The 71,933-nt window shown below is 44.0% G+C and overlaps 1 protein-coding gene across 1 annotated transcript; it reads right to left on the reverse strand.

Annotated features, from left to right (window-relative positions):
* Positions 1–56,065: 56,065 nt before the first annotated feature.
* Positions 56,066–57,959, reverse strand: LOC125518917 (NAC domain-containing protein 48-like). Its single transcript, XM_048683810.1, has 3 exons — positions 57,584–57,959; positions 57,201–57,475; positions 56,066–56,776 (listed from the first exon to the last, which is right to left on the reverse strand). The coding sequence occupies exons 1-3, from the start codon at positions 57,780–57,782 to the stop codon at positions 56,366–56,368; spliced, it is 885 nt and encodes a 294-aa protein (XP_048539767.1). The 5' UTR covers positions 57,783–57,959; the 3' UTR covers positions 56,066–56,365.
* Positions 57,960–71,933: the final 13,974 nt, after the last annotated feature.

Raw genomic sequence — 71,933 nt, forward strand, 5'->3', positions numbered from 1 at the left:
CGCCATCTCTTGGTTGTTATGTTGACAGTGAAAGTATACCGCTCAAAATATTATTCACCTCTATTTCAAAACCGATCTCTGGCACCTCTACAAATCCCTGCTTCCCTCTGTGAAGGGCCTATATATTTTACTTGTATGCCGAGTCATCACCCTCTTATTAAAAGCACTAGCTGGAGAGCACCTCTGTCATTTGCATTCATTACTGTTAATTTATATTGGGTGTGACTATGATTGGATCTCTTTTACCATGAATTACAATGTCTAGTTAGTCCTTGATCTTTAAAAGTGCTCTACATTTATGTTTTGCGGTCTCAGAAAGGGCTAGCGAGATACCATCTTGTTATATCATATTATGATTGTTTTGAGAAAGTGTTGTCATCCGAGATTTATTATTATGGCTTGCTAGTTGATTATGCTATTGATATGGGTAATCATGAGACCTGAGAATTATTGCAAATGTGGTTAGTTATAATCTTTGCTGAAAACTTGAATGCTAGCTTGACATATTTACAACAACAAGAGCAAACAGAGTTTGTAAAAGTTTTTTTTTATTTCTTTCAGTTTGTCAACTGAATTGCTTGAGGACAAGCAAGGGTTTAAGCTTGGGGGAGTTGATACGTCTCCAATGTATCTACTTTTCCAAACACTTTTGCCCTTGTTTTGGACTCTAACTTGTATGATTTGAATGGAACTAACCCGGACGGACGTTGTTTTCAGCAGAATTGCCATGATGTTGTTTTATGTGCAGAAAACAAAAGTTCTCGGAATGACCTGAAACTCCACGGAATGTCTTACAATAAATAATAAAAAATCCTCGCCAAAGATGAAGACCAGGGGGGCCATACCCTTGCCACGACGGTGGGGGGCGCCCCCCCCCCCGGGCGCGCCCCCCTACCTCGTGGGCCCCCTGGAGATCTCCCGACTCCAACTCCAACTCTATATAACTGCTTTTGGGAAGAAAAAAATAAGAGAGAAGAAATCATCGCGTTTTACGATATGGAGCCACCGCCAAGCCCTAAAACCTCTCAGGAGGGCTGATCTGGAGTCCGTTCGGGGCTCCGGAGAGGAGGATTCGTCACCGTCGTCATCATCAACCATCCTCCATCACCAATTTCATGATGCTCACCGCCGTGCGTGAGTAATTCCATCGTAGGCTTGCTGGACGGTGATGGGTTGGATGAGATTTATCATGTAATCGAGTTAGTTTTGTTAGGGTTTGATCTCTAGTATCCAATTGAAAGTGCGTATATATCGACTAGAGGGGGGGTGAATAGGCGATTTTTATGAGAGTCTTCAAAACGTGGAAGTTATGAAGACAAACAGCAGAAATATGCCTATTACTATGCAGCGGAAGGTAGACTACACTAGGCAAGCCAAGGTCAAGTATCAAACAGAGTGAAAGCACAGTGACAAAAGCTGCAGTGTAATAAGGATCGAGGTAGGAAGATATTATGAAGCCAACAGATCATACACTCACGTTGTGAAGACAAAAGATAGAACAGACATGCAATGACTTCACAATGAGTGATCAGTAAGTAAAAGGAAGTGAAGATGAAACCAGTGACTCGTTGAAGACAATGATGGGGGGGGTGAATAGGCGATTTTTATGAGAGTCTTCAAAACGTGGAAGTTATGAAGACAAACAGCAGAAATATGCCTATTACTATGCAGCGGAAGGTAGACTACACTAGGCAAGCCATGGTCAAGTATCAACAGAGTGAAAGCACAGTGACAAATGGCTGCAGTGTAATAAGGATCAGGTAGGAAGATATTATGAAGCCAAACAGATCATATACTCACGTTGTGAAGACAAAAGATAGAACAGACATGCAATGACTTCACAATGAGTAATCAGTAAGTAAAAGGAAGTGAAGATGAAACCAGTGACTCGTTGAAGACAATGATGTGTTGGACCAGTTCCAGTTGCTGTGACAACTGTACGTCTGGTTGGAGCGGCTAGGTATGTAAACCTTAGGACACACAGTCCCGGACACCCAGTCCTGAACACGCAGCTCAGGACACCAAGTCCTCACCGTATTCTCCTTGAGCTAAGGTCACATAGTCCTCGCCCAATCACTCTGGTAAGTCTTCAAGGTAGACTCCCAAACCTTCACAGACTTCGTTCACTGGCAATCCAAAATGTCTCTTGGATGCTCAGAACGTGACGCCTAACCGTCTGGAGGATGCACAGTCCTCAAGTGTAATAAGTCTTCAGATCACACAGACAAGAAGACTTAAGTGATGCCCAATTCTCTCTGGCTCTGGGTGATTAGGGCTTTATCCTCACAAGGAATTCTCTCTCAAAGGCTTCGAGGTGGGTTGCTCTCAAACGACAAAAGCCGTACTCTCAATCTGAGCAGCCAACCGTTGATGGTTGTAGGGGGTGGGCTATTTATAGCCACTTGGCAACCCGACCTGATTTGTCCGAAATGACCCTGGGTCACTAAGGAACTGACGTGTCCGAACGGTCAGATTTCAAACTCACATGGCAACTTTACTTGGGCTACAAGCAAAGCTGACTTGTCCGGCTCTGGACAAGATTCGCTCTCATTGTCTTCACTCGAAGACATAGGTTTTTGTTTTAGGCATCACTTCAGTCATTCTGACTGGTTCTCCTGGACCCCACTTAACAGTACGGTGGTTCCTATGACTCAACACAACAGAAAAAGAACTACGTAAGATCTAAGTCTTCGAGCTCCATAGGCTTCATATCGTGTCTTCTCTTGTCATAGTCTTCAATGTGAATATCTTCATATACCACCTTTGACTTCAATGTCTTCATACATTTTTAGGGGTCATCTCTGGTAGTAAAACCGAATCAATGAGGGACTTCTACCTGTGTTATCCTGCAATTCTCACAAACACATTAGTCCCTCAACTAGGTTTGTCGTTAATACTCCAAAACCAACTAGGGGTGGCACTAGATGCACTTACAATCTCCCCCTTTTTGGTGATTGATGACAAACTAGTTGAAGTTTTCAACGGGGAATATAATCTATGAAATTGTAAAGGATAAGGAATTGTCTTCATAAGTTGCAAGGGCTCCCCCTGAAGATGTGCATATAAGTTAGTTTGCTTTTGGAATGCAAATGCACATGGTAGGTTGTACTTGTGGAGATCCACTTCAGCTTATGATGACAATCCACTATGCATGTGAAAGTATATGAAGATAATGACATGCATAATGGAAAATGGACGTCTGCAGAATGAGCTAAGTGCGGAATTTATCGTCGCACATGCGGAATTTATCTTCGCAAAACAAGGTGGCAAACAAGTAGCAGACGACCATCTAGTTTAAGTGCTACAACTCATAAGATCCAAATGTAGCAAAAAATGAGAGTTGTAAGCACGAATCAAAATATAAGGCACCCGCCCATATGAACCCGCTTGAAGACTATCAATATCTCATATGCTTCTCCCCCTTTTGTCAGTAATGACCAAAAAGGTTTGAAGACATAGAGTCTCTACGCGTTCCCATGAGGAGTAGGTGAAGTAGCAGGGTTGTTGGTGTTGGTTGGCGGTGCAGAAGAGCTTGGAGGTGCTGAAGCATATGGCGGTGAAGTAGCATCGTCTTCTTCCTCAATGATTCTGGCAGTGACTGTGGCAGCAGAGGAAGAGAACTCAGAATCTTCAAGGGATGGAGTTCCCAGCAGCACAGCTCTTCGAGGAGGTGTGGAGTCAAACTTGAATCTTTCAGTGAAGCCATCCTCTTGAAGATCAACTTCAGAAAGCATCATCGTTAGCCCTTTCCATGTGCGGCGACAGGTTTCATGTGCAACTAATGCATTCTTGGTGGCAAGATTTCGGATGCGATTTACATCCACCAAGAGGCTTTTCATCTGTCTCTTCAACCAGTCATGATGCCTATCCTGCTTTTGATGAAGGGCCACAAGAAGCTCTCGGTCGTTGAGAACACAAGTGCGCTTCTTGGGTCTTGAAGCAGTGGCACTGTTAGTTGAAGCAGGATGTGGTGCACGTGTAGTGCCAGCCAAATGATATACCCTGGAGATGGCTTCAACACCTTCAACGTTTTGAGTGAAGCTCTGGTGTTCTGCATTCTGAAGACTCAGAGGTTGCTTGGCAGGTTCAGGATAAATGGCTTCAGCAGAGGTATCCACATCAGGCAAGAAGATCTGATGGTTGCGGGCTGAGGGCTGATACGAGATGGCAGAGTGAAGTTTGATCAGCCTCATTACCCAAGGAGCATAGAACTTTAAACCAAACAGATCTGAGCCTGATGCAGCTAGTTGGCGTATGAAGAAATCATGTGCGTTGAAGCATTTGCCATGAAGGATACAGAATATCAGAGTCTTCATTGCACCCTCGATCTTGGCATTTGGAGAGTGTCCTTTAATGGGCCAGAGAGTCTGCCAGATGATGTGATAGATGGTCCTGGGCAGGTACTCAAGGTCTTCAACGAAGAACTCTGTGGGATAAGGAGCATCGTGGGGCAATGGCTTCATCATGGAGAGCATCTGACTCATATTCGGTTCAGGCCTCTGAAATATGCTCTCAATAGCTTCAGTGTGTAGCCAACAGCCTTGCTCGAAGAATTCGCCTGGAGTGGGCAGGCCAGTGAGCTCAATGATATCAAATGCATTGGCTTCGTGATGAACATTGCCGGTCATCCACTCCAGGACCCAAGTCTTCGGATCTCTGTTGTATCCTTTGATGTGCAGTGTGGCATAGAATTGTAGCAGGAGCTCTTCGTTCCAATGCTCTTCATCAGTGACAAATTGCAGCAGACCCACTTGTTTGAAGCAATCCAACGCTTCCTCTAGACAGGGCAGACCAGCAATAGCTTCAACATCAAGGCGCTTGTGCGGGAAAATGCGACCTTGGTTGTACAGTATGCAAGAGTAGTAGCTGCACTGAGGATAGCTCCAGAACCTATCTGATGAAATCCTTTCCCTTGAATAGGGGTTCTTGGAGCTATTGAAGAAAGTATTATCTGCCTTGAAGCTATTGATGTTGAAGGAACCAGGTGCTGATGCAGAACCTGGGAACCTTGGCAGTCTTGGGATTGGCTTCTGAACTTGAGGCCGGTGCTGAACATGGTAGTTGAATTGTGGACCGGCAGCAGACTCAGGAACAGAAGTGTCAGGATCAGTAGCTTTGTTGTCTTCTGAAGCTTTTGGTGGGGAGGGCTCCACATTAGCTTCAATGTTAGGTGTGGCAGCCTCACGATTTGCTTCCTCCACTTGACGAGCTGGAGGGTCGGACACAAGCACGTTCTCCTGGAGAACTGCTTCTTGGTGGAGAAGGGGAGTGGGATCTTGTGGTACTTCATCTGCGGCTGATGCAGTCGGAATGTCTTCAGCAGAGACTTGAGGCCTTGGACCTTTGCAAAGCCTGCGGAACGCAGACGACGCCTGTGGAGTTGGAGTTGGCTGGGCCTCATAGTCTTCTTCCTCTTGAGGGCGATCCGCCCATGAAGCATCCTGTGCAATTGGCGTCAGTGGACGACCAACGCTGATGAGTTCGCTGTGTTCTAACTGAGGAAGGGTTGCATCATCTTCTACATTGTCATGATGACCAATGTCTTCAGCAGCGATGGGGTCGGCTGCTGGAATGTCTTCAGCTTCAGGAGCCTCTATGGAAGCAGGCTCATGAACCGTCAGTTGACGTTCTGCGTCAGGGTGAACCATAGAAATGGGTTCAACTATCAAGGGCTCTGTGGGAGCAGCCCGAGCTTTCTTGATCTTTCGCTTTTTTGAGTGGGGGCAGAAGGAGAGGCTTCAGAGTGTTTCCTCTTCCTGGCTTCAGCCTCTACAGTTCTTGTCTTCTTGAGCTCTGAAGCTGTTGACCGGCTCTTTGGCTTCGAGCCAGTCGTTGCAGTTGGGAAGACGAGCGGAACTGCTTCCTGCCTTGGTGCCTCTGGTTCAGCTGGAACAGTCTTCTTCTTTTTCTTTGCGGCCATCTTGGGGTCGATGCCAGGACGCCCAAGTGCCTTGCGCTTCTCAGCCTCATTATAGGCTTGTACACATCTGTCAGCCAGAGTCTTCATCCACTCACGTGAGCCCTAAGCTTCTGCATGCTTCTTCACAAAGGCTTCGTTGAGCTCGTGCATCATTGTCTTGAAGTTCTTCACTTCCTGCACGCTGAGCTTGGCCATGTGCTTCTTGAACTGAGCCTTTTCATAGTCAATCTTCTGCTTCAGTTCAACAATGCGCTGAGCAATTGCAAGTTCTGAAGCAATGGCGCCTTGGAAGGTGACACTGAGGCCAATAGGTAGCTGCAGATCTTCAAAGCTGATGTTTGGCGTGTCAAACCACTCGTCAATGAAGCTGTGGATGATGGCGACATCAAAGAGAGGCAGATTATTGAAGATTTATGCTTCTTCTTTGCTCTTGATGAGCTGCTCAAGAGCGTCATCTGCAAGATCTTCATCACTTGATAGATCAATGGCTTCGCCTTTGAGATTTTTGGTGAAGGGGCCGGCTTTGAAGCTTTTGGCTTCTTCAACTGTTTTGGCTTCGGCACTGCAGGCACTGCAGGCGCTTCATCAGACTCAGTGTCAGCTGCAGGCTCATTCACTGCAGTCCCTTAAACCAAGATGTAGGTGATGAGGCCTTCAAGGTTGGCATACGGACCGATGACATTGGGCTCTGCTTCTCGTGTGCCATCTGCCCTTGGTGCTGAAGGACCTGGGTTGAAGTCTAATCCAAATTTCTTCTTGTTCTGCTTCGCTGAGTTTTGGGCAAACTGGAAGTTGCGCTTGAACAGGTTGTCGTCACGACACCAGAGTAGTGACGACGGATGTGCATCATCAGGCTGTGGCCCACGAACCATGCATGGATAGAAGCTTTGGGCAATAGCTTCATCTCTGGACCTGGGTACAAGATTCTTGTATAAGATGTCTCCCCATGGTCTTTTGATTGCACTTTTCTCAGCATACTCTTGGGTTGTGAAGCGGTATTTGAACCATTGTTCTGCCCAATAGCGTCGAATCCATTGGATTCAGGTCTTGCGCTGACCATAATTCTCTTCAGGATCTGTTTTATACATTTCTGCCAGTTCATCAGGCAGATCTTTGGATGTTCCTCCACGTCGCTGTCTGCCCCCCTTCCTTGCTGCTGTTTCTGAAGCCATAAACTTTAACTTGGAAGGCTTCAAGACGTTCAAAAGCTTCAAAGGCTTTCTTTTACTGGACCAACAGGAACTGGCTTCAGGAGAATTTATGTGATGCTGTAAGAACTCTGCAAATGAATGCAGACTATGAGAACCAAAGGATTCTCCCACGGACATGTACCTGTGACAGCATTAAGGTGCGAGGGAAGGGGAAGAGGTCATATGCATTCTCAGAAGATTTTGAAGATAAATCAGTTTAGAAGACATTGACCTCATCGTGCGAAGACATTCACTCATAGATAAGAAGTTGGTTCCAGATTTGTACGAATCCACAGATCAGTACAAGTGAGGAATCTAACTACTTTGTGAAGCACAAGTGAATATACTAGGCATGTTATGAGATGCAGTTTGAGAGAGATCTAGTTTGTGTGAACAGAAACTACTTGTGGTAGAAAGTGACAGATCAATAGGATCAACGGTGCTGTAAAAAAGGGAGTTTTATTTACCACACTGAGAACTGCTAGACGGAGTGGGAGATGAGGCCGAGCAGTTCACTCGTCCGTGCCCTAACTTGGCGACGAAGGAGACCTACGGCGACGGCGGAGAGGATGATGTCCGCGGTTGGCGTGAAGACGGCGTGGGAGAGGTTGCGGCAGCGAAGCGCTTCGTCGTCGGTGTCATCGAGAGCTAGCGGTGGCGCTAGGGTTCGTGCGAGGGTGGAAGAAGGAGATAATGACCGCGGTAAGTGTGAATTTATAGACTCAGAGGCGGCACTGTGCTATTACGCAGATGCCCCTGGCGGTTCGCATTTGGGGTTTGTTCCATGTCCCACGGACACCTAAATTGTCGGGCGGTCGTTCCTGCTTCTCCGGATCTTATGTGGAGGAATGAGCATTAAAAACGGACTTTTATGGTTGTCTCTATGTCTTCGGCTGACAAGGACACAGTGAAGAAATTCGATAGTTTCAACAGAATGCATATGACTTGGAGAGATAGAGTTTGAGATAGAAAGCATAGAGAGGTTAGGGTCCGATCACATTCACTTAGTTCAAAAGATTCAACCAAGAAGACATAGCTATAAGTGAATGCTGTAGAGGACAGAACATCAGTACATATATATATATATATCTATTTAATCAACGCAGTGAAGATAATCATGAAGACATATTGAGATTGAAGCCAACCAAATGTGAAGACATTGCAAGGTAACGCCATGAGTGAAACACTTCAAAATAGAACGTTTGGTGGTGGCGTTACCCACCGTATAAGAAGTATTAGACCCAGACACGGCGCACAATTATCGTGGCGCTCCAAAGTCAAATTCCACATTAATGTATTCACACTTAGAATGTATGTCTTCATTGATTGAAGATATACTTTACTTCGTGTGATGCACATCTAAGTCATCAATATGAATAAGGGTTAGGATGTGTGTCTGATCACAGGACATTTGAGGATTCTAGGATATTTAGCTCACACCGTAACTTGCAAAACCTCTTCTCATCCAAGGGCTTGGTGAAGATATCTGCCAATTGCTCTTCAGTGTTGACGTGTATGATATCATTGTCTTCCTTCACAACATGATCTCTGAGAAAGTGATGACGAATTTCAATGTGCTTTGTCTTCGAGTGCTGAACTGGGTTGTTGGCAATCTTGATGGCGCTTTCGTTGTCACAGTAAAGTGGCACTTGCTTCAGATGAATGCCATAGTCCTTGAGTTTTTGCTTCATCCACAGAAGCTGAGCACAGCAAGATCCAGCAGCAATGTATTTAGATTTAGCAGTGGAAAGAGATACACAGTTCTGCTTCTTTGAAGACCAACATACAAGTGATCGTCCCAGAAAGTGACATGTGCCTGATGTAGACTTGCGATCAACTTTGTCACCAGCATAATCAGCATCCGAGAATCCAACCAAATCAAACTCTGAGCCCTTTGAATACCATAATCCTAGAGTTGGGGTGTGAGCCAAATATCGAAGAATTCGCTTCACAGCTAAGTGATGCGATTCCTTTGGTGCCGCTTGAAATCGAGCACACATGCAAACACTAAGCATAATATCTGGCCTAGATGCACATAGATAAAGTAAAGAACCAATCATGGAGCGGTATACCTTTTGATCAAACTCTTTACCATTGTCGTCAGGACCCAGATGATGTTTGGCTGGCATTGGTGTTGTGAAGCCTTTGCAGTCTTGCATACCGAACTTCTTCAGGCAATCTTTGAGATAAAACTTCTCTTGAGATATGAAGATGCCATTGCGTTGTTGTCGTATTTGAAGACCAAGGAAGAACTTCAGCTCCCCCATCATAGACATCTGATATTGCTCTTGCATCATATAGCCAAACTCTTCACTGTACTTCTGATTGGTGCAGCCGAAGATAATGTCATCCACATATATTTGGCACACAAACAGTTCACCATCATATGTCTTCGTGAAAAGAGTGGGATCTAGGGAACCAGGTATGAAGCCTTTGCTCTTCAGAAAGTATTTGAGTGTGTCATACCAGGCCCTAGGGGCTTGTTTGAGGCCATACAGTGCCTTGTTGAGCTTGTATACCATGTCAGGATGTTTTGGATTTTCAAAGCCAGGCGGTTGTGCAACATACACTTCCTCTTCAATCTTGCCATTGAGAAAGGCACTCTTCACATCCATTTGATATAGAAGTATGTTATGATGATTTGCATAGGCCAGCAGTATGCGGATGGCTTCAAGCCTAGCCACAAGAGCAAATGTTTCATCAAAGTCAATGCCTTCCACTTGAGTATATCCTTGAGCAACGAGACGAGCTTTGTTTCTGACAACTTGACCATGCTCATCTTGCTTGTTGCGATATATCCATTTAGTGCCTATTATGTTGTGCTTCCGTGGATCAGGACTCTTAACTAGTTCCCATACATTATTCATCTCAAACTGTTGAAGCTCTTCTTGCATAGCTTGAATCCATTCAGGTTCCATGAAGGCTTCTTCAACTTTCTTGGGTTCTGATATTGAGACGAATGCGAAGTGCCCACAAAAATTTGCTAGCTGAGTTGCCCTTGAACGAGTGAGTGGACCAGGTGCATTGATGCTATCAATTATTCTTTTAATATGCACTTCATTGGCAACGCGAGGATGTACAGGGCGAAGACTTTGCTCTTGCCGTTCATTGTCGTTGTTGGAAGGAATGTCTTCAGGCTGAGCATTGTCTTCATGTTGATCAGGTGCTGAAATGATAAGTTCTTCTTCAGGATGAGCTTCAGAAGGTATAATTTCTCCAGTTCCCATTAGCTTGATTGATTCACTGGATGGAACTTCATCTAGCACACTTGGCAGTTGCTCTCTTTGTGATCCGTTGGTCTCATCAAACCGCACATCCACTGTTTCAACCACTTTGTAATGAAAGAGATTGAAGACTCTGTAGGAGTGCGAATCCTTTCCATATCCAAGCATAAAACCCTCATGTGCTTTTGGTGCAAATTTTGAGGTGTGATGTGGGTCCTTGATCCAGCACCTTGCGCCAAATACTCTGAAGTAACTGACATTTGGCTTTTTGCCAGTAAGGAGCTCATAAGATGTCTTGTTCAGTAGCTTGTGAAGATAAACACGATTGATTGTATGGCATGCAGTGTCAATAGCTTCGGGCCAGAATTTTCTTGGGGTCTTGTATTCATCTAGCATCGTTCTGGCCATCTCAATTAGTGTTCTGTTCTTGCGTTCGACGACGCCATTCTGCTGAGGCGTGTACGGGGCTGAGAATTCATGTGTGATGCCCAAGGTATCAAGATATGTATCAAGGCCAGTGTTCTTGAATTCAGTGCCATTGTCACTTCTGATGTGCTTTATCTTAGCGCCAAAATTGTTCATAACATGATTGGCGAAGCGTCTGAAGACATCCTGCACTTCAGTCTTGTAAAGGATTATGTGCACCCAAGTGTATCTAGAATAATCATCAACAATAACGAAGCCATAGAGGCAAGCAGTAGTAGTTAGAGTTAAGTAATGAGTGGGACCGAAAAGATCCATGTGAAGCAGTTCGAAGGGTTGAGTAGTAGTCATGATTGTCTTCGAGGGATGTTTGGCCCTCGTCATCTTCCCTGCTTCACAGGCACCGCATAGATGGTCTTTCTTGAATTTGACGCCCTCGATGCCTATGACATGCTTCTTCTTCACAAGGGTGTGGAGGTTCCTCATGCCAGCATGTCCAAGCCTCCGATGCCATAGCCAGCATTCTGAAGCCTTTGCTAGAAGACATATGCAAGCTGTGGCCCTGTGAGAAATCTAACCACGTACAAATCATCTTTTCGATACCCTTCAAACACTAGAGACTTGTCAGATTCCATTAGTACAAGGCAACGATATTTTCCAAACATTACGATCATGTTCAAATCGCAAAGCATTGAGACAGACATTAAGTTGAAGCCAAGGTATTCAACAAGCATGACTTTATCCATGTGTTGATCCCTTGAGATTGCAACTCTACCTAGACCCAATACCTTACTTTTACCAGTGTCAGCAAATGTGATGTGGCTCTTGTCGGATGGACGTAAGGTTGAGTCCATAAGAAGACTTCTTTTGCCAGTCATGTGATTTGTACACCCACTGTCAATAATCCATTCTGAAGACGCTGGTGTCGTACCCTACAGTGCAGTTAGGGGGATAGGCTTCACCAAGAGCATTGTGAAGCAAAAACATTTGACGAACCAGTGGGTTATGAAGCTTAGATCCAGGTTAGGACTAATAGGGAAGAGTAGCAAGCGATTCAGGTACAAAGTACATAGTAAGACCATTTGGGCATTTGATCTTGCCCTACAAGATGTTTAAGGTCCCCAGCAATAGCGTCAGAAGATTTTGGTTTTCTGCTGGAGACCTTTCCCTGCAAAAGAGAGTTAAGCTTTCTTACCACCCACATCTTCAAGGGTGGCTTAGAAGCAATAAGTCTAAGTGCAGCATCTGAGAATTTTGGCTTTGGAGCCCTAGCAAACAGTCTAGCAGGCGGACAATAGTACTCATAAGAATAGGCAGAATAGTTCTTGGTCATATGAACATGACCGGTTTGATGAACGGCTCTCATATTCATATGCCTGAGTATGGTTTCCCTGCAAAACATTTGCGTTAGTGCGACTCAGGTGAGTCCTCTGTCTGTATGAAGCCTTTGGACCGTATGATGCCTTTGGTCTGAGGTTTGTTTTTCATGTGAGGTGTCATGAAGACATTCACAGGAAGAGCTTCAGACACGTTTTCGGAACCCAGATCTTCTTCATAGGCGGTCCATTCCTGCAGTTAGTACCAATGTACCTGGCAACACTTCACCATTCTGATTCTTAAACAGTATAGTTTGCATCAAAGATTCATCAATGATAATGGGGTTAGCACAAGTGAAGCCAGATAAATTGGATGGATCTGCTGAGGTTCCTTTGCAGCAACCCATGTGGTTTTGGGGTACTGCTCAGGTTTCCAGTAAAGATCCATCTACATTTTTTTCCTTACGAACCCAACACCCTCTTTCCTAGGGTTTCGGTTCAGAATCTGCTTTTGAGGACATCACATAGTGTCTGATGCCTTGAGACTTTTGTACATCTGTTTCAAGCAATGTCTTCAACCTAGAATTCCTCATCAGCAATAGCGGTGGTATCCTCAGCAGAGGGGTTAGTTACCACATCAACAGTTGAAGATATGCAACAGCAGTAGCAGTAGAACATTCAGCAACAGAAGTAGAGCATTATCACGCTCAATGCATTTAAGACATGGTGGTTCAAATCCTTCCTGAGCGGGACTGATTTGTTTGGTGCGAAGTGACTCGTTTTCCGTTTGAAGATCTTCATGAACCGCTCTCAATTTCTCAAGATCTTGCTTCCTTTGAAGATAATCATAGGAAAGCTTTTCATGAGTTGTTGAGAGAGTTTCATGACGACTTTCAAGTTCCTGATAGTTAACGTGAAGATTTTTTATGTCTTCAATTAAGGATTCAGATCGAGTCATTTCAGCACCTAACAGATCATCGCTTCTGTCTAACAGTTTTTGAATATGTTCATAGCTTTCTGTTGTTCAGTTATTTAGCAAGTGTTTTGTAGCTAGGTTTTGAACCACAATCAGAGTCATCGTCACTAGATGTTTGATAGTGAGTAGTGCGTGTTTACCTTGGCACCGCTGCCATGAAGCAGTAGGTAGAAGCGGAGCAGTCCTTGTCATTTGCATCGTGTGTCGGTGATGAAGTCATTGTCTTCAGTGTTGAAGATGACTTGGCAACATATGCTGTAGCCAGACTAGCGACGCCTGAGTCGGATTCCTCTTCAGACTCCACCTCCGCCTCTTCAGAAGTAGACTCCTCCTCTGAATCCATTTCCTTGCCAACAAACGCACGTGCCTTGCCAGATGAGCTCTTCTTGTGTGATGAAGACTTTGAGGAAGACTTGGAAGAAGACTTTGGGTATTTCTTCTTCTTCTTCTTGTCGTCAGAGTCATATTCCTTGCTCTTCTTCTTCTTTTTGTTCTCATTGTCCCACTGTGGACACTCAGAGATGAAGTGGCCAAGTTTCTTGCACTTGTGACATGTTTTCTTCTTGTAATCATGAGCAGGAGCTTCATCATTCCTTGAACTTGATCGGGAAGACTTTCTGAAGCCTTTTTCTTGGTGAATTTTTGAAACTTCTTGACAAGCATAGCAAGTTCCCTTCCAATGTCTTCAGGGTCATCAAAACTGCTGTCAGATTCTTCTTCAGATGAGGAGACAGCTTTTGCCTTCAAGGCACGAGTTCGCCCATAGTTTGGACCGTAGATCTCTCTTTTCTCCGAAAGCTGGAACTCATGTGTGTTGAGCCTCTCAAGTATGTCAGATGGTTCGAGTGTCTTGAAATCAGGACGTTCTTGAATCATCAGGGCCAGGATGTCAAACGAACTATCAAGTGATCTCAGCAGCGTCTTGACGATTTCGTGTTTGGTAATCTCAGTGGCGCCGAGGGCTTGAAGCTCATTTGTGATGTCAGTGAGTCGGTCAAATGTGAGCTGGACATTCTCATTGTCATTTCGCTTGAAGCGGTTGAAGAGATTGCGAAGAACACTGATTCTTTGATCTCTCTGGGTTGAGATGCCTTCATTGACCTTGGAGAGCCAGTCCCAGACCAGCTTGGATGTCTTCAAAGCACTCACACGGCCATACTGTCCTTTGGTCAGATGACCACAGATGATATTCTTGGCAGTAGAGTCCAGTTGAACGAATTTCTTGACATCAGCAGCAGTGACACCTTCTCCAGCCTTGGGAACGCCGTTCTCGACGACATACCATAGGTCGACGTCAATGGCTTCAAGATGCATACGCATCTTATTCTTCCAGTAGGGATATTCAGTTCCATCGAAGACGGGGCACGCAGCGGAGACTTTAATTATCCCTGCAGTCGACATAGCTAAAATTCCAGGTGGTTAAACCGAATCACACAGAACAAGGGAGCACCTTGCTCTGATACCAATTGAAAGTGCATTATATCGATTAGAGGGGGGGTGAATAGGCGATTTTTATGAGAGTCTTCAAAACGTGGAAGTTATGAAGACAAACAGCAGAAATATGCCTATTACTATGCAGCGGAAGGTAGACTACACTAGGCAAGCCATGGTCAAGTATCAACAGAGTGAAAGCACAGTGACAAATGGCTGCAGTGTAATAAGGATCAGGTAGGAAGATATTATGAAGCCAAACAGATCAATACTCACGTTGTGAAGACAAAAGATAGAACAGACATGCAATGACTTCACAATGAGTAATCAGTAAGTAAAAGGAAGTGAAGATGAAACCAGTGACTCGTTGAAGACAATGATGTGTTGGACCAGTTCCAGTTGCTGTGACAACTGTACGTCTGGTTGGAGCGGCTAGGTATGTAAACCTTAGGACACACAGTCCCGGACACCCAGTCCTGAACACGCAGCTCAGGACACCAAGTCCTCACCGTATTCTCCTTGAGCTAAGGTCACATAGTCCTCGCCCAATCACTCTGGTAAGTCTTCAAGGTAGACTCCCAAACCTTCACAGACTTCGTTCACTGGCAATCCAAAATGTCTCTTGGATGCTCAGAACGTGACGCCTAACCGTCTGGAGGATGCACAGTCCTCAAGTGTAATAAGTCTTCAGATCACACAGACAAGAAGACTTAAGTGATGCCCAATTCTCTCTGGCTCTGGGTGATTAGGGCTTTATCCTCACAAGGAATTCTCTCTCAAAGGCTTCGAGGTGGGTTGCTCTCAAACGACAAAAGCCGTACTCTCAATCTGAGCAGCCAACCGTTGATGGCTGATTTGTGAGACCCTGGGTCACTAAGGAACTGACACGTGTAGGTCAGATTTCGAACTCTCATGGCAATTTACTTGGGCTAGCGCACTTGTGGCTTGAAATTCGCTCTCATTGTCCCTCGAAGACATAGGTTTTTGATTTAGGCATCACTTCAGTCATTCTGACTGGTTCTCCTGGACCCCACTTAACAGTACGGTGGTTCCTATGACTCAACACAACAGAAAAAGAACTACGTAAAGATCTAAGTCTTCGAGCTCCATAGGCTTCATATCGTGTCTTCTCTTGTCATAGTCTTCAATGTGAATATCTTCATATACCACCTTTGACTTCAATGTCTTCATACATTTTTAGGGGTCATCTCTGGTAGTAAAACCGAATCAATGAGGGACTTCTACCTGTGTTATCCTGCAATTCTCACAAACACATTAGTCCCTCAACTAGGTTTGTCGTCAATACTCCAAAACCAACTAGGGGTGGCACTAGATGCACTTACAACTATGTTCCGAGATTGATGTTGCTATGACTTTGCTATGCTTAATGCTTGTCATAGGGCCCGAGTGCCATGATTTCAGATCTGAACCTATTATGTTTTCATCAATATATGAGTGTTCTTGATCCTATCTTGCAAGTCTATAGTCACCTATTATGTGTTATGATCCGTTAACCCCAAAGTGACAATAATCGGGATACTTACCGGTGATGACCGTAGTTTGAGGAGTTCATGTATTCACTGTGTGTTAATGCTTTGTTCCGGTTCTCTATTAAAAGGAGACCTTAATATCCCTTAGTTTCCATTAGGACCCCGCTGCCACGGGAGGGTAGGACAAAAGATGTCATGCAAGTTCTTTTCCATAAGCACGTATGACTATATTCGGAATACATGCCTACATTACATTGACGAATTGGAGCTAGTTATGTGTCACCCTATGATATGACTGTTACATGATGAACCACATCCGGCATAATTATCCATCATTGATCCAATGCCTACGAGCTTTCCATATACTAGTTTACGCTAATTTACTTTCCCGCTGCTATTGTTACAATCACTACAAAATACCAAAAACATTAATTTGCTTTCATTACTCTTTTGTTACCGTTACCATCACTATCATATTACTTTGCTAATAAACACTTTGCTGCAGATACTAAGTTTCCAGGTGTGGTTAAATTGACAACTCAGCTGCTAATACTTGAGAATATTCTTTGGCTCCCCTTGTGTCGAATCAATAAATTTGGGTTGAATACTCTACCCTCGAAAGCTGTTGCGATCCCCTATACTTGTGGGTCATCTGGCACTCTTTGAGGTTCTATATGTTGGTTGAATAGATGAATCTGAGATTGTGTGATGCATATCGTATAATCATACCCACGGATACTTGAGGTGACATTGGAGTATCTAGGTGACATTAGGGTTTTGGTTGATTTGTGTCTTAAGGTGTTATTCTAGTACGAACTCTAGGGTTGTTTGTGACACTTATAGGAATAGCCCAACAGATTGATTGGAAAGAATAACTTTGAGGTGGTTTCATACCCTACCATAATCTCTTCGTTTGTTCTCCGCTATTAGTGAGTTTGGAGTGACTCTTTGCTGCATGTTGAGGGATAGTTATGTGATCCAATTATGTTATTATTGTTGAGAGGACTTGCACTAGTGAAAGTATGAACCCTAGGCCTTGTTTCAACGCATTGCAATACCGTTTGTGCTCACTTTTATCATTAGTTACCTTGCTGTTTTTATATTTTCAGATTAAAAAACCTTTATCTACCATCCATATACCACTTGTATCACCATCTCTTCGCCGAACTAGTGCACCTATACAATTTACCATTGTATTGGGTGTGTTGGGGACACAAGAGACTCTTTGTTATTTGGTTGCAGGGTTGCTTGAGAGAGACCATGTTCATCCTACGCCTCCTACGGATTGATAAACCTTAGGTCATCCACTTGAGGGAAATTTGCTATTGTCCTACAAACCTCTGCACTTGGAGGCCCAACAACGTCTACAAGAAGAAGGTTGTGTAGTAGACATCAAGCTCTTTTCTGGCGCCGTTGCCGGGGAGGTTAGCGCTTGAAGGTATGTCTTTAGATCTTGCAATCGAATCTTTTAGTTCTTTGTTTTATCACTAGTTTAATTTATAAAAGAAAACTACAAAAAATATGGAATTGAGTTTGCCTCATACCCTTCATCTTTTAAATATCTTTCGTGAGTATGATGGAAAGGAAAATTGTGCCAAAGTGTTAGAAGAAGAATGCATTAGAATGTTCGGCACTAAATATTTGAATGATGAGCATGATTGCAATGTTGTTAGTATGAATTCCTTGAATATTCTTGATGCTAATGATATGCAAAGCCACAAGCTTGGGGAAGCTATGTTTGATGAAGATGATATTTTTTGTCCTCCAAGTTTTGATGAGAAAATTTATTATGATAAAAGTATGCCTCCTATTTATGATGATTATATTGATGAAAGTGGATTTGGAGAGGTCATGACTTTATTTTGTGATGAATCCACTATTTCGGAAGAGGTTCCAATTGATTATGAGAACAAAGTTGCTATCTATGATGATTATTGTGATGACTTGTATGCTATAAAGAATAATGATATCCATGAAACTTGTCATCATGATTTTAGTTTTCAATTGGATTATGCCTCACATGATAATTATTTTGTTGAGTTTGCTCCCACTATTATTCATGAGAAGAATTTTGCTTATGTGGAGAGTAGTAAATTTTCTATGCTTGTAGATCAAGAAAGCAATGCTTTATGTGATGGTTATATTGTTGAATTCATTCATGATGCTACTGAAAATTATTATAAGGGAGGAATATATGCTTGTAGGAGTTGCAATAATATCAAGTTTCCTCTCTATGTGTTGAAAATCTTGAAGTTATCCTTGTTTTACCTTCCTATGCAAGTTGATTCTTATTCCCACAAGTTGTTTGGTCACAAAATCCCTATACATAGGAATTGGGTTAGACTTAAATGTGCTAGTCATATTCTTCATGATGCTCTCTTTATATTTCAATTCTTATCCTTTATGCGAGCATCATTGAAATCATCATGCCTAGCTAGGGGCGTTAAACGATAGCGCTTGTTGGGAGGCAACCCAATTTTATTTTTGTTCCTTACTTTTTGCTCCTGTTTAGTAATAAATAATTTATCTAGCCTATGTTATGATTGATTTTTTATATTTTAATTAGTGTTTGTGCCAAGTAGAACCGTTGGGAAGACTTGGGGAAAGTCTTCTTGATCTTGCTGTAAAAAACAGAAACTTTAGCGCTCATGAGAATTGCTGCAATTTTTTATTGGAGAGGGATATTTAGTTAATTCTTTTTGAAGATTATTAATAGATAAATACCTCACGTACAGAAATTTATTTTAGAATTTTTTGGGTTCCATAAGTATACGTTTGATCCAGATTACTACAGTCTATTCTGTTTTTGACAGATTCTGTTTTCTATGTGTTGTTTGCTTATTTTGATGAATCTATGAGTAGTATCGGAGGGTATGAACCATACATAAGTTCGAATACAGTAGATATTACACCAATATGAATTTAGAATGAGTTCACAACAGTACCTAAGTGGTGATTTATTTTCTTATACTAAGGGAGCTTACGAGTTTTCTGTTAAGTTTTGTGTTGTGAAGTTTTCAAGTTTTGGGTAAAGATTCGATGGATTATGGAATAAGGAGTGGCAAGAGCCTAATCTTGGATATTACCAAGGCACCCCAAGGTAATATTCAAGGACAACCAAAAGCCTAAGCTTGGGGATGCCCCGGAAGGCATCCCCTCTTTCGTCTTCGTTCATCGGTAACTTTACTTGGAGCTATATTTTTATTTACCACATGATATGTGTTTTGCTTGGAGCGTCATTTTATTTTATTTTAGTTTTGCTTTCTGTTTGAATAAAATACCAAGATCTGAAATTATGAAATGTTAGAGAGTCTTCACATAGTTGCATAATTATTTGACTACTCATTGATCTTCACTTATATCTTTTGGAGTAGTTTGTCATTTGCTCTAGTGCTTCACTTATATCTTTTTAGAGCGCGGTGGTGGTTTTATTTTATAGAAATAGATGATCTCTCATGCGTCACTTATATTATTTTGAGAGTCCTAAACAGCATGGTAATTTGCTTTGGTTATGAATTTAGTCCTAATATGATGGGCATCCAAGAGGGATATAATAAAAACTTTCATATAAAGTGCATTGAATACTATGAGAAGTTTGATACTTGATAATTGCTTTGAGATATGGAGATGGTGATATTAGAGTCGTGCTAGTTAAGTAGTTGTGAATTTGAGAAATGCTTGTGTTGAAGTTTGTGATTCTCGTAGCATGCACGTATGGTGAACCGTTATGTGATTAAGTCGAAGCATGATTTATTTATTGATTGCCTTCCTTATGAGTGGCGGTCGGGGACGAGCGATGGTCTTTTCCTACCAATCTATCCCCCTAGGAGCATGCGCGTAGTACTTTGTTTCGGTAACTAATAGATTTTTGCAATAAGTATGTGAGTTCTTTATAACTAATGTTGAGTCCATGGATTATACGCACTCTCACCCTTCCACCATTGCTAGCCTCTCTAGTACCGCGCAACTTTCGCCGGTACCATAAACCCACCATTTACCTTCCTCAAAACAGCCACCATACCTACCTATTATGGCATTTCCATAGCCATTCCGAGATACATTGCCATGCAACTTTCCACCGTTCCATTTATTATGACACGCTCCATCATTGTCATATTGCTTTGCATGATCATGTAGTTGCCATCGTATTTGTGGCAAAGTCATCGTTCATAATTCTTCCATACATTTCACTCTTGAGTCATTGCACATCCCGGTACACCGTCGGAGGCATTCATATAGAGTCATATCTTGTTCTAAGAATCGAGTTGTAATTCTTGAGTTGTAAGTAAATAAAAGTGTGATGATCTTCATTATTAGAGCATTGTCCCAAGTGTGGAAAGGATGATGGAGACCATGATTCCCCCACAAGTCGGGATGAAACTCCAGACGAAAATAAATAAATAAAAGAGGCCAAAGATGAAGGAAATATGCCCTAGAGGCAATAATAAAGTTATTATTTATTTCCTTATTTCATGATAAATGTTTATTATTCATGCTAGAACTGTATTAACCGGAAACATAATACATGTGTGAATACATAGACAAACAAAGTGTCACTAGTATGCCTCTACTTGACTAGCTCGTTAATCGAAGATGGTTATGTTTCCTAACCATAGACATGTGTTGTCATTTGATTAACGAGATCACATCATTAGGAGAATGATGTGATTGACATGACCCATTCCATTAGCTTAGCACCCGATCGTTTAGTATGTTGCTATTGCTTTCTTCATGACTTATACATGTTCCTATGACTATGAGATTATGCAACTCCCGTTTACCGAAGGAACACTTTGTGTGCTACCAAACGTCACAACGTAACTAGGTGATTATAAAGGAGCTCTACAGGTGTCTCCAAAGGTGAATGTTGGGTTGGCATATTTCGAGATTAGGATTTGTCACTCCGATTGTCGTAGAGGTATCTCTGGGCCCTCTCGGTAATGCACATCACATAAATCTTGCAAGCATTACAACTAATGAGTTAGTTGCGAGATGATGTATTACGAAACGAGTAAAGAGACTTGCCGGTAACGAGATTGAACTAGGTATTGAGATACCGACGATCGAATCTCGGGCAAGTAACATACCGATGACAAAGGGAACAACGTATGTTGTTATGCGGTCTGACCGATAAAGATCTTCGTAGAATATGTAGGAGCCAATATGAGCATCCAGGTTCCGCTATTGGTTATTGACTGGGGACGTGTCTCGGTCATGTCTACATTGTTCTCGAACCCGTAGGGTCCGCACGCTTAAGGTTTCGATGACAGTTATATTATGAGTTTATGAGTTTTGATGTACCAAAGTTAGTTCGGAGTCCCGGATGTGATCACTAACATGACGAGGAGTCTCGAAATGGTCGAGACATAAAGATTGATATATTGGACGGCTATATTCGGACACCGGAAGTGTTCCGGGTGATTTCGGAGAAAACCGGAGAGCCGGAGGGTTACCGGAACCCCCCCGGGAGAAGTAATGGGCCATATGGGCCTTAGTGGAGAGAGAGAGGGGCAGCCAAGGTGGGCCACGCGCCTCCTCCCCCCTGGTCCGAATTGGACTAGGAGAGGGGGGGCGGTGCCCCCCTTTCCTTCTCCCTCCCCACTTCTTCCCCCCTCCTAGTAGGAGTCCTACTCCTACTAGGAGGAGGACTCCTCCTTGGCGCGCCATAGGGGCCGGCTGGCCTCCTCCCCTTGCTCCTTTATATACGGGGGCAGGGGGCACCCCTAGAGACACAAGTTGATCCACGTGATCATATTCTTAGTCGTGTGCGGTGCCCCCTTCCACCATAATCCTCGATAATATTGTAGTGGTGCTTAGGCGAAGCCCTGCGATGGTAGAACATCAAGATCGTCACCACGCCGTCGTGCTGACGGAACTCTTCCCCGACACTTTGCTGGATCGGAGTCCGGGGATCGTCATCGAGCTGAACGTGTGCTAGAACTCGGAGGTGGCGTAGTTTCGGTGCTTGATTGGTCGGGCCGTGAAGACGTACGACTACATCAACCGCATTGTGCTAACGCTTCCGCTGTCGGTCTACAAGGGTACGTAGATCACACTCTCCCCTCTCGTTGCTATGCATCACCATGATCTTGCGTGTGCGTAGGAAATTTTTTGAAATTACTACGTTCCCCAACAAAAGAAGCCCAAATAAAAAAGAGAAAAAAAAGAGGCCATAAAAAAGAGAAAGGCCCAAAAAAAGAGAGAAAAATAGAGAAGGGGAAATGCTACTATCCTTTTACCACACTTGTGCTTCAAAGTAGCACCATCATCTTCATGATAGAGAGTCTCCTATGTTGTCACTTTCATATACTAGTGGGAATCTTTTATTATAGAACTTGGCTTGTATGTTCCAATGATGGGCTTCCTCAAAATGCCCTAGGTCTTCGTGAGCAAGCGAGTTGGATGCACACCCACTAGTTTCTTTTGTTGAGCTTTCATACATTTATAGCTCTAGTGCATCCATTGCATGGCAATCCCTACTCACTCACATTGATATCTATTGATGGGCATCTCCATAGCCCGTCGATACGCCTAGTTGATGTGAGACTATCTTCTCCTTTTTGTCTTCTCCACAACCACCATTCTATTCCACCTATAGTGCTACGTCCATGGCTCACGCTCATGTATTGCGTGAAGATTGAAAAAGTTTGAGAACATCAAAAGTATGAAATAATTGCTTGGCTTGTCATCGGGGTTGTGCATGATTTAAATATTTTATGTGGTGAAGATAGAGCATAGCCAGACTATATGATTTTGTAGGGATAGCTTTCTTTGGCCATGTTATTTTGAGAAGACATGATTACTTGGTTAGTATGCTTGAAGTATTATTATTTTTATATAAATATTAAACATTTGTCTTGAATCTTATGGATCTGAATATTCTTGCCACAATAAAGAGAACTACATGGATAAGTATGTTAGGTAGCATTCCACATCAAAAATTCTATTTTTATCATTTACCTACTCGAGGACGGGCAAGAATTAAGCTTGGGGATGCTGATACGTCTCCAACGTATCTATAATTTTTGATTGTTCCATGCTATTATATTATCAACCTTGGATGTTTTATATACATTTATATGCTATTTTATATGATTTTTTGGACTAACCTATTAACCCAGAGCCCAGTGCCAGTTTCTGTTTTTCCCTTGTTTCAGTGTTTCGCAGAAAAGGAATATCAAACGGAGTCCAAAAGGAATGAAACCTTCGAAAAAGTTATTTTTGGAAATAAATCAATACAGGAGACTTGGAGTGCACGTCAGGGGATCAACGAGGAGAGCACGAGGCAGGGGGGTGCGCCCACCCCCTGGGCGCGCCCTCCACCCTCGTGGGCCCCTCGTGGCTCCCCTGATGTATTTCTTCCACCTATATATATCCATATACCCTAAAACTATCGGGGAGCACAATAGATCGGGAGTTCCGCCGCCATAAGCCTCCGTAGCCACCGAAAACCAATCTAGACCCGTTCTGGCACCCTGCCGGAGGGGACAATCCCTCTCTGGTGGCCATCTTCATCATCCCGGTGCTCTCTATGACGAGGAGGGAGTAGTTCTCCCTCGGGGCTGAGGGTATGTACCAGTAGCTATGTGTTTGATCTCTCTCTCTCTCTCGTGTTCTTGAGGTGGTACGATCTTGATGTATCACGAGCTTTGCTATTATAGTTGGATCTTATGATGTTTCTCCCCCTCTACTCTCTTGTAATGAATTGAGTTTTTCCTTTGAAGTTATCTTATCGGATTGAGTCTTTAAGGATTTGAGAACACTTGATGTATGTCTTGCGTGGGATAACCGTGGTGACAATGGGTTATTCTATTGATTCACTTGATGTATGTTTTGGTGATCAACTTGCGGGTTCCGCCCATGAACCTATGCATAGGGGTTGGCACACGTTTTCTTCTTGACTCTCCGGTAGAAACTTTGGGGCACTCTTTGAGGTTCTATGTGTTGGTTGAATAGATGAATCTGAGATTGTGTGATGCATATCGTATAATCATACCCACGGATACTTGAGGTGACATTGGAGTATCTAGCTGACATTAGGGTTTTGGTTGATTTGTGTCTTAAGGTGTTATTCGAGTACGAACTTTAGGGCTGTTTGTGACACTTATAGGAATAGCCCAACGGATTGATTGGAAAGAATAACTTTGAGGTGGTTTCATACCCTACCATAATCTCTTCGTTTGTTCTCCGCTATTAGTGACTTTGGAATGACTCTTTGTTGCATGTTGAGGGATAGTTATGTGATCCAATTATGCTATTATTGTTGAGAGGACTTGCACTAGTGAAAGTATGAACCCTAGGCCTTGTTTCAATGCATTGCAATACTGTTTGTGCTCACTTTTATCATTAGTTACCTTGCTGTTTTTATATTTTCAGATTAAAAAACCTTTATCTACCATCCATATACCACTTGTATCACCATCTCTTCGCCGAACTAGTGCACCTATACAATTTACCATTGTATTGGGTGTGTTGGGGACACAAGAGACTCTTTGTTATTTGGTTGTAGGGTTGCTTGAGAGAGACCATCTTCATCCTACACCTCCTATGGATTGATAAACCTTAGGTCATCCACTTGAGGGAAATTTGCTACTGTCCTACAAACCTGTGCACTTGGAGGCCCAACAACGTCTACAAGAAGAAGGTTGTATAGTAGACATCAATCATTGGCAGCATATTTCTTGGTTCTTGTTTGGCTTTTATCTTTGTGAGGTTTTAAAGCTTGTGGTTATCTTCACGACAAGCTCTAGTTCAATGAAAACGGATCTCCTATGCATCTTGTTTTGTGTTTTCGGTGTTGGAGTTCTTACCGGTCTTATTTGATAAAGGGTTCTCGCCATTTTATTTTGGGTATTTTCTAAATTTCCATTTCTTGATATTTCTATCAAGATTGTGTTAGCCCTTGTCTCTATCTTTCCAACAAACTTGGTTTCATCAAATTCAGAGTTTGTTTACAAAAGTTGTGGTTGTTTTACCAGTTCCCGCATATCTCTGCCTAGTGTGGGTGCCCGAGGTCCTTGACCCCTGGGTGCCCTGGGTCACCCAAGCCCTTCCATTGTGACCTCTCTGGCCTATCCGGGTGCCCGGGGTCTCGCCCCCCCCCCCAGGGTGCCCGAGGTCATCCGGGGCGCTCCCTCTCCTCCTCTGATCACCCCGGGTGCCCCGGCTATTTCGCCTCCTCCTCTCGGTCCCCTCCGGGTTCCCGGGTTGGGACCCCCGGGTGCCTGCCCCCTGCCGTTGTGCTTCCCTTGTTCGTCCGGTGCCCGGAGTTTAGTGGCTTTTTCTCTGGGTTGTCTGGGTGCCCGGGGTACAACGGTCATATTTTTCTTTGGGGTATTTATACCCCCTTCTTCCTCCTCCAGCCTAAGAAATCTGAGCAAGTTTTTCCCCCACCATTGTTGACCTCTTGGAGATTGCTATCTCTCAATCCCTCCATGGATTCTTCCTAGTTTGGGGGGTTGGGGAGAGAGGAGATCTAGATCCACATTTCCACCAATCATTTTTTCCTTTATGTGAGGGGAACCCCTTGGATCTAGATCTTGGAGTTCTTGGTGTTCTTCTTCTTGTTCTTTCTCTCATTTTCCTTCTAGCTTTTGTTGCTTTGGTGGGATTTGGGAGTGAGGGGACTCGGCACTCCGTGTGCCCTTTCCATTGCATTAGTTGCATCGGTTTGAGTTCTCCACGGTGATATGTGGAATTGAAAAGTTGAGAAGCTTATTACTCTTGGGTGCTTGGTACCCTAGAGCTTATTCCTCTTGGGTGCTTGGGCGCCCTAGATGGTTGGTGGTGCTTTGGAGCTCAATCATTGTGGTGTAAAGCTCTGGGCAAGCATCGGGGTCTCCAATTAGGTTTTGGAGATCGCCCCGAGTAATTTGTACGGGTTTCGGTGACCGCCCCCGAGGATTGCCAAAGTGTACGAGTTTGGTGACCACCCCCAAGGCTTGCCATTTGTACGAGTTCAGTGACCGCCCTCAAGGGTCCCTTAATGGAATCACGACATCTTGCATTGTGCGAGGACGTGAGGAGATTATGGTGACCCTAGTGGCTTCTTAGGGAGCATTGTGCCTCCACACTGCTCCAAACGGAGATTAGCATCCGCAAGGGTGTGAACTTCGGGATACATCATTGTCTCCACGTGCCTTGGTTATCTCATACCCGAGCCATTACTTACGCACTTTACTTTGTGATAGCCATAGTATGACATGTTATGTATCTTGCTATCACTTAGTTGTTTATCTTGCTTAGCATAAGTCATTGGTGCACATAGGTGAGCCTAGTTGATTTAGGTTTTGTGCTTGAAAAATTAAACGCTAGTTTTATTCCATATTTGTTCAAGCCTAAACCGTAATTATTTTAAAGCGCCTATTCACCCCCCCCCCAGGCAACATCCACGATCTTTCAACATCTGATTGGAATCACTGGTACAATGAGCTGCTATACAAATGGTTTTTAACCCCTTTCCGAAGCGGCATTGTAAACTGTCGCCTTGCTAGTGTGTGCGATAGGGGGTCCCTCTCACACGACCCAGAAACCGTCGGGGATAGGGAGTAGCAATGCATACGTTGTGCATAACTAAGCATATGCGATGCCAGCATGTATCCCGAACGTGAGTCTTGAGGCAAATGTTTGTGATATGTCAAATATCACAAACCCTCCATCATTCCTAGTCATTTGTGCTCGCATTACCATCGCAGTCGGTATTCTATGGTGCTACGTTTATGTTGCGCGCCCCATCACAAACAGTTCATGATTATAGAACGCGTATGATAAGCAGACAATCACACACATTCACTTCTCCCGAACCTTATGCGGTATATAATTAAGAAGATTAGCTAGTCACTGTACGAGTGTCGGATAGGATTAGAAAATGTCGAACCATCATACCAGTGTCATACAGGATAACTATCGCACACTATATTATGTGGTGCAACATTTACGATATGTGCCACATCAAAAACAGTTTAATGATTGTAATGCGTGTATAATAAGGAGACTATCACAAACATTTAGTTTTCTCGTATAGTTTGTGATATTGCCTGACATCACACAAGCTTTGCAAATGGCAACTGTGTGCATGGTTTCACATGTTTCCTCTCTGTGAACCGTCTCGGATTATGATATATATCAAACATGTTGTGCTTTACAAACCGTGTGTGTCGTAATGACCTACAGAGCGTATTTTCACCCTAATCTAATTGTTGTTATTTAAAATTGTACCGAATTTGAATATAAATTTGAAAGTAGGCTATAACTGAAGGAAATATGCCCTAGAGGCAATAATAAAGTTGTTATTTATATTTCCTTATATCATGATAAATGTTTATTATTCATGCTAGAATTGTATTAACCGGAAACTTAGTACATGTGTGAATACATAGACAAACAGAGCGTCCCTAGTATGCCTCTACTTGACTAGCTCGTTAATCAAAGATGGTTAAGTTTCCTAACAATAGACATGTGTTGTCATTTGATCAACGAATCACATCATTAGAGAATGATGTGATGGACAAGACCCATCTATTAGCTTAGCATAATGATCGTTTAGTTTTATTGCTATTGCCTTCTTCATGACTTATACATATTCCTCTCACTATGAGATTATGCAACTCCCGAATACCGGAGGAACACCTTGTGTGCTATCAAACGTCACAACATAACTGGGTGATTATAAAGATGCTCTACAGGTGTCTCCGAAGGTGTTTGTTGAGTTGGCATAGATCGAGATTAGGATTTGTCACTCCGAGTATCAGAGAGGTATCTCTGGGCCCTCTCGGTAATGCACATCACTATAAGCCTTGCAAGCAATGTGACTAATGAGTTAGTTGCGGGATGATGCATTACGGAACGAGTAAAGAGACTTGCCGGTAACGAGATTGAACTAGGTATGAAGATACCGACAATCGAATCTCGGACAAGTAACATACCGATGACAAAGGGAATGACGTATGTTGTTATGTGGTTCGACCGATAAAGATCTTCGTAGAATATGTAAGAGCCAATATGAGCATCTAGGTTCCGCTATTGGTTATTGATCGGAGATGTGTCTCGGTCATGTCTACATAGTTCTCGAACCCGTAGGGTCCGCACGCTTAATGTTCGAGGACGATTTGTATTATGAGTTATGTGTTATTGGTGACCGAAGTTTGTTCGGAGTCCCGGATGAGATCACGAACATGACGAGGAGTCTCGAAATAGTCGAGAGGTAAAGATTGATATATTGAAAGGTTATATACGGACACCGGAATGGTTCTGATAAGGTTCGGGGATTTTTCGGAGTACCGGGAGGCTACCGGAACCCCCCGGAAAAGTTAATGGGCCTATTGGGCCATAGTGGAGAGAGGGGGGCTGCCACAGGAGGTGGCGCCTCCCCCCCAAGCCCAAACTGAATTGAACTAGGGGTGGGGGCGCGGCCCCCTTTCCTTCTCCCTCTCCCCCCTTTCCCCTTTCCCCTCTCTGTTGGTTGGAAGGAGGGGGTCGAATCCTACTTGAACTAGGAGTCCAAGTAGGAATCCCCCCTTGGCACCCTCACTTGGGCTGGCCACCTCCTCCTCCCCCCCATATATACGGGGGCGGGGGCACATCAATTGTTCCTTAGCCGTGTGCGGTGCCCCGCTCCACAGTTTACCACCTCGGTCATATTGTCGTAGTGCTTAGGCGAAGCCCTGCGCGGATCACATCATCAACACCGTCACCACGCCGTTGTGCTGTCGAACTCTCCCTCGACCCTCTACTAGATCAAGAGCTCGAGGGACGTCATCGTGCTGAACGTGTGCTGAACACGGAGGTGTCGTACGCTCAGTACTTGGATCAGTTGGATCGTGAAGACGTTCGACTACATCAATCGCGTTAACCTAACGCTTCCACTTTCGGTCTACGAGGGTACGTGGACACACTCTCCCCGTCTTGTTGCTATGCATCTCCTAGATAGATCTTGCGTGACCGTAGGAATTTTTTTGAAATTGCATGCTACGTTTCGCAATAATAACTTTATTCATATCCATCAGGTTCAACAACCAATGCATTATTCGATTCACAGGTACATATGTTCAAGAATTACATCATAAAAAAGAATTACATAAGTACCAATAAAGAATGATGAACCAGGGTTGTATACTTGTACTATTAAAGACGACAAAGAAATAGGCGAAAGACATTCTAGTTGCTGAACAAGGTGAAGCGGAATGCCCATATTGTGTGCTCCTCCATGTAGAAGGCACGCACGAATCTAGTCCAACCCCTTCTGATGCCCGACCGTCCATCCTTCACTGTCTTCATCAGGACATCTAGATAGTCATGGTGTTCTGATAGAAATACTTTAACCTTTGCATGCCCACCAATCGTGTAGTTTGAGAGGTAATTTTGAGTAAACTGCTTTGGGAACCACGGCAAAAGAAAAAGATTCAGACATTGTCATCTAACACAACTCATTATGGGCGGTAAAAAGAAGGTTGCAGAGTTCTTACTTACCATCCTACAGTTCACTGTTGTCTTAGATAAAGTGTAAAAAATAGTTTAATTGCCATATTTTGACCTATTTTACTAACAATCTTTATCAGTTTACTCACTTGAGGTTGTTTCATAAATATCTCATTGCCCCATACGCAAAAAGAGTCAAAGCGCGGATCTTTACCAATGACATATGTAGCTAAAAGTACAGAGTTAATATTGGAAGATAAACAGGAATTGCACAATGATGTAGTACAACACTACATCCGTCCCATTATATAAGATCTTATTACATCCAATATACTCACATATTGGAAACATCTTGTATTATGTGGCGGAGTGAGTTTATTGCATTGTTACAAATATTGATCGACTAACTGTTAGTTAACTGCTATTGTGTTGTTGTTGATGCTGCTCTTCTATGTATATCTAGACATCATCAAAACATTAATATAACACCCTTCCTTGTTACTATGTAGCCTAGGATTGCATATTTATACATTCAGTATAATGCATGTTGCTATGTAGCCTCAGATATATTAGATATGACCCTAGTTAACCTACCGATAAATGGGTTACAGATATACTCAATTAAATGTTCGATTCGCCGAGTAATCCCTTAACAGCCCTCGGTCTATATGGTACCAGCTACCGATATCCTGAATAGTGAGTATATATAAGCCATATGATGAAACTAAGCTCCACGGAAAACAGCAGTCGTTCTCAATATTGTCCTGTGTAAATACATCGAAAGGCATGTTAAGTACAACATGCTAAACATCAACCAAATATATCCATGGTAAACAACATAATGTCTAAATGATAGCTTCAATGTGCTGGTTTAAGCATGCTAGTTAAGCAAAATAAGAAGTGAAAGGGGGTGTTAACTGCTACATGCCTAACGTTTAACAACAAGCAAATATAGTCATTCAAACTGGTATTGTGCAGGTCTAAGTACACTAGTTATCGTTAAATAAAAATGGAAATGTGTGTTAACTACATCATGCTTAACAACAATCAAATGTAGTCATTCATAGTTGTATTGTTGAAACTAGTATTGATGAAATTGAACTGCATAGTTCATACTTGCACATATAGAACATCACATTGTGAATAACTGGAATAAACAAGGCATACTACGAACAACCAAATATAGCAATTAAAACTGGACATATGCTAACTACAAACAACCAAAAATCGTTAAAAGAGGCATATGCTCGCTACAATAGGCTTAACAACAACAAAATATAGTCATTCATAGTGGTATTGTTGAAACTGGTATTGATGAAATTGAACTGCACAGTTCATACTTGCACATATAGAGCATCACTTTGCAAATAACTGAAATAAACAAGGCATCCTATGAAAAAACAAAGATAGCAATTGAAACTGGACATATGCTAACTACAAACAACCGAGCAAACTAGAAACGTTAAAAGATGCATATGCTTGGTACAACAGGCTTAACAACAACCAAATGTAGTCATTCATATTCGTATTGTTGAAACCTGTGTTGATGAAATTGTATTACACAGTAAATAGTTGCACATATAGAGCATCACTTTGCGAATAACTGAAAAACAAGGCATACTACAAACAATCGAACATAGCAATTGAAACTGGACATATACTAACTACAAACAATCGAACAACCAAAAAAATGTTAAAAGAGGCATATGCTAGCTAAAACAGGCTTAACGGCAAGCAAATATAGTCATTCATATTGGTATTGTTGAAAATGGTATTGATGAAATTGTACTGCATAGTAAATAGTTGCACATATAGAGCATCACATTGTGAATAACTGAAATAAACAAGGCATACATCAAGTCAAGCCTCATCGACGACGACCATAAGGAGGGCATCCTCGCAGGCTCTTCCAAGGGGAAAGAGCCCATTTACGACATCAAGGAGGGCACCCTACAGCTGTGCTCTTCCAAAGGGAATGAGCTCATCTGCGACAACATGGAGCGCACCCAGAGTCAGTGCTCTTCCCATGGGAACGAGCCCATCTGTGACAAGTGAGAAAACCATGATTTGTTTTGCCATGCCTCTTCACATCCCATGATTTGTTTTGTCGAGACCCTTTTTGTAGTGTAGTGAGAATGTCCAGTTTTAATTGCTATATTTGGTTGTTAATGTTGGAACTGACAGAATATCTGGTTTTGCGGTAGGGAGATGATGGAGTGTGTTTTCTTTTTATTTATATAATGGTGTTTTTGTGGGGCTTTCATGATGTGGTTCTGTGTTATCTGTTAATCAACTCATACTTATAAGAGAAAAATTTCTATGTCAGTGCTCTTTTTTCTAGGTGATGAGAGGGCCTACGGGATTGATAAGTTTATATAAGCTGGATGCTGCAAATTTGTAAAGAAATATATCGAAATCATATTATCAAATCGATACTATTAAATTCACCGTGATTTGAAAAATGGTTGACCCAATCAAAATCGTAAAACAAGTTCAAAATTGAATAGCTCAAAAATGAGAGAGCTCCAAAATTAGAGAGCATAATGAATCAAAAGAACTGAATGTGAGAGCTGTTGAGAATTGACCTGGTCAAAATTGGGTGATCCGATTCTAAATTGCATACCTCAACTGATGATGAGGCCTTAAAAAATAGGGATGGTAGTGTCAGAGCGAACATTAAATTAAAAGAACTGAATGAGAGAGCTGCTTGAAAAAAAATCATCCAGTCAAAATCGGGTGAACCAATGCCAAATTGAAAACCCTAATTATTTGTAAGACCTTAAAAATTATGGAGCATGGTGCATTGATAGATGTAATAATCAGAATTAATTATTATTTAAGTAGATTAGTGTAATCAAATATTAACGGGATGTAGTTCAACTGATAGAGCGCTTAGAATGCATTTACGAGGGAGGGGGTTGATACCCACCGCCTCCAATTTAATCTTTTCTTTTTCTGCTAAATATCTTTCATTTCCATGTTGTGATCTTTTCCGTGCAGAAAATGAGACCGGCAAGAAGTAAAGAAAAGTTGTGTTGAGACAATGCATGGGCTTCTACCTAGATCTTTAACTGGTTTGGAAACTGGAGGCTGATCCACTTTTGACAAAACTTATATTGGGCCGTAATGTCAAACTTAGTGTCAACAGGGCGTCGCTATGTCTTGCTACACGCGAGACAAAGAGGTCCCTAAAGGTAGGCGCGAAAATCGACCCAGGCGCACGGGAGCTAAAGCTGCATTTTCTGTTTTGTTTTTTTACCTTTTTATTTTAATTTCTATTTTTACTTATTTTTTACTTCCAAATAGTTTAAATAAATATATTACAAAAATCACTCTACATAGAACATTTGAAAAATGTTGACCAAGCATTTGAAAAATGTTAAATGTGTATATAGAAAATGTTAATAACATATACAAAAAATGTTAATCAAGCATTTGAAAAATGTTAATCAAGTATTTAAAACATGTTTAAAATGTATAGAAGAAATTTTGACCATGTATTAAAAACTTCGATCTTGTATACAAAAATATTAATCAAGCATTTGAAAAAAAATGTTGAACAAGTATTAGAAAATTGTTAATTTGAAAAAAATGTTGAACAAGTATCTGAAAAGTGTTAATCAAGCATTTGCAAAAAGGTTAAAAGTGTATAGAATTTGTTTTTTGATCAAGTGTTAAAAATACGTTAATCTTGTATTTCAAACGAATTAATCAAGAAATTTAAAATGTATGTATAGAAAAAATGTTGACCATATATTAAAAATGTTAATCTTGTATTTGCAATTTTTTAATCATGCATTTGAAAAATGTTGAAAATTTGTATAGGAAAAAATATTGACCATGTATTATAAAAATGTTAACTTTTTATTGGAAAATGGTATATGTGTATTAGAATAATGTTCTTGACACACTCATAAAATATAGAGTGAAAACCAAAAGAAACTTAAGAAAAAATAAAAAAAAAGAAGAAATAAGAAAACAAAAAAAATAGAGAAACGAAATAAAACAAAAAATTGATTAAAACGAGAGAGAAAGTCAAAAAAACTGAAGAAAAAGGATAGAAAAATAAAAACCGAGTGAAAACCGAGAAGGAAAAAAACAACAAAAAATAAAAAAAAACAATGAAAACAGAGAAAAACCGATGAAGAAAAAAATGAAAAACAAAACAAAAGAACATAGAAAAAATGGATAAGAAACAATGAAATCCGGCACGTTTTGACTTAAGTAGTACCACCCTACTACTTCATCACCAACCCTAGGCACGCCCGATGGCTAGCAGCACTTGCAATCAACCAGCAGACCATGGTTCAAAAACCCCACGGCTCCCTTTTCTCTTCACTATTTTTTTATGTTCCCGATGTGGGGTCGGCCCTTTACTATAGCCGCATCACACGAGAGATCCGTCTATCTCATGTGAAGCGAGATATAGCTCTCACGGTATCAACAAGGTATCATATCCGACACCTCAAGACCGCCTATCGGATACCTGCACACATCAGCTACCCAACTCTATTTGGCGCTTTAAGCGTCGGTTAGAGCATTAACCGGGGCACTCACCCTCCACGGCATTGATATCTAAATGGACCAACCCATATAGGACCAACCCATGGGCTCCCTTTTCTCTTCGCTATTTCTTTTATGTTCCCGATGTGGGGTCGACCCGTTACTATAGGTGCATCATGCGAGAGATCCGTCTATCTCACGTGAAGCGAGATATAGCTCTCACGGTGTCAACATGGTATCATATCTGACACCTCAAGACCTCCAATTGGATGCCTGCACACATCAGCTACCCAACTCTATTTGGCGCCTTAAGCGTCGGTTAGAGCATTAACCAGGCCACTCACCCTCCACGGCATTGGTATCTAAATGGACCAACCCATATAGGACTTTTCACTAGTTTTATCATTTTAGTTTACTTTTTATTTTTTGTTTATTTTTTATGTTTTTAATTTCATTTTCCCTATTTTATCAAATTCGTGACCTTTTCCCAATTTGAAAATTATTTCCTATTTTTATTAACTTTTACATTAATCATTTCAAATCCGGGAACTTTTTTCAAAATTTGTGAACTTATTCCACATTCCGTGAACTTTTGTAAAATTAAGTTTTCGAAATCTTTTATAAACTTTTTCTCCAAATTCGTGAACCTTTTTCATTTTATGTACTTTTCCTAAATCCCGTAAAATTTTCCATGTTTTGAGTTTTTTTTCAAATTTAACAAACATTTTTTAAATTTGTTGAACTTTTATAATTTTAAAAAAACTTTTGAACTTTTTCCTATTTGCTAAAGTCAATGGTCAACTTTTCGTCATCAACTCTAGTTGCTCGACCGACCAACATAAGCATCCCACCAGTTAACCAATTTTAAAATTAACTTAGCTAGCCTGGCCCATTCACACTTGGGCATGAGGGCATGTTACCCTAGGAGCTTTCCGTCAGCTATTCCAAGCAACACCTGAAAGAAAAGGAAAATGGGCCGGCCCATTCTCGCATCAGTGTTTTATTGTTTTCTTTTCTTTTACTTCTTTCATTTCCTTTTCCATTTTCTAATTATGAAAAAAATCAAATTCAAAAACTGTTCATGATTTCAAAAAAAGTAACTTTCAGGTTGGCTTACTGAGAAAGGACTTTCTGGTACACTTGAAATGTATCCCATAAAATCTTTTTGTAATTTGATGTATTTTCCCTCCATAAAATGAGTCTGATAAGAAATAAAGAACATCTGCGTTGAGACACTGCTTGGGCTTCTGCCTGGAACTTTGACTTGGTTGGAAGGTGGAGGCTAATACACTTTACCAAGGAAAACTTGTACCACTAAAAAACCAAGAAAAACTTGTATTTGACCATAAGGTCGAACTTAGTGTCAACAGAGTATCATAACCAAGACCTCGAGACCTCCGATCGAATGCTCGCAGGCGTCAGTTTTTTAGGGGAAGCAATTGTCTGCTATGCCAGGCAATCACTAAAACCAAAGGCAAATGGGCCAGCCCACTTTCGCGCAAGTTTTTTATTTCCTTTTTCTTTTATTTTGATATTTTAAAAATGATTCATATCCCAATAAATGTTTGTGATTTTAAGAGAAATTTCATGAATTTAATAAATGTACCATAATTTCATTATTTTTTTAAAACCCCGAGTATGGAGAATGTTCGTTAATTTTAGTAGATGTTCCGAATTTCATAAAATGTTCCTGAATTTCAAACTAACACCATATTTCAGAAAAAAATGCTCATGGACTTTATAAATGTTGTAATTTTCTAAAATATTTTGACCTTCAGAGGGTGTTCACGAATTTTAAAAATCCTATTAAAAACAAAATTTCCAAATTTCATCAAAATGTTTTGTATGAGATTAAAAAATGTGTAGTGTATACTGAAAACATGTTCATCCTGTATTCACCGTGTATTAGAAAAGAGGAATATATGAAAATAGAAAAAAAGATATTTGTTGCAAAGGGATGAAATGGAAGTAAACATATGAAAACTGGTAAAGAAAATAAGGAACACAGAAAGCCAAAAAGGAAAAATCCAAAGCAGAAAACCAAAACAAAAACCATAGAAGAAAAATGAAAAAAATGCAGGGCCAGCAAAGCAAAAGAGCGCCCACATATGGAACTGGGCCAGGCCATGTTGCTTCTATCGCGGTCGTCATGCGACTTAGTTGACACATGCGAGAATCAGCTAGGGTTTGCAAAGATCCATGTAGATGCGGGCACCCGGTCGGAGAGAGGAGGGTCAGCAGTCGCTATATGTAGAGATAGCCAGGGTCTTTACTTGGGCAGCTCCGCGCTCGTCATTACAGGTGTATGGGATGCACCAACGCTGGAAGCCATAGCATGTCGCGAAGCCGTGGCGTTGGCAGAAGACCTCAACCAACATAATTACATCGTGGCATCCGATTGCAAGCAAGTTGTTGACGATCTAGCCAAGGGAAGCCAAGGAGCATATGGTGCTGTAATCAGAGAGATTAGACATAGAGTTCCACCCACTAGCAAGTTTATTTTTGAAGGGCGTGCGGCGAATGTCGAAGCCCACAAGTTAGCTAAATATGCTTTGTCTTTACTCCCAGGGCGTCATGTGTGGCTTGGCCAGCCACATGACCAAACTTGTATCCCACTCTATGTGGATTTTGAGTAATAAAAGGCTTTTACCCCTCAAAAAAGAAAGCTAGGGTTTGCGCGAGACGTCCAAGGTGATGTCTGTAGGCAACTAGGCATCAACCAGGCGAGGCGACGATGAGCAAGCGCACTAGGCCATCCGAGTAAGTGTGCTAGCCATTGTCTAGGTAGCTATGCAACGGGTTTCTTCGGTTCATTTGCTTTGTTTTTAATGGTTTTGCGCTTTTTGTAAACAAGACAATACCCCACTCGTTGTAGCGGGATGGTAGTGTAGTAAACAATTTGAAAGGGAGGGGCACACGGTAAGGAGAAAAAGAGCAAAAAAAAGAAATGGTTTGTAGCAAACAATAAAAATAAGAAATGTTTTGCAGTAGCAGAAAATAAAAATAACTAAACCTAATGAGAATATAGTATAAGCTTGAAAATCAATAATAGAAAGTGTCTAAAAATAGAATAAAAACTTTTGAATTATAGTTAAAAAACGTGATTTCGAACAAAAATGTGAAGGATGACTAACGGGAATATATGAGGTGGGAGCGTTACATGCATAACTAATAAAAAAATGATTATAATTTATAAATTAAATACATGACTCGCTTATGTGGCAGATTTTGCTTGGCTTAGTGGGAGAGAAGACTTAAATACATTGCTTAGTGGGACATTGAGGTGCTTATGTGATAGATCTTGCATGGCTTAGTAGGAAAGATGACTTAAATACACTGCTTAGTGGAACGTTAAGATGGAAACTTTGCATGTTAAGAGAATTGGGACCAATTTTTTAAGAATATAAGATGCATGAAATGTTAAATTCACAAAAGAATGTGTATTTTTTTAAAAAAACAGCATATATATTGAAAATAGTTCACCCTACATAGAAAAAAATAGTTTGTTTTAAAAAAAATCAAATTATTAAAAAATTAGCACATATTTAAAATATCATTATATCTAAAAGACTCCCTGATTATTAAAAATGATTATAGTATTAAAAAATAAAAATGAATAAGTGCAAAAAAATCAGAATAAAAACCAGGAGAAAACCAAAAGACAAGAAAAAAATAAAGAAAAAAACTGAAATAGGAAGAACAAAGCAAAACAGAAAAATGCGTGGGAAAAAAACTGCACCGACAAACAGTAAACTGGCCATCATATCCGGTTTCATTCACTTAACCAAGCCCCAGTTGCCGATTTATTCTCCAACAATCACGCCATCAGAGATCACTTTTTCTAAAAAAAGACAGTGTGCCATATATTGAAATACTGTATCGTATCACTTTCGATCTTTCTCTCAAAAGGAAAATTATAGAGGTTGATACATACTCCCTCGTACCAATTCCGTCAACCGTTCGCTTTTCTTTCTTCGGCTCGAAGAAAGAAAAGGTGACCACTCTGCCAGGAGTCTCCCCGCCGCCGCCCTCCGGCAGCTCCCCTCCATGATGAGGAGGGTAGTCAGATCCATGCGTGTGTATCATTTTTTACTCTCATAGTTTAGGGTTTTTAGACTGTTCATCGTCTTTGACTTCAGCGGCGACGAATAAAGTTTTTTCATATCCTACTCCGGTTAGGCGATCGGTCCTATGATTGGGGATCAATTTGAAAATCATTATGTTCAAATAAGGGTGGCGTGGTGGCGGCAACATCCTCGTGGTGGACCTGTGTCCTCGAGCTCTACCGTTGCGACGGCATTTGCTACGGCGTTGATGCGGAGCTTGAAGATAGTCCAGGAGCAGATGCAGATGGTGGATTGTGTACTGGAAGATGGTGGATCGTGTGTTGGGGACGTGGTTCGTGGATGACAAGTGTGATTTTCTCCTCTGGTGTCTTGTCGTGTGGGGGTGACAGATCTGGAGTTCGATGTCGTGCCCGGGGTGTTACCCCAGTCAGATTCGTTCAATGGTAATGATTTCGCCTTTGATGAGCACCTTGAAGGTATGCAAAGTTGTATATCATCGATGGAGCCGCTTCGAGCTCGGGTGTGAAGATGATCTGTCATTTTTTCTTTGGTGGCTGCTGTGATGGTTTCAGAGGCAGGTGACGGGCATTGGTTTCAAGTTCAGAGGTTTCTTCGGTCTTGATTGTAATATTACTTCTTGATTGTTGTTACTTTGTGCAAAGGCTAACATTTTGCTATTTTTTCAATTTTATCAGGTCGATTTGTATGTGGCTTGTACTATGATCCTTATGATACAGATGAGACACATATTATTATTAAAAAAATATACTCCCTCTGTCCTGAATTATTTGTTGCTTAAATGAATATACGTGCTGGATAACATCCATTTGAGCAATAATTTAAGACGAAGGGAGTCCTTTCCAATTGAGGTAATATCATCTGCAGTCATACAATTTACGCTCAATGTTCAGTTTGATAGTAAAATTTTAAAATACAAATTTGTAGTCATGTAACTTACGTTCTTATGCAAATACGGTTACTTTGCTTGTATTCAGATGTATCCTACGCTGATGTGGCATGCCAGCGTGGCTATGCCCACCGTCAATGATTGGAACAGCTCGAACGGCGTGTGCATGTTTTTATTTTACATAGCTCGTCATAGTGGGGAGTAACTTATACTAGTGTCATGCATATTACACTAGTCTAAGTTATTACCTTCATAGTGTAAAATAACATATTAGTAGTGTCATAGATGACTTCATTTATTAGCTTATAGACTCATCTTGTATTGGGAAGCGCTATATTACAGTAACATATTATGTTACTACTTCTCATTAATTATTTGCTACATAAGCAAAAATTTCTTGAAGTGCACTAAGTTACTTGTTAAGTTACTCCCACTATAAGCATCACTCGTTTTGTATTTAATTAAACATGAGCCCATCAATAACACGTGTGGGTCCAACTTAATCCCAAAGAGAATAATAAAAAACGGGTAGTTGTCGTTACCCAAACATAAAATTTATTGTTTATCTTTTAGACAATTACAGGTAGTTGGTGTAGTGGTTAGCTCGTGCGGTTTCACACTCAAGGTCGACAAATCAGATCCATCGGGCCCTTCTTTTCCGCGGAATTATCCATGCGCCTAAGTTACAAATTTTTGCTTGACCCACAGACAGGTGGACCCTATATAGATTAGCCTAATTACCTGGTTAGCCTAACCTGTTGTTAGCATCCCACTGACTAGTGGCTCCACCTCTAAATTACCAGTTAGACATGTGGGTCTATTTATCTGATTAACCTAGACAAACTTGATGTGCTTTTTTTAAAATAATTTGAGGTGCTTTTGTGTGTAATCAAATACTTTCTTCGTTTCATAATGTACAATGTTTTTTGACACTACACTAAAATCAAAAAACGCTTACATTATGAGACAGAGGGAGTAGATTTTAGTTGTGCATGTACAACATCACCTGGCATTGGTGGGATGGATGTACGAGTGATTAATAAACAGGTTGTTGGTTCGAACCCAATCTACTCCATCCTTTTTTTCATTATATTTGAGGTCTTTTGTGCATTATTAAATAAATTATTACGTAGGGATTTTCTGAAGAAAAAAAGGTGTGCTAGGGTCACCCAAAGCCATGTGCACTCTTAATCATTGACAGGTGGGCCTTCGTCAGGCTGGCACGCCATACGGGAGCGTAAATGGCCATATTTGCACGATACCGTAAGATGGATGACCATAAATTCCTATTTTTAAAATTTTAACATTAAACTTGTTGGAAATATGAGCAAATTACTACGAGATTTAATCCAAATAAACAGAAGATAAATCATGACTACAGCAGTAGAGGTTAAACTAATTATGTGAACTAGCATAGCAGATGAACAGATCACATCTAGGGCACATACTAGAAACATGAATTCTACCACGATCTCGAACAGGAAGGATAGAATCACATATGGTGCAGCGGGAGCAACACCGCCGGCGTTGACGTTGTCACCCATGTCGTCGAGGACGAGGTTGCCGAAGTCGGGGAAGAAGTCGTCGTTCGCGAAGTTGTCGCTGCCAGCAGTCGCGCGAGTGCGCTCCCCAAAAACCTGATCGCCCCTCTCCCGTATAGGATCACGAGAGGCGGGGTTCCGGAGGCCTGCTGTCCCTTCTCCCGGTGCACGCCGAAAGGAGGGATGGAGAAGACTTGCTTGGCGGTGCAATGATCTGGAACGGTGGTGAGAAACCATACGAAGCGGCGGCGGCTAGGGTAGACGTCTGCCTGACTATATAATGAGGGCCGGGTAGGTCGTGGGAATAAACCCCACGTCCGAGTCGTCACGATCCAAAAGAATCGGAAACGGTTCAGTAATTAACGCGTCCGTTAATTATTAATTAATGACTCATTAATTTTTCCGAGCAGCAAAAATATAGACAACGTGCATAGCTCTGTCCTCGGCTCGGCTCAATCTCGCAACCCGCGGCGCGCCGCGGCGCGGCGCGTCGTGACAAGGCGAGGCGCGTCGTGACGAGGCGAGGCGAGCGAGGAGGAGGAGCGCGCGTGTAGGTCTTCTCTTCTCATGCTTATACAAGTGGTAGAAGAGCTCATCTTATAAAGAGGTGCAACTCTCTCTCAACTTCCGAAGTGGGACTAAACTTTAGTCTCACTCACTCCACTCACATGTGTGTATGAATGGGCCAAGAGAATTTCAGAATTTTAGTTGGGCTTTGGGCCAAAGGCCTACTAGCAAAATTCCAACAATCCCCCATAAAGTCTCATTGGCACATCTCATCATTTAGTTCCAAAATATTGTTTATATACCGGTGCTTAGTGGAGACTGTGAAGTTAAACTTCCACTTAGAGATTTATGTTACACTAGATCACAACTTGAATAGTGGACTATGCCTTAAACTATAAGTTTTCTGCGAGACTAGTTTCACACAAATTCTTGATCGATACTTGGCTGCCGCAAGGCTTCCCCGCGGGTGGAGCGTATACGTCATACTCCAGGGCCTTTTCATGAATTTATTAGAGAACACCCAATTCTCACAGACCGCGACGTTAACAGTCAAATTCATATAGGTGTGTTCCTCAGAAGATGTTCTGCAAGACAACATCTCTGCTTATCCGAATAAGCCACTTGGAACACATTAAGATAAGTATCAACCTGTCATGCAAATCAGGAGAGTATTGCATCTTCACGGAGTGGGATAGTTAATATAGGGATACTCTCCTCTCAGCTGACCAACAGCTTGTCTCCCACTTCTACTTCATGAGATCTCCGATCACATAAAGTGGGTTACCATTATGGACAACTCATGCGGTGGGTCTCAAACCCATCTCCATCGATGCATTATCTATCACATTACGTGATAGACCCTTTGTGAAGGGATCTGCCAAGTTTTTCGCCGTCTGGATATAATGCAACGTAATAACTCCGGAGTTTCTCAATTTTCTGACAGATTTTAGTCTCCTCTTCACATGTCTTGAGGACTTCATATTGTCCTTCGAACTGTTTATCTTGACGATCACAGTTTAATTATCACAGTTCATCAGGATAGGGGTATTGGTTTTTCAACCATAGGTAAGTCCATCAAGAGTTCACGAAGCCACTCTGCTTCAACAGTGGCAGTGTCCAATGCTGTGAGTTCTGCTTCCATAGTTGACCTCGTTAAGATGGTCCGCTTGTAAGACTTTCAGGAAACAGCGCCACCACCAAGTGTAAAAGCATAACCATTTGTGGTCTTTATCTCATCAGCATCAGAAATCCAGTTTGAGTCACTATAACCCTCCAGTACCCTTGGATACCCAGTGTAGTGAATCCCATAGCTCGCGGTGCCTTTCAAATAGCGCATAACTCTCTCAAGCACATGCCAATGATCATCTCCCGGTTTTGACACAAACCGACTCAGCTTGCTCACAGCAAAAGAGATGTCAGGCCTCGTGGCACTCGCCAAATACATAAGCGAACCAATAATCTGAGAATACCTCAGTTGATCTCTAGCAATCTGTCGATTCTTTCGAAGCAACACACTAGCATCATATGAAGTTGGAGAAGGTGTGCAGTCGCTATACCCAAAACGACTCAAGACCTTTTCCACATAGTGAGACTGAAGCAGTGTGATCCCACCATTCTCATCTCTCAACAGCTTGATGTTTAAGATAACATCAGCTACTCCTAGATCCTTCATCTCAAAACAGCGAGATAAGAAATCCTTAACCTCCTTGTAAATCAAGTTTGGTTCCAAATATCAATATGTCGTCGACATATAGACAAAGAATAACTCCTTCGCCCCCACCATAGCGATAGTACACGCACTTTTCACCATCGTTTACTACAAAGCCGACAATAGTTAATGTTCTTTCGAACTTCTCATGCCACTCCTTAGGAGCTTGTTTAAGGCCATATAAAGACTTTAATAACTTGCACATCTTTCCTTCCTGACCAGGTACTACAAAACCATCTGGCTGATCCATGTAAATTTCCTCCTTCACCTCTCCATTGAGGAAAGTTGTCTTAACGTCCATTTGATGAACGAGAAGACCATGTGAGGCAGCCAGTGATAGTAGCACCCGAATTGTGGTCAGTCTAGCCACGGGTGAGTAAGTATCAAAGAAGTCTTCACCTTCTTTCTGGGTATAACCCTTGGCCACAAGCCGTGCCTTGTACTTTTCAATCGTACCATCAGGTCTAAGCTTCTTCTTGAACACCCACTTACATCCTACAGGTTTGCACCCATAAGAACGGTCAGTGACCTCCCAGGTACCGTTAGCTAAGATGAAATCCATCTCGTTACGTACAACTTCCTTCTAGTAGTCAGCATCAGGAGATGCATAGGCTTCTGAAATAGTCCTGGGTGTGTCATCCACGAGGTACACAATGAAATCATCACCAAAGGACTTTGCAGTCCTCTGTCTCTTACTCCTCACAGGAGTTTCATTGTCACCCTCAACAGGATTCTCAACGTGTTCCATCGCAATGGTGGGTTCAGGAATTACAGTGAATTCCTCACTAGATGGAGTAGGTATCTCCTGATTTGATGAACTCGACATATCCTTCATAGGAAATATGTTCTCAAAGAAAGTTGCATCATTTGACTCCATAATCGTACCAACATGCATGTCGGACACCTCAGATTTTATTATCAAAAATCTATAGCCGATGCTATGAAAAGCATAGCCCAGAAGAACACAATCCACGGTTTTTGGTCCAAGCTTGCGCTTCTTGGGAATTGGTATATTGACTTTCGCCAAACAACCCCAAGTACGTAGGTAAGAGAGTTTCAACCTTTTCCTTTCCCATTCCTCAAATGGAGTCATGGTCTTATGCTTTGTGGGAACCCGGTTTAGGACATGACACGCAGTCATTAGCGCCTCCCCCACCATTCCTTGGATAGTCCCGAAGTGTCTAACATGGTGTTAACCATATCAGTTAGAGTTCGATTCTTTCTTTCGACTACCCCATTTGACTGGGGTGAGTAGGGAGGCGTCATCTCATGAATTATACCATGTTCCGCACAAAACAGATCAAATTCATTGGAAAAATACTCTCCACCACAATCGGACCTAAGCCATTTAATTTTTCGATCAAGTTGGTTCTCTGCCTCAGCTTTATAGTTTTTGAAGAAAGTCAAAGCCTCATCTTTTGATTTCAGAAGATACACATAACAATATCTAGTGGAGTCATCAATCAACGTCATGAAGTATCTCTTTCCACCTTTTGTCAACACGCCATTCATCTCACAAAGATCAGAATGTATAAGCTCTAGTGGCGCCAAGTCTCTTGCCTCTGCAGTCTTATGGGACTTGCGAGGTTGCTTAGCTTGCACACATACTTGGCACTTAGAGCCCTTGACAGGAGAGATTTTCGGAATTAAATTCATATTGGCTAGCCGCGTCATGCATCCAAAGTTAATATGACAAAGTCGTGAATGCCAAATATCAGACTCATTATTGTGGCAAATATTATTAATAACTTTAGTGCAAATATCTGACAAAGATAGGCGGAACAAGCCTTCGCACTCATGGCCTTTTCCAACAAATTGTCCACACTTAAAAATTACAACTTTATTGGATTTGAAAACCAACTTAAAACCATCTCGACATAAACGGGAACCGCTAACGAGATTTTTATTGATGGACGGCACATGATGAACGTTCTTCAGACGCACGGTCTTCCCCGAAGTAAACTTCAGATCGACCGTATCAACACCTCGAACGATGGCATGTGACCCGTTCCCCATCAGCACGGGAGAAGTCCCAGTGGCCTGGTAAGAAGAAAACATGAAGGCGTCAGCACAAACATGTACATTGGCACCGGTGTCAATTAACCAATCAGGGGATTGAAATACTGAAAGGATGGTAGGAAAAATACCGTACCCTGATTCCTTCATATCAGTATCACCGATGACGACATTAGCGGACTTGCCGCTCTTCTCATGTTCGCACTTCTCAAAGCGGTTAGGACACTTCGGAGCCCAGTGATTAGGATCACCGTAGACATGGCAAAGTCCCTTCCCCTTCTTATGAGAATTCTTCTTGAAGTTGGTAGAATGTGATGGCTTGTTCTTTGTATCAAACTTGCCTTTGCCCTGAGTTTTGTTCTTGTTGTTTTTGAACTTGTTGGGCTGGAAGTTCTTCTTCTGTACCATGTGGGCACTAGAACCTCCCTCGGCAACTCGAGCACGTGTGTCCTTTGCTCTCGCCTTCTCTTCAACATCAAGAGTACCAATGAGATCCGCAACGAAAAACTCCTATCTCTTGTGTTTCAGGGAAGTAGCAAAATTGTTCCACGAAGGTGGAAGCTTGGCAATGATGCCCCCGGCAACAAATTTGTCCGGCAACACACACTTGAAGTACTCAAGTTCTTTTGCGAGCGACTGTATCTCATGAGCCTGTTGTACAACAGCGCGCTCATTAGTCATCTTGTAGTCATAGAATTGCTCCATGACGTACAACTCGTTGCCGGCGTCCGAGGCACCAAACTTGGCCACGAGCGCAGCCCACATGTCCTTGCCGTTGTCAAACGACATATATGAATCCACAATTGAGTCATCAAGAACACTCAGAAGAGCGCCTTTAAAGAGGGTATCGATCTTCTCAAAAGCTTCCAGCTGTGCTGGATTAAGATCGCCCTCAGGCTTGCCCTTGGTGGCGTCATAGCAGCCCATGGTCTGAAACCAGTAGACTGCTCTCGTGCGCCGCCTCTTATATTGCGCCCCCTTAAAGGCAGGCGGCTTCAGATGCGCAGCAAAATCACTCGGAGTAAATTGCCTATAATCAGGTTTTTGATTGTTGGAAATATGAGCAAATTACTACGAGATTTAATCCGAATAAACAGAAGATAAATCATGACTACACCAGCAGAGATTAAACTAATCATGTGAACTAGCATAGCAGATGAACATATCACATCTAGGGCACATACTAGAAACATGAATTCTACCACGATCTCGAACAGGAAGGATAGAATCACATACGGTGCAGCGGGAGCAACACCGCCGGCGTTGACGTTGTCACCCATGTCATCGAGGACGAGGTTGCCGAGGTCGGGGAAGAAGTCGTCGTTCGTGAAGTCGTCGCTGCCAGCAGTCGCGCGAGTGCGCTCCCCAAAAACCTGATCGCCCCTCTCCCGTACAGGATCACGAGAGGCGAGGTTCCGGAGGCCTGCTGTCCCTTCTCCCGGTGCACGCCGAAAGGAGGGATGGAGAAGACTTGCTTACCGGCGCAATGATCTGGAACGGTGGTGAGAAACCATACGAAGCGGCGGCGGCTAGGGTAGACGTCTGCCTGACTATATAGTGCGGGCCGGGTAGGTTGTGGGAATAAACCCCACGTCTGAGTCGTCACGATCCAAAAGAATCGAAAACGGTTCAGTAATTAACGCGTCCGTTAATTATTAATTAATGACTCATTAATTTTTCCGAGCAGCAAAAATATAGACAACGTGCATAGCTCTGTCCTCGGCTGGCGTGACGAGGCGAGCGAGGAGGAGGAGCGCATGTGTAGGTTTTCTCTTCTCATGCTCATACAAGTGGTAGAAGAGCTCGCCTTATAAAGAGGTGCAACTCTCTCTCAACTTCCGGGGTGGGACTAAACTTTAGCCTCACTCACTCCACTTACATGTGTGCATGAATGGGCCAAGAGAATTTCAGAATTTTAGTTGGCCTTTGGGCCAAAGGCCTACTAGCAAAATTCCAACAAAACTGAACATTAAGCATAAGTTATATGACTCCCGATGATATTACTTTTTTCCAATTCGCCGAAGAATTTTTAAAAAGGCACTCTGCGTGCAACCACAGGTGTCACAAGTGCTGACGGGCTTATCCAGCAAGTTGGTTCCATTAGACGGAGCCGCATGTGCGACCAATATCCCTTTCCGACGGCACACGCGCTCGCTCGCCGACCAGAGACCGGCGGCGTACGGGCACGACGCACCGGGGTGTAATTAGGCCGGTTTCGTGTAGAAGACACGCACGGTCCACGACCTCATCCTCATCCCTCTATCTTCACGTAACGCACGCAAACGTGCCCCATTGACCACACCCCCTGACTCTCCACGAGCGGTGCGGTGGCACCCGCACGCACGCGCTCGATCGCCTCGGCCCCAATCGTGAAATTCTGCAGCAAAAGTCCAAAGGCCCGAACCTAAGCGTCACATACGCAATGTGCTCGCGGTTACGCAGCGCACACGTACGTACGTGCGTTCATTGGTTCATGCACGTGCTTTTTTTTTGCGAAAAGGTTCATGCACGTGCTGTATAGTTCTAGACTTTTTTCCCGGATAATCCTAGCTTTATGAAACCTTTTTTACAAGAAAACATTCAATCTATTCATCAAGTGTCAAAGAACACCAAAAATAAAAACAGTTTTGCTAAAGCTCTGGAGCGAGTTGAAGCCATGCCGCTGTCATCGCCCCTCCCTCATCGTAGCTGGGCAAATATTGTTGTAGTAGACAGTCGGGAAGTCATTGTCCTAAGAGCATCTCCAGCCCCCCCCCCCCCCCCCCCCCCCCCCGCGCCAAAAAAGGGCCGCAAACTACGCCTAGCCGCCACCGCCCCCGTTTTCACCGTCGTCTACATGCCGAGAAGCCTGTAGAAGCGGGTGTAGTCGTCGCCCTCACAATCGTCGTCGCGTGCCTCTCCTGTGCCGCCGCCGTCCCTGCTGCAGCCCTGGCCAGGGTCGTCGACACGAGGTGGGGCGCTGGACGACCCAGCCGCGTCCTCCTCATCGCTGTCGAGGACGATGACACCGTCCTCCTCGCGCCCGCGACGCCGGGCCTGGAGCTCCGCGTACGCCCGTCGCTGGCGGCGTACCTACTCCCGGACGTAGTCCTCCTTCGCCCGCTCGAGGGCGGACTCGTCGTCGGGGGCCACCATCTCGACGTGCTCCGGCTTCACCGGGAGCAATCCCGACTCCGGCTTCGGCCTGACCAGACGGAGGGAGCCGCGCGGGGAGGGCCGGGCACCCTTGTTGATGACGAGGGCGCCGCTGCGGGTGCGTCGCCCGAGCGGCGTCTCCTCCGGCTCGGACTTGACGGGGCGGAGCGCAGCCGGCGAGCCGGAGCCCGACGACGAGGACGACCCCGGCTCCATCCGCCGCGACATCCAGGAGCTGCCACAGTGGGTACTCGAGGCGCGACGTTGCCGGTCTCGAGGGTGCGGCCTGGCATGCCCCACCACTCGCGTCGCCCGCCGGAATTGAGGCGGCCGCGCGGGATGACGTCGTTGGTGGCGGTGATCTGTTCGTTGCGGCGGCCTTGGAAATACGAGGTCTAGAGGTGATGGTTGCCGGCGGCGTAGCGTGGCTCGTTCGGCTGCTCCTCCGTCATGGACGAGCGGATGCGGGTGATCTCGGCCCGCCACGCCGCCCCTTCGGGCACCGGGACGCCGCCGGCGCTCAGCCTCCATGCCCCCGGCACCCGCATGTCTGGGGGCGCCGGGTACTCGGCCTCGTAGAGCAGCCGGGCCTCCGGTTCTTGGAGGTCACGGCGGCCGAAGTTGTTCGTCGTCGCCTGGGGACCTCTCGGCCATCTTTTCATCGGAGAGGGGGGAATGAGAACTGTTGCGTCCAACGACGGGGAAGTCGCCTTTTATAGCCACAGTTGGGCGGCGACGGGCTGCATGTCGGGCGACGCGTGGCGGGAGAGGACGGGACCCGTGTCGCGGCGCGTTCACTGCGTCGCCCGCGAGGCATCAATGGAGGCTGACCGACGCGGCAGCGTGGCAGCCTTCACATTGATTCACGCGAGAAACGAGACGATGAGGGCGAGGAAGCGGCGTCTCGCTGACTCGGCGGGCCCATCCTCTTTCGCGCCAAAAACGCTCGCTCCGGTGCCCCCGGGCGCCCCCCAGCGCGCCGGGTTTGGCCTGAGTCCGCCGACGCCAGTTTCGGCCCAACCCGGCGAAAACGGGCTCCTGGGGGCGCGACTGGGCCGAATTTTGGGCGTCGAGACAGAAAAATCGTCTGGGGAGGGCCTGTTGGGGGCACGGCTGGAGATGCTCTAATGCCCTATAGAACCAGGGCATCAGAACAACAAATGCCACCGATGAAGAGAATTCTAGATTGAAAGGATCCAAACGGATCCACCGAAGACAGACGCCGATCGGATCCCACGATATCTGCCGAAAACACACCTCCACACGTCGTTCGTCGACACTTGAAACATTGCCCGGACGAGGGCTGGGCGGGGAGGACCTTATTTCATCTTCAAGAAGCTGTCTCCGTCTTTTTCTGTGCATGCCCAAACCCTAACAAAACTCTAAGAAACACCTAAATACGTAAGCCTCCCGGCGGCAACGACCGAGATCCACCACGCCTCCATGATACAAGGACCATAGGAGATGAGGCGGACCGATGGCGCACCGGCGAGGGGGGGTCAACCATCTCCTTAATAAACCTCAGAGAAACCAATGACCTGAGATAATATTTAATAATAATCATTAGTTTCACTAACCATGTTGTCATCACACCAAAATACCATTTAGAAATAAATGCATTTTCAATCTCCCTCTTTTGGGGGTATTTATGACAATAGGGTTAGAGCATGGAAAAGAATATAAATGATAAATGAAGCCATGCAACTCTACGGATATAAGGAGCCCCCCTTGATGTTTGCATATGCCATGCAACGCCTTTATCCTCTAACGATGAAATGAAGCCATGAAACTCTACCGCTGATGTGCGTGGATTTTCATCCTATTGTCCATTGCTAGTATCTATCTATCCTCATCAATGGCGTCCCTGACCCTCCAATTTGGTACTGCATAGGGCTTCGTGAGGGTGACCTATTGTCGCCGATGCTCTTCGTGTTCGTCATTAACGTCCTACACTCGATCCTTCAACGGCCATTTCCTAGGGAATCCTCCAGTGGCTCACCCCTCGCCACTTGGCCTCCAGTGTCTCTCTCTATGCTAATAACATGGTGATATTTTGCCACCCGAACCCTCAAGACTTGAGTGCCATTCGTGAGCTTCTCAGATCTTTGGGATTGCCTCGGGTCTAGTGACGAACCTCTCCAAGAGTTCGACCACCCCCATACGGTGCCGCCTCAATGACATCGAGGACATTCGTGATGTGTTGCCATGCCCGGGCACTAAGTTCCCCATCAAGACCTTGTCCTCCTGTCTCGATGCGTAAGCTACCCTCGACCGCTCTACAACCGATGCTGGACTAACTCGAGAAGGAGCTCCCCACTTGGAAGGCGGGTCTCTCGAAAAAGGTTGGGCGTCTACTACTTTTTCGACATGTGTTTAGTCTCATCTCGGTGCACACCTTGATGGCCATCTCCATGGATGCAACTACCCTCAAGCTTGCTTATCGTATCTACCGCGACTTCCTCTGGTTCGGGTGCAAGGATACCAACATAGGTTACTGCTCCATGAATTAGCAAAAGGTGTGGCAGCCGCTCCATATCAGAGGGCTCGACATCCATGATTTCTGTCATATGGGCATCACCCTCCATGCCCGGTGGATTTGGATCTATAAGACCGACCCATCCCGTCCATGGCGCCATCTTCCACGCGTCAACCTCCTGACACGTTCGCAAGGGAGAATCATGCATTTTTAGAGGATCACGGGTTGTCCGGCCAGTCGGTCACTAAGATTGCCCCGCTCTCCTCGAGTTGGTGCTGTGTCGATGCCGAAGATGCCACATCGTCGTTGAGGGGCTTCATCAGCGAGCTTGGATTCGCGACATCCACTACGCTCCGAGACTTGCTGCACCTGTCAAATACATGAAGCTTTGACATCGGTTGCATAAACTTAAGCTCACGACATAGCCGAATTGCCCCTCTTGGAAGATCTGCGCCAGCGGTGCCTACACGAGACGCTCGTGCTATGAGGCATTGTTCTTTGGGGCCGCTAGCTACTGATCTCTCACTAATAATAAAGCATGGATTGACTTTGTCGGGTTCACCGTCACAATACGCTTTTTTTCTTATGTCATAATACGCTTTTACAATTTGTATGGACAAAATCGTAATATAAACAAGGTGGTACTAATAGCATGTTCGTCTGTCCGTCCGACCTGGTTCGTATATCGCACATATCAGCCCAATTCATTAAAAAAACCCGATCTATCTCGACCAGCATACGGCTATCGTTCGATCCCGCTCGATCTATTTCCGACCAGCATACGGTATCGGCGGGCTCTTCTATGTGGTTGTGCAGGAGGCGCTGGTCACCGTCAAGTGCGTGCACCCGGTGCGCGTCCGTGCAGTCAAGTCTAGCCGCTACAACACCAGCATCGACGCGTACGGGCGCTCCGCCTCAGTGGACGTGGCGAGCTCTACGCGGACGAGGAAATGCGCTTCCTGCTCCTGGTGGACGTGTCGAGGGCCGGCAACGCGGACGACGTGACGCAGCTCGTGAAGGTGACCTGCACCTATCGCGACACGGCGATCGGACTAGTGCTGGATGTGGCGGTGCACAGGCCGGTGGAGCTGGCCAAGGACCAGCAGCCGTCCATGGACGTGGCGCGGGAGACATTCCGCGTGGAGGCGACGGAGGACATCGCGGCGGGGCGCACGGCCGCGGAGTGCGGCGAGTACGTGGAGGCCGCGAGGATACTGGAGCGCAGGCGGGAGGCGCTGGCCGACGACGCGAGGTTCAGGGCGCTGGTGGCCGAGCTGCGAGAGCTGAGCACCCGCGTGGTGAGCCGGCGGGAGTACGAGAAGTCGGGGCGCGCGTGCATCCTGACCGGCTACAGCTCCCACGCGCAGCGGCGCGCCGCGTCGGCCTTTGTGGTCGGTGCCGAGGGGTACGATTGTCCCCAGCCAGCCGGGGCGGCTCCTAGCGCGGCGCCGTCGATTCTTGGTTTTGGAGCTGCTGGGGCGTACGCGACGCCGGCGATGCAGAGGATGGTTGCTGAAAACACGTGAGTTCATATTGTTGGCTAACATCAACCCTAGACCAAAACCATTGGTGGATTTCTCCATGCTCCGCTGTTTTTTCCTGCTCGTACAATTTATAGGTCAGGTGTAGTGAGGTGAAAATCTTCGCCCCATTGGGATCCTGTCCTGATGTGGTAATGGTGGGTGAGGTGTTTCAAGCCCTTCGAACCGTGGCGTCGGCATCCATATGATTCCTGCCTTTACCGGCGATCTCTATCCCCCGTCCAGTACCTTGATCTCTTGTTTGGGGTGGTTTATGGCTGAAACGAGTGTGAATGTGATGAGTCTGCATCTTGGTCATGGTTTTTTTTTTCTGGTCATGGTTGTTTGAGTAAATTACTGGCTTACTGGCATCCTTTATGATCATTAGCATGTACCAGCGGAGTTTAATTCCATGCTTAGCTTGCAGACGCATATAATAAGTTATTAAATAAATTTGTACTTATAAGTTGCACAATAATGTCATAATTGTAGTTTCAGATGGTGGATTTAAGACAACTGACGTAGAGACACAATAAACCTCAAGATCAACTCATATGCTAACAGATGCTACATCACGAAGATTTACTATGCCGTGTACTCATAATGTGTCAAAGAAGTGTATCATGTCTGAGCATAAATCATTGATAAGAATCTTCCATTATTTTCCTTAATGATATGATCATAGATGGCACAACTTACACCTTGGGGATAGTTAAGAAGTAGTTGTCCCAAGATATAGACCTTTTCAGCATACTTTTACCATTCATTTAGATGTTAATATTTTTTTTAATACAAATAAGCATAGAGTACAAGAATATATTTTCATACAAATTTATTAACATATATCTGTCGCGATTATGGTGAGAAAAAATATAGGCGGCCACACGGGTGGGAGTTAAAATATAAGACATTGACCTTTGTATGGGTGGGGAGAGGGGGAGATGGTCTTAGCAATGCTTATTGAGACTAGATGGTGTGTTAACTTTTTATCCCGTTGCAACGCACGGACATTTTTGCTAATAATAGCTAAACTGGCGCACTTGAGCTGTCCTGCGATCGAAGTTTTTCACCTGGTTGGCACTACAAGATCGTTGTTTCATGGTTGATTGCTTACTTTGTCGTGGCGTCCCGCACGCTCCACGCCCGCGTTCCGTGCGACTAGACCCTGTGACGATGAACCACCTACTCATGGACTACCCCTTCACCTGTCAGGTGTGGCTCACGTACTTGCCTGGTGCAGATCGATCTCTCACCGCCCGGCGTCACGGTTTGTTTTCTGGATTGGTGGGCAACGTCTTACTCCCCGTCCGGCCATCTAAGGTCCTCCCCACCATGATCATACTCTCTGCATGGTGAATCTCGAAGCTCGCAATTATGTATCCTCACCTTTGAGTTATCGTCTACCCCTCGCGTAACCCAGACTATCCGATCCGCTTCTTCACCTATGAGTTGTCGTCCACCCCTCGCGTGACTCGGACTATTCGTGGTAAGACTGGTTAGTGGGCGCACACTGAGGCAGCGTCCTGGACTCCCTCCTGCTTGATCTTCTCCTATCAATAAGACTAACTACAGTGAGAGTAATATAGGTGGTAACATCACACTTATCTAAACAAAATAGATGATGTGACATGTAATTAATGAAGAAAGAGAGGCATGTAGTAACATAGCTAGTTACTGTAACACCACACATATAAAAAAAAATGAGTCTACAATGTAATAAATAAAGTGATGCATGACAGATAAGGATGGCAATGGATCGGGTTCGGCTCGGGTTAAACAATATTAAATCCATATCCAAATCCATGAAGACAGTATGTGCCCATCCATGAAAAAATCCATGGGCGTAAAATTATGCCCATGTCCAAACCCGATGAATATCCATCGGATTTTCTCATCATGTATACATAAAACATAGCACAACATTCAGATAAGCTCTCAAATTCTCACAAAATGACATAGCACAAGTGAATGACATCAAATAAGCTCTTAGATTCTCACAAAATGACATAGTACAAGTATAGATCGCCACATAACCTCTCAAATTCTCACAAAATAACACAACATCAAATAAGCATAACTACCATTCTAAACATTGGTTGTCATGCTGAACAAAAATTCTGAAACCCAAGTGATCAACCATAGATAGAGGGTACTCATGAACACAAATCATTAGTGGAAGCTCTTTCCTGGCAACATCTTGATCAAAAATAATATTCTCCAAATTGGCGTTTCCATCATCAACCTTTCGCAGCCTTAACTTTTGTTGCTTTGGGCCTATTGGTGCATGCCTAGCACCACAAGATCTCATGTGACTCTTCAAATCTAAAGTGCCACTGGTTCCATCATGAGAAGCTATTGACCTATACATGCAAAAAAAAAAAATTCTCCATTTCAGTTAAGAGAGCCATGGTGCATAATGTCTGAACTATACAGATTTGGAAAGATTGTGATCTCTAAATTGTAGTGAATGGTAACTACAAACCGAAACTATTTTTTGCCATCTCTTCTTTTAGGGAATAATGTAGATCTGCCTAGATTACAAGTCAGATTCTAATGAATCTTAATGATTCGTAGCTCTCTAGATTGAAATACACTGACGTGGTAAAACCTAATTGCTAATTAACATGCATAGCTACAGATCACGCCATGTTCCAAATCTGAAAAATGCTCATTCGGTAACCAACGAAAACTACCTAACTCTATAAATCTCTTCTAATTGGTACAGTAAACTACAAGAAATACTTAATTTGTAGACATGCATGAGAATGATTCATCGAAAATTACTACCGCTCCAGTTACTACTGTAAACTTCAAGAAATACTTAATTTGCAGACATACACGAGCGGGATTCATAGAACAAAAATATTACTACTGCTCCAATTATTACTGTATAACCTGAAAAAAATCAATTTGCAGACATACATGAGAGGTATTCAGGGGAATTTTTTGACTACTGCTCCATTTACTACTGTAAATTGAAACAAATAATTTGCAGACATACATGCGGATTCAGGGAACAAGCAGGAACACCACACAGAAAAACTTACCCTGAGACTCTCAGAGGATTCGGTGATTTTGGGAACGAGTAGGACCACCACACATAGAAAAATTACTACTGCTCCAGTTGCTACATGCTCATGTTGGACACCCACGTACAGGAACACCACACATACATGAGAGGATTCAGGAAACAGCAAAACTTACCCTGAATGTCGACTATTCGGTGTGTTCATCACCTTCTTAGCAAGGTCATGATTCACTTCTTGGTATGCGCCCGTCTCCCTACACTCACGTGCTGCCATGCTCCTAGTCCGGCGCGGAGCGGTACTCGTGCGTCGCGCTGCTGCGCATCGCTGTGATCTGCATCCCAGTTCAGAGACTTGCGCCGGCTCGCCGCCGTACCCGTGCAAGAATCCAAGACGGGGGGTCGAGGGGATATGGAGTTGGGCTCCACTGGACAGTGGCGTTGGATGCTGAAGTGCTGCACGCCTACACCATATGTAGAGGTAAAGGCTAGTGGCGCTGGCGACTGCATCTAGAGCAGCGGGAGGATAAGTCAAGGCGAGGAAGATGAAGCTTAATGACAGGTCGTTTAACGAGGAGATTGAAGAATGAGAAGAGGTGGTGGAGTAAAGTTACGGTGGGAATCGGGAGGGACTGTGCAATTTACTTCTCATTTTTTATAAATAAAAAAATCATTAGATGGGATAGTGGGGATCATCATGAATTTTGCCTCACATGTCATACCATCGGGTCGGGTTCGGGTATATCCACGGATACATAATTATGTCCATGCCCTATCCAAGAGTAATCGGGTCGGGTTCGGATGCTGCCCATGGGCATACAAATGTACCCAAACTCTATCCATTCGGGTCGGATATCCGCGGGTATCCATATCCATGGATAAAATTGTCATCCTTAATGACAGAACACATATATTACTAGCCACTGTGAAGGTAGTAACATAGACTAGTAACATATACTTTCTTCATTCATAAATATAAGTCTTTTTAGATATCTTAAATGGACACAACATACGGATGTATGTAGACATATTTTAAAGTATAGATTTCCTCGTTTTGCTTCGTGTATAGTCACTTGTTAAAATTTCTAAAAAGACTTATATTTAGAAACGGAGGAATAGTACTCTAAATTACTTTCCACTATGACTAGTCTAAAAAGATGCGCAAATCTTTTGCGTATTTGCGGAAAAAGATCGCACGGGAAAATAAATAAGTATACCTATTCCCGTTCCAATGGTACCGATACCATGCACATCTCCCAAACAAGACAAAGGTATAAAAAAGCAATGTAAACAAAAAAAACCATTTCCAAATCAATCGCATATACACAGCTTAGTTCAAATCCGTATACACCAATACCAAGTACAGTACTCTCCGCGTCCCTCCTCGAACACACCGGGGCTCCCGCGTCTCATCGCCGCCGTCCGTAACTCCTTGTGCACTATTGATACCTTCCATCCAACGGCCACGAGTGTCTCCTGCCGATAGATTCCGGCCGGCGGCTCGCCCGAGTCACCCCGATCGATTCCCTCCCAAGCCCCACCCAAACCACACGTACAGCCACGGAGCCGGAGCCTCAGAACGGCTTGCCCCAGTACATGAGGATGTCCTGGAGGAGCGGGTCGCCGGCGGGGAGCCCGGCCGCCGGGTTGACGCCCGGGGTGGCGGAGGCGAACGTGCGCTCCCACTCGGAGATCCTGGGCTGGCTCTGCACTTCCGGCCGCTCGCACGACGCCGTCAGCACGTGCTCCGAGCAGCTCGAGTCGGCGTGCGCCCGCGGCATCGAGTCCGACGGCCTCACCTCGTAGTACGCCGCCAGGTCCGAGAACGGCTGCGGCGCGTATGGCGGCAGCAGGGCCGGCTTCTGCTCCGGCGGCGAGCCGACGGCCGCGTGCCCGGGGCTCGCGCTCGCCGTCCGGTCACCGGCGCCCGGCCTCTCCGAGGCGCCTTTCTTGTTGTAGATCCGGCACAGCACCCAGTCATCCAACTGCAGCCACCACAAAAAGATCGATCGACATGTTCAGAACCAAAATCATCTCTCTAACATGAACATTCCAATATAAATCCATCATCATAATCATAAACTAATCGGAAGGTGACACTGGTTGGAAACGAGTCGCTATCGCGGCGCACAAAGCGCGGGAGATAATTGGCGGGCGGAAGAGATGACGCACGCCGGCATCTCCACCGTTCACACCGGCGAGAGAGCTGCCCGTGACAAGGATCGTAAACAATTAACTAAGCCCCACTTATCTTCCACGTACGATCGATACGTGACGATAACCGACTCCTTATCTAATCGTTCGAGATGATGCCAAAGAGGACAAAGTTAAGTGGGATTGATTGAAGATGATTCTCGCACAGTTCGGACCACCTACTGTGCGCAGGTCAGAGGGTGGGATGGGGCGTACCCTGAGGCTGTTCTTCTTGCGGGCGGAGCGGTCGACGTCGGCGAGGCGGTACTCGTGCATGATCCAGTTGGTCTTGTCGCCCTTGGGGGCCTTGCCGGCGTAGAAGACGAGCGCCTTCTTGATGGCCAGCGGCTTGGGCGTGCCCACCGGCTTGTCGGCGCCGGTGGCCTTCCAGTAGCCCGTGCCGGCCGACCGGTTCGGCCGCGACCCGTTCGGGTACTTGCGGTCGCGCGGGGAGAAGAAGTACCACTCCTTCTCGCCGTACAGCGCCATTCCTGCACGCACGCACGCACACGCAGACGCAAAAACGATTAGATCATCCCGCCGCGTGAGCTACCTAGGCATGCATGCATGCATGCTGCGCCGGGGCATGGAGGACGTACTTGGGAGCTGCCATGGGTCGAACTTGTAGAGGTCGACCTCGGCGATGATGGGCACGGAGATGGGCAGGCCGGCGCAGCGCCGGCAGAGGTAGTGCATCACCAGCTCCTCGTCCGTCGGGTGGAACCGGAACCCCGGCGGCAGCTGCAGGTCCTGCTGCCCCTGCGTCGCCGCCGATCCTCCGCCGCCGCCGCCGCTCATCTCCTCGATCCTTCTCGGTCGCCGACTAATCGCTCGATATATAGAGCTAAGCTAGCTACTCGAATCGAATCAGACAGCTCCAAACTGCTGCGATAAACCAGATATCGATAAATAAACCGGACGGTCGAGGGGCTGCTTCTGGTCCTGGAAGGGGCGGGGAGAGCATGAAACCATGCGCAGTGCGGCACGCGCGCCATATATAGAGCGCGCGCGCGGGGCGCGCCGAGGGGATGCCGTTCGCGGCGAGACGTGGAGGGCATCCGACGGTCGGGGCGCGGCTTTTGTCACTGCTTACGCCAGGGCGCTTGGACGCGCACGCGCGCGCGCGGCCGGGGCGCGGCCAGGAGCGGCGAGGCGGCAGTGTGGGGCCCGTTCCCGGTGCAACGGCGGCTCGAGCACGTGGACAGGTGTTCCGTTTCGGGGTAGTCTGCGAGCCCCACGACGGAACGTGCGGCCGTTGCCGGCGCGACACGTGGTGGAGGGGCTGCCAAAACGGAAAGGTACACCATGCAAAAAAAAAACAGAAAGGTACGGATCTCCATGGGTGTCAGTTGGAGCGTATGACTAGTTTAGGTTTTTGTTTTTTGTTTTTTGGGACCCTAACGTAACTGCAGTATTGTTGTATACGGTTGTATAGGTCGTGTGCGGTCGTCTCTTCGGGGCCCCAAAGGGCTGAGGCGCGTACATGCTCTACGCTCGTCCACGTTTTAGTGCCACCCCATGGAGCGAAGAGTGCGTGACTCACGTTAGAATGCCTGCCGCGAACATAAAAACGCTTGCCACCACAACACTTCTTATTGTACTTTTCTGTGAGAAAGACTCGGCCCTATTATAAAGAATTGTATAGGAAAGATTTCATGGAAGTACAAAGCACACTAAGCATAATAAAAATTGGACGCCGATAACGCTCACCCGTGTGATGGGAGCAACACCCGCCCACACATCGTGTGTGGTGTGAGTAGGAAACAGTCCACACGTGGCATGTGTGGGCGAACAGTAGAACCGCCCACAGCTGTGGCAGAAGAAGCACCCTACCACACACCCTATGTCAACGTACACGTTTCATGCGGGATCGATCCCATACCGAATGATTTTCTGTTGGCCCGACATGACACTGAACTAGCCAGCCCAGCAATGAAATAAGCACGTGCAGCGCAGTTACCTATTGCTTCACTAAAACAAGCCAAAAAACAGCATCAAGAACATGTGTTTATAAAAATTCAAAACAATACAGTTACCGTATAGTACATAGGTGCCAACAAAAATAATTTGACATATGTTGGATTTTTTTTGCCATGGCAACAAGTTTGCAAAGTGTATATGGAAAAGTATTGTACAAAATGATATATATACATATATCCTATGTCTAATGCCATGGCGCAACAAGTTTGATAGAGTTGCTGTATACGAATGATTTCTATTAAAATTGCTGTTATTGATCTGATTATGAAAATTATATGGTCTAAAAGTACTGGAATTACCATGGTCTAAGTAGTAAACAATGCCAAATCAAAACCTGCATATTGAATATACCCAAGGTAAAAATTGGTTGAAAATTTGCCATGACATATCTACTGCTATATGATGGCAAATTGTATGAATTTGCCATGGAAAATATTGTTGTTTCCCAAGCTAAAAAATGACAAGTTTTGCAGCGGGGGTGCATATCGACTTGCCATCACATAAAATTCAAACAAATGCCATGTTTTCAAAAAACAAAACAAAAAATTCATGGTCGTCATCACGGAGGACGATCTCCTGGTAGGCATCTTAGTCGACGTCTAGGCCGGGGGAGGAGCTACATTACCATGGTCAAATGAAAAGTAGCTTTTGCCGTGTTGCTAAAGGAAAAGAATATTGCCACGATCCTTAAACTACATTTGCCATGCTTGAACTTAATTTGCCATGGGGCAAATAAAATTGCGATGGTATCTATTTTTGAAACATGAGTAAATCTAATGTTGCCATGGTCCCGTTAAATTTCCATGGTCCCTTCAAAGAAGAAAATTTTCCATGTTGCAAAAAAAGGAAAGAAAATTTACCATGGTCCTTAAAATTGGAAATTGCCATGCTCCGAAAATTGCATTTGCCATGATACACACACTAAGTTTGCCATGGTCCTGTTCGAAAACAAAATTTGCAAGGTTGTAAAAGAAGGAAGAAAATTTGACAGGCTACATGAACTACCGTTGCCATGAAAGATGCACTGAGATTGCCATGGTCCCATAAAAAAGAAAATTTGCCATGTTGCAAAAAAGAAAGAAAATTTGCCATGCCCCGTAAACTACATTTGCCATGATACATACACTAAGTTTGCCATGGTCCCATTCAAAAAGAAAATTTTCCATGTTGCAAAGAAGGACGAAAAATTGCCATGCTCCACGAACTGGCATGAAAGAAAATTTGCCATGGTCGCTTTCAAAAATAGAAAATTTGTATGAGGCATAGACTAAAAAATGCCATGATCCATAAACTATAATTCCCATGATGCATGCACTAAAAAATTGCCATGGTCCCATTCAAAAAGAAATTGCCATGTTGTAAAAAAGAAGAATTGTTGTGGCCCCGTTTACAAAGTTCAAAATCAAGTATGAACAAGAAAAATTGCCATGGCAGATTCGTATCAAGAATTGCCGTGTTTTGTATGATGGATTTAGCTCGTGTAAAAAAACACAAAAAGTTGGAATCAAGTATGAACGAGAAACTTGCCATGGCAGAATTGTATCAAAAATTGCCGTGTTTTTTTAATCAAATTTTACATGAAATTTGCCAAGAATGTGAAGTAATAAAAAATTGATCAAATGTTGCCATGGAAAATGCATGTTTCATCTTGCAATGTTAGTTTCAACGAAAATGCCATCTTTTGCGTAATAAAATTGTCGTGTATGTGAAAATAACACAAACAAAATGATCAAAAACAAATTTCCATGGCAAGTGCAAAGTCAAAATGCCATGGCACATGGAGTAATAATGTTGTGGTACATGAAAAAAAGATAGATTTGCCATGTTATATGAGTTAAATTTGCCACGATAGTAACATTGAAATTGCCATGTAGTTAGTGAGTAGCATGCCAAATTGTTAAGTAGGAAAATGTACATACATATGGGTGATTTGCCATCTGCCATGAAACGAACAGGGCAAAATTAGGCTGATTGAACATGGGGGAGTTGCCATGTCTATATTTAGTACCATTACAGGATGATGGGTTGTGGTTGGCATGAAGATGGCAAACATGGCAAAAAAAAGTTCAGCCATGGCAATTGATGGATTATGGATCCGATGAAGTTGCCAAGCATTTGGTACAGTAGCATACCAATTGCTTGGTACCTGTTAACAGGCATAACAAACATGAAACATGACAAATTTCAGGCTTTTATAGAGAGGGATTTGCCATGTATTTACTCAGAAATTTGAAAAAAAAGGATGTGTTGTGGTTTGAAAAACATGGCAAACAACGCAAGTTTTTACAGTTCCACACATAGGGCAAGTTGCCATCTATTTATTCAGTAGAATGGCAAAATGATGAAAGGGCAAATGTAAATGCATTAACTGCCGTATCGTATGGCATATCAGAACACATGGCAATTTTCAGCGCCAAACAGTAGGATAGTTGCCATGTATTTATTTAAAAGCATGGCAAATTGATAAGAAGTGGAATTGTAGACACATTAACATCAGTATGAAATGACAGATCACACAAAACACATATTTTTGCCATGGAAAATACTCCAAATTTTTGACATGGCAGAAGCTCATAGCAACTCTGTCCCATGGCAATTATTCATAGCAAATTCGGCCATGGCAACTACTATATAATTTTGCCATCACAATTACTCCAGAAATTTGCCATGGAAACAACTCATAGCAATTCTACCCCATCAGAACTACTCATAACGAAAACTGCCATGGCAACTATTGATCCAACATTCAGTTTGCCATGTTACTTGAAGTATGTTTGACATGTTGTATAAAATTTCAGAATTTGCCATGTTTTACGAAAATGTCGTGTGTTCAAATAAAGAGCAATCCTACATTTTCCATGTGACCAAACAAATTGTGGGAAAAATTTGTACATGATACATGGAATTTGCCATGGCAAACACATTCTGTAGCATCTATTCAACAATGTATGAATTTACTATGTGATGCTACAGAAAAATTGCCATGGTTATGTTAATTTGAACATTGGATTGATGAGAAAAACAAATTTGCCATGGCAAAAACATTCAATATAATCTATTTCAGCTCATGTAAATTGCCATAAGATCCTATACAAAAATTGCCATCATGTGGACTAGTCATATACACGAATTCTGCTATTCGAGCGAATGGACCAGCGACTCACCGGCGAGAACAGGCATGGCCACGACCTCCTCCTCCATGGGGTGGCCAGACGTGACGCCGGTGACGGGATCCACGATGAGGACGAACGTCGTCGTAGAATGGACGCGGAGGAAGGGAATCGACGGAGGCGAGGCTCCTCCAGCGTTGTGTGGCGGGACCTATTGCTCACCGTTGTCGCGGCCTCCCCGCCACCACCTGCCTCGCCAGACGCGTCCATGGCGCTGCCGAGGAGAACTCACTACCGGGCCTCCTCCTCCTGCGGTCCATCTCGAGCTCGATGGGCAGCTCCTCCCCCGCCGCCGCTCAACCCATCGCGCACACGCACTCCTCCCGCGGCAGCTCCTCTTCACCGTCGTCGTCGTCGCCATTCCTCTCCCTGCAGCTCCTTCCCCGCTGCGCACGGGCACTCCCCTGCGGCAGCTCCTCTTCACCGTCGCCGCCGCTGCCATTCCTCTCCCTGCAGCGGTTCCTCCCCGCCAAGGCTCCTCTGTCGTGGCTCCTCCCAGCCGCAGCCTAATCCCGTCGCTGCTCCTCCGTCGCACAGCGAGCGTGCCCTTCCTCCTCCGCTGCGCCTTGCATCGCCGTCGGCCGGATCCACCTCCTATTCGCCACCGCTTAGGGCCTCCGCCGCCACCACTCGGGACCTCCGCTCGCCGCCGCCCGAGGACTCCGTCCGCCTCTGCTCGGGGCCCACTGTTGGGGAACGCAGTAATTTCAAAAAATTTCCTGCGCACACGCAAGATCATGGTGATGCATAGCAACGAGAGGGGAGAGTATGATCTACGTGCCCTTGTAGATCGCAACGGAAGCGTTGACACAACGTAGAGGAAGTAGTCGTACGTCTTCTTCCCGATCTGACCGATCCAAGCACCGTTACTCCGGCACCTCCGAGTTCTTAGCACACGTACAGCTCGATGACGCTCCCCGGGCTCCGATCCAGCAAAGCTTCGGGGATGAGTTCCGTCAGCACAACGGCGTGGTGACGATGATGATGTTCCACCGACGCAGGGCTTCGCCTAAGCACTACAACGATATGACCGAGGTGGAATATGGTGGCACGGGGCACTGCACACGGCTAAGGAACGATCACGAGGATCAACTTGTGTGTCCAAGGGTGCCCCCTGCCTCCGTATATAAAGGATCCAAGGGGGGGGGGGTGCGCCGGCCTAGAGGAGGGCGCAGGAGGAGTCCTACTCCTATCGGGAGTAGGACTCCCCTCCCCGTTCCTTGTCCAACTAGGAGAGGTGGAGGGAGAATAGGAAAGGGGGGGCGCCGCCCCTCCCTCCTTGTCCAATTCGGACTAGGGGGAGAGGGGGCGCGCGGCCTGCCCTGGCAGCCCCTTCCTCTTCTCCACATTAGGCCCATAAGGCCCATTAACCCCCCGGGGGGTTTCGGTAACCCCTCCGGTACTCCAGTTTTATCCGAAACTTCTCCGGAACCCTTCCGGTGTCCGAATATAGTCATCCAATATATCAATCTTTATGTCTCAACCATTCCGAGACTCCTCGTCATGTCCATGATCACATCCGGGACTCCGAACTAACTTCGGTACATCAAAATGCATAAACTCATAATAACTGTCATCGTAACTTTAAGCGTGCGGACCCTACGGTTCGAGAACAATGTAGACATGACCGAGACACGTCTCCGGTCAATAACCAATAGCGGGACCTGGATGCCCATATTGGCTCCTACATATTCTACGAAGATCTTTATCGGTCAGACCGCATAACAACATACGTTGTTCCTTTTGTCATCGGTATGTTACTTGCCCGAGATTCGATCGTCGGTATCCAATACCTAGTTCAATCTCGTTACCGGCAAGTCTCTTTACTCGTTCCGTAATACATCATCTCACAACTAACATATTAGTTGTAATGCTTGCAAGGCTTATGTGATGTGCATTACCGAGAGGGCCCAGAGATACCTCTCCGACAATCGGAGTGACAAATCCTAATCTCGAAATACGCCAACCCAACATGTACCTTTGGAGACACCTGTAATGCTCCTTTATAATCACCCAATTACGTTGTGACGTTTGGTAGCACCCAAAGTGTTCCTCCGGCAAACGGGAGTTGCATAATCTCATAGTCATAGGAACATGTATAAGTCATGAAGAAAGCAATAGCAACATGCTAAACGATCGGGTGCTAAGCTAATGAAATGGGTCATGTCAATCAGATCATTCACCTAATGATGCGATCCCGTTAATCAAATAACAACTCTTTGTCCATGGTTAGGAAACATAACCATCTTTGATTAACGAGCTAGTCAAGTAGAGGCATACTAGTGACACTCTGTTTGTCTATGTATTCACACATGTATTATGTTTCCGGTTAATACAATTCTAGCATGAATAATAAACATTTATCATGGTATAAGGAAATAAATAATAACTTTATTATTGCCTCTAGGGCATATTTCCTTCAGTCTCCCACTTGCACTAGAGTCAATAATCTAGATCACACCGCCATGTGATTTAACATCAATAGTTCACATGATCATGTGATTAACACCCATAGTTCACATCATCATGTGACCAACACTCAAAGGGTTTACTAGAGTCAATAATCTAGTTCATATCTCTATGTGATTAACACCCAAAGAGTACTAAGATGTGATCATGTTTTGCTTGTGAGAGAAGTTTAGTCAATGGGTCTGCCACATTCATATCCGTATGTATTTTGCAAATTTCTATGTCAACAATGCTCTGCACAGAGCTACTCTAGCTAATTGCTCCCACTTTCAATATGTATCCAGATTGAGACTTAGAGTCATCTGGATTAGTGTCAAAACTTGCATCGACGTAACTCTTTACGACGAACCTTTTTGTCACCTCCATAATCGAGAAACATATCCTTATTCCACTAAGGATAATTTTGACAACTGTCCAGTGATCTACTCCTAGATCACTATTGTACTCCCTTGCTAAACACAGTGTAGGGTATACAATAGATCTCGTACACAGCATGGCATACTTTATAGGACCTATGGCTGAGGTATAGGGAATGACTTTCATTCTCTTTCTATCTTCTACCATAGTCGGGCTTTGAGTCTTACTCAATTTCACACCTTGTAACACAGGCAAGAACTCTTTCTTTGACTGTTCCATTTTGAACTACTTCAAAATCTTGTCAAGGTATGTACTCATTGAAAAAACTTATCAAGCGTCTTGATCTATCTCTATAGATCTTGATGCTCAATATGTAAGTAACTTCACCGAGGTCTTTCTTGAAAAACTCCTTTCAAACACTCCTTTATGCTTTGCAGAATAATTCTACATTATTTCCGATCAACAATATGTCATTCACATATACTTATCAGAAATGCTGTAGTGCTCCCACTCACTTTCTTGTAAATACAGGCTTCACCGCAAGTCTGTATAAAACTATATGCTTTGATCAACTTATCAAAGCGTATATTCCAACTCCGAGATGCTTACACCAGTCCATAGATGGATCGCTGGAGTTTGCACATTTTGTTAACACCTTTAGGATTGACAAAAACTTCTGGTTGCATCATATACAACTCTTCTTTAAGAAATTCATTAAGGATTGCAGTTTTGTTATCCATTTGCCAGATTTCATTAAAATGCGGCAATTGCTAACATGATTCGGACAGATTTAAGCATAGATACGAGTGAGAAACTCTCATCGTAGTCAACACCTTGAACTTGTCGAAAACCTTTTGCGACAATTCTAGCTTTGCAGATAGTAACACTACTATCAGCGTCCGTCTTCCTCTTGAAGATCCATTTATTTTCTATGGCTTGCCGATCATCGGGCAAGTCAACCAAAGTCCATACTTTGTTCTCATACATGGATCCCATCTCAGATTTCATGGCCTCAAGCCATTTTGCGGAATCTGGGCTCATCATCGCTTCCTCATAGTTCGTAGGTTCGTCATGGTCTAGTAACATAACTTCCAGAACAAGATTACCGTACCACTCTGGTGTGGTTCTCACTCTGGTTTACCTACGAGATTCGGTAGTAACTTGATCTGAAGTTACATAATCATCATCATTAGCTTCCTCACTAATTGGTGTAGTAGTCACAGGAACAGATTTCTGTGATGAACTACTTTCCAATAAGGGAGAAGGTACAATTACCTTATCAAGTTCTACTTTCCTCCCACTCATTTCTTTCGAGAGAAACTCCTTCTCTAGAAAGGATCCATTCTTAGCAACGAACGTCTTGCCTTCGGATCTATGATAGAAGGTGTACCCAACTGTCTCCTTTGGGTATCCTATGAAGACATATTTCTCCGATTTGAGTTTGAGCTTATCGAGATGAAACTTTTTCACATAAGCATCGCAACTCCAAATTTTAAGAAACGACAGCTTAGGTTTCTTGCCAAACCATAGTTCACACGGTGTCGTCTCAACGGATTTAGATGGTGCCCTCTTTAACGTGAATGCAGCTGTCTCTAATGCATAACCCCAAAAACGATAGTGGTAGATCGGTAAGAGACACCATAGATTGCACTATATCTAATAAAGTACAGTTATGACGTTCGGACACACCATTACACTATGGTGTTCCAGGTGGCGTGAGTAGTGAAACTATTTCACATTGTTTTAATTGAAGACCAAACTCGTAACTCAAATATTTTACCTCTGCGATCATATCGTAGAAACTTTTATTTTCTTGTCACGATGATTTTCCACTTCACTCTGAAATTCTTTGAACTTTTCAAATGTTTCAGTCTTATGTTTCATCAAGCAGATATGCCCATATCTGCTCAAATCATATGTGAAGGTCAGAAAATAACGATACCCGCCGCGAGCTTCAACACTCATCGAATCGCATACATCAGTATGTATTATTTCCAATAAGTCAGTTGCTCGCTCCATTGTTCCGGAGAACGGAGTCTTTAGTCATCTTGCCCATAAGGCATGGTTCGCAAGCACCAAGTGATTCATAATCAAGTGATTCCAAAATCCCATCAGCATGGAGTTTCTTCATGCGCTTTACACCAATATGACCTAAACGGCAGTGTCACAAATAAGTTGCACTATCATTATTAACTTCGCATCTTTTGGTTTCAATATTATGAATATGTGTATCACTACGATCGAGATCCAATGAACTTGTTTCATTGGGTGTATGACCATCGAAGGTTTTATTCATGTAAACAGAACAACAATTATTCTCTGACTTTAATGAATAACCGTATTGCAATAAACATGATCAAATCATATTCATGATCAACGCAAAAACCAAATAACACTTATTTAGGTTCAACACTAATCCCAAAAGTATAGGGGAGTGTACGATGATGATCATATCAATCTTGGAACTACTTCCAACACACATCGTCACTTCACCCTTAACTAGTCTCTGATTATTCTGCAACTCCTGTTTCGAGTTACTACTCTTAGCAACTGATCCAGTATCAAATACTGAGGGGTTGCTATAAACACTAGTAAAGTACACATCAATAACATGTATATCAAATATACTTTTGTTCACTTTGCCATCCTTCTTATCCGCCAAATACTTGGGTAAGTTCCGCTTCCAGTGACCAGTCCCTTTGCAGTAGAAGCACTTAGTCTCAGGCTTAGGACCAGACTTGGGCTTCTTCACTTGAGCAGCAACTTGCTTGCCGTTCTTCTTGAAGTTCCCCTTCTTCCCTTTGCCCTTCTCTTGAAACTAGTGATCTTGTCAACCATCAACACTTGATGCTCTTTCTTGATTTCTACCTTCATCGATTTCATCATCATGAAAAGCTCGGAATTCGTTTTCGTCATCCCTTGCATACTATAGTTCATCACGAAGTTCTACTAACTTGGTGATGGTGACTAGAGAATTATGGAAATATGCCCTAGAGGCAATAATAAAGTTATTATTTATTTCCTTATACCATGATAAATGTTTATTATTGATGCTAGAATTGTATTAACCGGAAACATAATACATGTGTGAATACATAGACAAACAGAGTGTCACTAGTATGCCTCTACTTGACTAGCTCGTTAATCAAAGATGGTTATGTTTCCTAACCATGGACAAAGAGTTGTTATTTGATTAACGGGATCACATCATTACGTGAATGATCTGATTGACATGACCCATTCCATTAGCTTAGCACCCGATCGTTTAGTATGTTGCTATTGCTTTCTTCATGACTTATACATGTTCCTATGACTATGAGATTATGCAACTCCCGTTTGCCGGAGGAACACTTTGGGTGCTACCAAACGTCACAACGTAACTGGGTGATTATAAAGGAGCATCACAGGTGTCTCCAACGGTACATGTTGGGTTGGCGTATTTCGAGATTAGGATTTGTCACTCCGATTGTCGGAGAGGTATCTCTGGGCCCTCTCGGTAATGCACATCACATAAGCCTTGCAAGCATTACAACTAATATGTTAGTTGTGAGATGATGTATTACGGAACGAGTAAAGAGACTTGCCGGTAACGAGATTGAACTAGGTATTGGATACCGACGATCGAATCTCGGGCAAGTAACATACCGATGACAAAAGGAACAACGTATGTTGTTATGCGGTCTGACCGATAAAGATCTTCGTAGAATATGTAGGAGCCAATATGGGCATCCAGGTCCCGCTATTGGTTATTGACCGGAGACGTGTCTCGGTCATGTCTACATTGTTCTCGAACCGTAGGGTCCGCACGCTTAAAGTTACGATGACAGTTATTATGAGTTTATGCATTTTGATGTACCGAAGTTAGTTCGGAGTCCCGGATGTGATCACGGACATGACGAGGAGTCTCGGAATGGTCGAGACATAAAGATTGATATATTGGATGACTATATTCGGACACCGGAAGGGTTCCGGAGAAGTTTCGGATAAAACTGGAGTACCGGAGGGGTTACCGGAACCCCCCCGGGGGGTTAATGGGCCTTATGGGCCTAATGTGGAGAAGAGGAAGGGGCTGCCAGGGCAGGCCGCGCGCCCCCTCTCCCCCTAGTCCGAATTGGACAAGGAGGGAGGGGCGGCGCCCCCCCTTTCCTATTCTCCCTCCACCTCTCCTAGTTGGACAAGGAACGGGGAGGGGAGTCCTACTCCCGGTAGGAGTAGGACTCCTCCTGCGCCCTCCTCTAGGCCGGGGCACCACCCCCCTTGGATCCTTTATATACGGAGGCAGGGGCACCCTAGGACACACAAGTTGATCCTCGTGATCGTTCCTTAGCCGTGTGCGGTGCCCCGTGCCACCATATTCCACCTCGGTCATATCGTTGTAGTGCTTAGGCGAAGCCCTGCGTCGGTGGAACATCATCATCGTCACCACGCCGTTGTGCTGACGGAACTCATCCCCGAAGCTTTGCTGGATCGGAGCCCGGGGAGCGTCATCGAGCTGTACGTGTGCTAAGAACTCGGAGGTGCCGGAGTAACGGTGCTTGGATCGGTCGGATCGGGAAGAAGACGTACGAATACTTCCTCTATGTTGTGTCAACGCTTCCGTTGCGATCTACAAGGGTACGTAGATCATACTCTCCCCTCTCGTTGCTATGCATCACCATGATCTTGCGTGTGCGTAGGAATTTTTTTTGAAATTACTGCGTTCCCCAACAGTGGCATCCGAGCCTAGGTTTTATATGTTGATGTTATATGCACGAGTAGAACACAAGTGAGTTGTGGGCGATATAAGTCATACTGCTTACCAGCATGTCATACTTTGGTTCGGCGGTATTGTTGGATGAAGCGGCCCGGACCGACATTACGCGTACGCTTACGCGAGACCGGTTCTCCCAACGTGCTTTGCACAAAGGTGGCTAGCGGGTGACAGTTTCTCCAACTTTAGTTGAACCGAGTGTGGCTACGCCCGGTCCTTGCGAAGGTTAAAATAGCACCAACTTGACAAACTATCGTTGTGGTTTTGATGCGTAGGTAAGATTGGTTCTTACTTAAGCCCGTAGCAGCCACGTAAAACTTGCAACAACAAAGTAGAGGACGTCTAACTTGTTTTTGCAGGGGCATGTTGTGATGTGATATGGTCAAAACGTGATGAGATATAAGTTGTTGTATGAGATGATCATGTTTTGTTAAAGTTATCGGCAACTGGCAAAAGCCTTATGGTTGTCTCTTTATTGCATAAGATGCAAGCGCCAAATAATTGCTTTACTTTATCGCTATGCGATAGTAATAGTTGCAAGAGCAATAGTTGGCGAGACGACCGTGTGACGACACATTGATATAGATCAAGATGATGGAGATCATGGTGTCATGCCGGTGACGATAGAGATCATGACAGTACTTTGGAGATGGAGATCAAAGGCGCAAGATGATGATGGCCATATCATGTCACATAGTTTGATTGCATATGATGTTTATCTTTTATACATCTTATTTTGCTTAGTTTGACGGTAGCATTTTAAGATGATCTCTCACTAATTATCAAGAAGTGTTCTCCCTGAGTATGCACCGTTGCGAAAGTTCTTCGTGCTGAGACACCACGTGATGATTGGGTGTGATAGGCTCTATGTTCAAATACAACGGGTGCAAAACAGTTGCACACGCGGAATACTCAGGTTATACTTGACGAGCCAAGCATATACAGATATGGCCTCGGAACACGGAGACCGAAAGGTCGAGCGTGAATCATATAGTAGATATGATCAACATAGTGATGTTCACCAATGAAACTACTCCATCTCACGTGATGATCGGACATGGTTTAGTTGATTTGGATCACGTGATCACTTAGAGGATTAGAGGGATGTCTATCCAAGTGGGAGTTCTTAAGTAATATGATTAAATTGAACTTAAATTTATCATGAACTTAGTCCTGTTAGTATTTTGCAAATCATGTTGTATATCAATAGCTCGCGTTGTTGCTTCCCTGTGTTTATTTTGATATGTTCCTAGAGAAAATTGTGTTGAAAGATGTTAGTAGCAAAGATGCGGATTGGATCCGTGATCTGAGGTTTATCCTCATTGCTGCACAGAAGAATTATGTCCTTGATGCACCGCTAGGTGACAGACCTATTGCAGGAGCAGATGCAGACGTTATGAACGTTTGGCTAGCTCAATATGATGACTACTTGATAGTTTAGTGCACCATGCTTAATGGCTTAGAATCAGGACTTCAAAGACGTTTTGAACGTCATGGAGCATATGAGATGTTCCAGGAGTTGAAGTTAATATTTCAAGCAAATACCCGAGTTGAGAGATATGAAGTCTCCAACAAGTTCTATAGCTAAAAGATGGAGGAGAATCGCTCAACTAGTGAGCATGTGCTCAGATTGTCTGGGTACTACAATCGCTTGAATCAAGTGGGAGTTAATCTTCCAGATAAGATAGTGATTGACAGAATTCTCTATTCACCATCACCAAGTTAGTAGAACTTCGTGATGAACTATAGTATGCAAGGGATGACGAAAACGAATCCCGAGCTTTTCCTGATGATGAAATCGATGAAGGTAGAAATCAAGAAAGAGCATCAAGTGTTGATGGTTGACAAGATCACTAGTTTCAAGAGAAGGGCAAAGGGAAGAAGGGGAACTTCAAGAAGAACGGCAAGCAAGTTGCTGCTCAAGTGAAGAAGCCCAAGTCTGGTCCTAAGCCTGAGACTAAGTGCTTCTACTGCAAAGGGACTGGTCACTGGAAGCGGAACTGCCCCAAGTATTTGGCGGATAAGAAGGATGGCAAAGTGAACAAAAGTATATTTGATATACATGTTATTGATGTGTACTTTACTAGTGTTTATAGCAACCCCTCAGTATTTGATACTGGATCAGTTGCTAAGAGTAGTAACTCGAAACAGGAGTTGCAGAATAATCAGAGACTAGTTAAGGGTGAAGTGACGATGTGTGTTGGAAGTAGTTCCAAGATTGAT

The sequence above is a fragment of the Triticum urartu genome, chromosome 1 (genome assembly GCF_003073215.2).
Source record: "Triticum urartu cultivar G1812 chromosome 1, Tu2.1, whole genome shotgun sequence".
Lineage (NCBI taxonomy): Eukaryota > Viridiplantae > Streptophyta > Magnoliopsida > Poales > Poaceae > Triticum > Triticum urartu.

Bases quoted from the DNA above. Each gene is read 5' to 3' on its own strand.
- LOC125518917 (XM_048683810.1), bottom strand. From the start codon at position 57,782: ATGAGCGGCGGCGGCGGCGGAGGATCGGCGGCGACGCAGGGGCAGCAG. The intron at 57,476-57,583 runs GTACGTCCTCCA...GCGTGCGTGCAG, and splicing joins CGACCCATGGCAGCTCCCAA to GAATGGCGCTGTACGGCGAG. The intron at 56,777-57,200 runs GTACGCCCCATC...TGGTGGCTGCAG, and splicing joins GCAAGAAGAACAGCCTCAGG to TTGGATGACTGGGTGCTGTG.